General features: G+C 40.1%; 4 protein-coding genes across 6 annotated transcripts; 1 reads left to right on the top strand and 3 right to left on the bottom strand.

Annotated features, from left to right (window-relative positions):
- Positions 1-1,507: 1,507 nt before the first annotated feature.
- On the bottom strand, positions 1,508-12,691 carry ddx39ab (DEAD (Asp-Glu-Ala-Asp) box polypeptide 39Ab). The gene is made up of 10 exons (XM_041816709.1): positions 12,599-12,691; positions 8,297-8,513; positions 7,720-7,847; positions 5,160-5,436; positions 4,951-5,069; positions 4,714-4,845; positions 4,318-4,427; positions 4,014-4,158; positions 2,509-2,656; positions 1,508-1,746 (listed from the first exon to the last, which is right to left on the bottom strand). The coding sequence occupies exons 2-10, from the start codon at positions 8,502-8,504 to the stop codon at positions 1,730-1,732; spliced, it is 1,284 nt and encodes a 427-aa protein (XP_041672643.1). The 5' UTR covers positions 8,505-8,513; positions 12,599-12,691; the 3' UTR covers positions 1,508-1,729.
- Positions 12,692-16,894: 4,203 nt separating this feature from the next.
- si:ch211-106h11.1 (volume-regulated anion channel subunit LRRC8D) lies at positions 16,895-25,130 on the bottom strand. Of its 2 annotated transcripts, none has more exons than XM_041817120.1 (6): positions 25,023-25,130; positions 21,646-21,999; positions 20,990-21,547; positions 18,952-19,202; positions 18,357-18,731; positions 16,895-18,125 (listed from the first exon to the last, which is right to left on the bottom strand). In XM_041817120.1, the coding sequence occupies exons 2-6, from the start codon at positions 21,982-21,984 to the stop codon at positions 17,003-17,005; spliced, it is 2,646 nt and encodes an 881-aa protein (XP_041673054.1). In that variant the 5' UTR covers positions 21,985-21,999; positions 25,023-25,130; the 3' UTR covers positions 16,895-17,002. The 2 variants fall into 2 exon arrangements, with proteins under 2 accessions (XP_041673054.1, XP_041673053.1); XM_041817119.1 differs by lacking the exon at positions 25,023-25,130 and adding an exon at positions 24,624-24,701.
- Positions 25,131-46,640: 21,510 nt separating this feature from the next.
- Positions 46,641-51,349, top strand: LOC121529189 (zinc finger protein Gfi-1b-like). Its single transcript, XM_041816928.1, has 6 exons — positions 46,641-46,659; positions 47,619-47,909; positions 48,100-48,284; positions 49,419-49,568; positions 49,645-49,810; positions 51,156-51,349. The coding sequence occupies exons 2-6, from the start codon at positions 47,651-47,653 to the stop codon at positions 51,347-51,349; spliced, it is 954 nt and encodes a 317-aa protein (XP_041672862.1). The 5' UTR covers positions 46,641-46,659; positions 47,619-47,650.
- Positions 51,350-51,415: 66 nt separating this feature from the next.
- Positions 51,416-69,782, bottom strand: engl (endoglin, like). 2 transcript variants are annotated; one of them, XM_041816926.1, is made up of 17 exons: positions 69,585-69,782; positions 66,628-66,735; positions 65,905-66,077; positions 63,769-63,906; positions 63,501-63,675; positions 63,190-63,361; positions 62,962-63,106; positions 60,124-60,316; positions 59,745-59,905; positions 59,232-59,387; positions 56,470-56,553; positions 56,113-56,367; positions 55,535-56,020; positions 55,182-55,320; positions 55,003-55,104; positions 54,813-54,930; positions 51,416-52,260 (listed from the first exon to the last, which is right to left on the bottom strand). In XM_041816926.1, exons 2-16 carry the CDS (start codon positions 66,683-66,685, stop codon positions 54,815-54,817), a joined length of 2,553 nt encoding a protein of 850 aa, XP_041672860.1. In that variant the 5' UTR covers positions 66,686-66,735; positions 69,585-69,782; the 3' UTR covers positions 51,416-52,260; positions 54,813-54,814. The 2 variants fall into 2 exon arrangements, with proteins under 2 accessions (XP_041672860.1, XP_041672861.1); XM_041816927.1 differs by having other exon boundaries at positions 51,418-52,260; positions 54,813-54,927; positions 69,585-69,781.
- Positions 69,783-70,531: the final 749 nt, after the last annotated feature.

Raw genomic sequence — 70,531 nt, 5'->3', positions numbered from 1 at the left:
TCTCTTCCTTAAAACAAATGTTGGCTGGCTGGGGTGTTATTTCTAAATCCAGCTTGGACATGTCCATGATTAGCCAAATATTGACTTTGATGCATTTTTAGTTTTTGTGTAGCATCCCATTTAAAATTTACTACCCTTTCAAGCCATTAAGGACAAAAACGTCCTCTTCCATGATTATATCATGCAAATATGCATCCATACACATCAGGCTACTTCATTTTTCTGTGATAAAATAAATGTCAGGTTCTTTTCTTCCTTTCAGTCAGATTCCCAGAGATATAAAGCACAAAACGAGCAAACCAGTGTTCACTTGTCTCATTAGTTCTGGCAATAACAGCACTGTATGTCACACTTAAAGTACTTTTATTTTGTTTATAGATCTGATCAAATTATTATCAAAAGCAATGGTGGCTTTCTAAAGATAGGCAAAATTAACTAAAAAAGCTAGTTTTATCCCATTTTTGCAGGGTTTTCTCCACATTTTACCCACATAATTTACATTTTGTTAGTAAATATAACTTTTTCCTAGTTTTTGCCCATTTTAGCCACTTTTATCCCATTTTCACCATTCTTTTTCACCCATTTAAGCTACCTTTTGCCATTAAATAGCACTTGTTTCCTATTTTTGCCCATTTTGTCACTTTTCACTTGTTTTTTTGCCACATTTTTGGTGCATTTTTTGCTACCTGTTACTTATTTTTTGTCACTTCTCACCCATTTTTGCTGCTTTTTGACCATTTTTGCCACCTTTCACTCGTTGCCATGGCTACATCAGGCTGTTTTTGCCACTTTTCACCACTGCAAAGGTATTTTTCAACAATTTGGCTCTTTGGTTGAGTAGGGTTGAGTAACACTGCCATATTGCATTTAGACTTTTCCTTCAAAATCTTATTTGTATATCTCAGGACCCCCACTGATCAAGTTTTGTTGCTAGAACTGTTTTGATTAATTTCTGTGGAAAAATGTGCCATATGATCTCAGATATTTTTGTCTAATTCTAAGTTTTATGTCAACAAATGGCCAGACCTGAAGATTTTCTGGCTGTGTAAAGTGAAAATGTTCTCAGGATTTTTCTAAAGCTAACCATTTCCCTTCATTAAACAGCTCTGCGTTGAATTTGTGGATTTGTGAGAGTAGCAGTGGTTGAAAACTTGACTCAGAATCAGAAATAGCTTCATATCCGAGCATTCTGCTGTTAGTAACATGCTTCTGATCAGAACGGTGAAATTCAGCACGAGGACGCCGCTTGGTGACTTAATTTATTAGAGGCATTCAACTGGAAATTCAAAGAAGGAGCTGCCATATCAGTCAGAATAGATAACAGCCATGAGAGGACTACTGGAGGTTTCTGTTCACAATCAACTCGAGAAATGTGAGGAAAAAACAAAAACACAAAAATGGTTAACACGGTTTGACACGTTCCTCAGATCTACAGTCCTACACGTTCCCTGAAGCTCTGCTGTGGAGTGACTCGCTGAAGAAGGGGCAGAGACAACAACAGTAAAAATGGCATTTTATAAAAAGTTTTAATATCAATAAGCAAAAAACAGACAATAAAAGACAAATTAAAACCGACCACACTCGCCGCCCCCAAAAAACTTCCAATAAAAATAAACGTTTGGTGAACACTGGGCACAGAGCAGAACTTTTAATCAACAGTGAAGTACGTCTAGATCCAAATACACCACATGAGATCCATGGAGGGGAGACGTCAGCCGGGACAGGCCACTCATCTTGACTGCTCGACTGAGGAGAGACGGAGAGGGACAGACGTGAGTCACAGCTGAGCATGCCGTCTTTTCAACGACTGGTTAAACACGGGAGTTTCCATTTCATGATGGCAGCTGCAACGGCTGGCTCTAGATGCCAAGATTAGTCAAATATTATCACAGCAGCTCATTATCTGTGGGGTAATCCTCCTTTAACGTGATATGACTGGATAAACCAACACAAGAAAGCTACAAACATAAAGAATAAGCAGTGATAATGGATAACAAGCCTTCAAAATATCAGAATTTTAACTTAAATGAGTTTCAAATAAAAGGGCAAAAAATCAGATGTTCTGCATCAAATATTGATCATTTTCTTGATTTAATAATAAAAACAATGAGACAAACCTTCCTAAAATGCACAAATATTTTGGTAACATTTTGGTAAAGAACTCTGTTTTTGCATTTTCCCCTCTGCTCTTGTTGTAGAAGAATCTTTTGCATCTTTATGAGCGGCTTAAAGGGCTTGGTAAGCTGCGCTGCTTGCTGAGATCTGAATTTGCATTCACCACGGCTGCTCTATTCCTCCTGCAGCAGTCATGGGTTAAAATATGACTCAAAAGCTGTTTTATTTAAAAAACAACATTTATCATTGAAACAAAGATTGCACTATTTAAAATAAACAGAATTGAAACATCAAAATATCAAAATGACAGCCCAAGATGGATGCAGCGCTCCAGACTTCAGTTACACAATCATCTCTATTCGTTAGCAGGTATTTGGAAATGGAAAGACTTACTGTAAGAGGAGATGTCAATCTCGTCTGGCAGCTCCGCCACGTTGACCTCGAAGCGGTCCTGCACATCGTTTAGAGTCTTGGCATCGGTCTCATCAGACACAAAGGTTATCGCCAGGCCTTTGGTGCCAAAACGACCCGCACGGGCAACCTGACGGGAGCAAAGGACGAAAAGGGTTAAATACGAAGAGTATTCAGCACTTTAAAGCTCTGGAAATGTGGTTATCAAAGCAGCGAGTCTCACACAAATCAGGTTAAAGCTCAGTATTTATCACCTTATATAAAAGCAGAAAAAAACACTGACTTTGCTCTAAAAGTGTTTGTAAAACTGAGAAGATTTACTTTATTAAAACCTCTAACTTAAGTGGCTCTTCTTAGGCTTTCAAATGTTTGTAGATTTTACACTTTAGATATTTTTGTGTAGACTTGGAATTAAAATTCAACTCAAAAGAAACAAATAATTCCTTAATGTTGAAGTATTTCCATCCTTCTCAGACTGAACAGTTTCAGCCATGAGAAGAGTTTGTTTTATGATGCAGTTGGACCGTTGCAAGATGATTTAAAAAAACATTTAGATCATTTTAGCCTCATAAAGTTTGTTGTTACAAACAAACACTGCTCATTAGAGACTGTGCAGGGGGAGCAGATTTCTACTGACATCTGTGAAGCTCTGATCACAGTAAAGGGACATGAAACTTTTAGTAAGTGCAGCCCTCAACCCTTACAGCCTGTTGTATCATGCTTGATACATGGTTTTGGGAGACCTCTATCTAATCAACATGATCAATAAGTCCCCTAAAAGCTTTTTTAATACAACCTGATAAAATAGTAAAAATTTCCCCCAGTGGATTATCAATAGCCAGACATGCCAGAAATGTCTAATGCAGTGATACCCACACATGGCTCTTTTTTGTCTTAATTTGAAATATTACTCTCCCGGGAAACCTTAGAAGAGAAAACTTTGACCTCAGAAATTATCCAATGCAGGTCACATTAATGAGTTTGTTTCCCGCACTTAGACAGTGGGCTTAAATTGTCAAACTTAATTTTTTGCTGTGTTTTAGTGGTTCCAGAGCTATTATCATAAGAGAGCACTGAGAGTGCAGCGACAGAAAACAGCTGATGCTGAGGGGGATTTTGCACTCAGAAACCTGAGCCTTCAAAACTCTGGACTAGATTGGATTTACATTGAAAATGGGTGCTGCCAGTGCAAAAACACAGCAGCAGTGGACACGGGCCCTTAGGATGGAGCTAATGATCACCTAAAATACAACAGCCACCTACACTAAAACATTTCTGCATGCAACATCCAACATTAATAGAACTCTTTATACCTATTTGAATTTCTTTCTGGTTCTGACTATGATGTACTGGTTTAATTCCCAGTGGCTTTAGGGATGTAAAATATCTGATTTCTCTCAAAGCTTGTAGTACACTACTCCAGTGATCCCATAACATATCACAGAAACCACAAAGAAATACTCTCGCCTCCCCTCTCCCATTCTCACCCTGTGCAAATAGGTGTCAGAATCTTCCGGCATGTCGTAGTTGAAGACGATGTTGACTCGCTCTATGTCCATCCCTCGGCCAAAGAGATTAGTGGCCACCAGGATCCGCCTTTGGAAGTCCTTGAACTGCTGATAGCGGGACAGCCTGTGAGCGTGAAGAGAGAATGATGATCACAGCTGCTGCAGACATAACTCGGCTTTGAAGGCAATGATGTGTTGAGTTAACTGATGAGGCCTGAGGCTCCATAAACATACGCCGCATTCACAGCTCAAAGGAGCGTGTGTTTATAAGAGGAGGGCTCACCTCTCCTCCTGAGTCATTCCCCTGTGGATGGAAATTGCAGGGAAGTTTTGTTCCACCAGGAGCTGAGACAGAGCGATGCAGCGCTGGACTGACTTGACAAAGATCACCACCTAGAGGCCAAACACAGACACTGCAATTCAATATTTCTTTTCAAACATAAGAAGTAGGATCACATTAAAATGCGTTCCCTCTGAAGAGTTACTAAATGTATTCTAAATGCAATGTTTTATGCAATGCTTCCAGTTCTGCACTCCTGATTGAAAAAAAGACTTCCTACAGCTGTGATGTTAGGGTTTTAAAGGCCACATTAAAGTGAAGGATGACTTAAATATTTGCATTTCTCATGCCATTATCTGTTGGGACACCATGCAACATACTACAGCTTCATCCCCTCACCTGGTTGAACTCCAGCACGTCCAGCAGGTCGAACAGTTTGCGGTTCTTCTCGCTGTCCTTCAGTTTGCAGTAGTACTGCTGCAGGCCGTGGAGCGTCAGTTTGGTCTCATCGTCCACATACACCTCCATGGGCTGTAGAAGGGAAGACAGTGGTCAGTTACGCAAACTTAACCATGAACATGCAAAATCAAACTATCATAGAGCCTGTGTTCACGTCTCTGCAGTAACGTCACTTACATCCTGCATAAATTTACGGCAGACCGGTCGGATCTCTTTACTCAGTGTAGCGCTGAACATCATGACCTGTTTCTCATGTGGAGTCATCCTGAAGATTTCCTGCACGTCACTCCTCATGTCTAACACACAAATAAAATATTCAGTTTAAAATGGCATAATCACATGCAATCAACAAAAGCTGAGCAGAGACGTCCCACTGAAGGACCTACCTAGCTGCTCCAACATTTTGTCGCACTCGTCCAGCACAAAATGTTTGACGTTCTTCAGGTTGAGGACTTTGCTTCGGCTGAGAGCGCTGATTCGACCCGGCGTTCCCACGACGATGTGTGGGCAGTTCTTCTTCAAAACCTCCTCGTCTTTCTTGATGGCCATTCCTCCGAAGAACACGGCCGCCTTTACAGAGGGCATGTACTTGGAGAATCGCTCGTACTCTTTGCTGATCTGGAAGGCCAGCTCTCGTGTGTGGCACATGACCAAAACAGACACCTGTGGAGGAGATATCATTTATTTTTGATCTAACAAGCATTTTTAACAGGAATGCATAAAAATAATACTGGCGGGATAAATGTCAGCAGGGATTTGCTTAGAAAGTCTAACACTGGTATCGGCAGGTATGAAAATTTCTCATGCATTTAAAGCTGATGTGTCAACTGCACATACCTGCAGTGTATTTCATACTTTTGCAAAATTTACCATCACCTACAGGTGTTTGCTTAGGGTGCAACACAGGCCAACGGTTAGCCCTGAACATTTTAAATGACACCCTGACAACTACCAGACTGTCTACTTCCCCTCTCCTCTCTCTGCACAGTAGATCCCTGTGGTTCCTTACGATTATAAAATTGTGTTTAAACCTCCTAAGACCCAGTTTGCACCTATGAGGCCATGCCATTCTGGTTTTCCTACAACAGAGTAAAGAATTTAACTATTAGAAACTTGGAGAAAATTGTCCATTGAAGTTACATAAATCCCCCAAACCCTGGGAGAAGTTACAAGTCATTCTGTTGATATTTTTATGATTAAATGGTGGAAATTTTATGATTTTTTTTTTTTTAAAGATTTGTTTTTGGGCCTTTTCGTGCCTTTATTAGATAAAGGGGGACAGTGGATAGACTTGGAAACAGGGATGGGGGGGGGGCTCAGGCCGGATTTGAACCCAGGCTGCCCGTGTACATGGCGCCGGCGCGCCACGAAATTTTATGATTTTTAATGGAAATTTTGGTATATTTTGAAACATTTTAAAAAGTTTCATTAGAATGTTTTTTTTTTTTTTTTACTAGGCCTGAACGATTTGGGAAAATCATACAATGACAATTTCTTTCCCCCGGATATTGTGACTGCAATGTAATACCGATTTTTTGAGTTCCTAGTCTTATGTATTTTACAACAAACATGAGCAATAAATCATTCTATACCATAACCAAAACAATATTAGATTAAATAAGGGCTAAAAATGTGAAAAAAAATATCTAATTTTGATGATAATGAATCATATTGCAAATCTGATATGAATTCTTGTAAGGGAGTGATAATGTTTGTCATTCTCATATTCAGTAAGAAAAACCTACAAAAATGAAGAAAGCTGAATTTTTCTGTAGAATATTCAAAGGAAAATGGTGCTTGAATTATTGCATAAAATGTAATTCATAATATGTCTGCTGAAAAAAGTTTAACTGGTATTTGGCACAAATTTCAGGTTAAAGAAATATTGCACTTTTTGCGTTTTGCAATGCAGCGGGCCATATTACGATTTAATCTAATTTGTGGTAAACTGCCCGGCCTGAATTTTTACCGTGAAAATTTTAAGTATCTGCATTAAAAATGTTTATGTTTTTTTAGTTTAGGGGATCGTTTTTTAGATTTAAAAAGTCATTTTTTGTTGTTTATTGCAATTTAAGCAACATGATAAAGTATCACTGAAACATTCGAGGGATATTTGAAGAGATTTTGGCATACTTTTTGTGGGAAACTTAAAATATTAAGGAAATTTTCACAGAAATTTTAGGTAGTTTCTTTGAAATATTAGGTAATTTGTGTTGAAACTGGATTTGTCAAAATCAATTCCTGACAATTTCAGACAAGGTTGAGCTTTTAAACTTAATAGATCCTACTAATTCCAAATGGTGGGATAACCATAGTTAGTATTAAAAAACCTCAGGTCAGGAGGATATACACATCTGTACTGGCTCAAAAGAGTTTGGAAATATCAGTATATCAGATGTCTGCTAAAATGAAATATCGTGCATTGCTTTTTACTTTGAAGCAGCAAGGATTTCCTTTTAATTCCCAGGGAGTCCAGATAAAATCATAAAGACTATTATTTAATGCATGGTGGTAAATCCAGAAAGACAGGTGCAGCACAATCTTAATTTAAAAAAAGGTAGTTTTACAATCTTCCCAACTATTTTGGAGCAGTTTACATATTCTACCTTTGCTTGATGCTGCATCAACTTGAGACAAAAGTACTAGGATGGGAGATTTAAGCGGGCAGTCATAGTTGTCATTACGGTAAGTCCAAGATATGAGGATTACCCAAACAGATTTTAAAAGCTCCCTCAGATATCGAGAAAATCGGGGGGCAGTTTAATATTTTTGGGTATGTTTTTTTAGGTGTTTTTGATCATTTTTAATCAACAAAAATGTTTTTAGGCTTTAAGAAGGCAAAAAACAAACAACACTAAGATGCATGGTGCAAATGTCTCCAGCCACGTTTTACAGAGCACAGTGCAATGCCCTATACCCATGTCAGTGTAGAAAATCAGCACTCACCTGCCCATCAACAGGCTCAATCTGCTGCAGCGTGGCCAACACAAACACAGCTGTCTTTCCCATACCAGATTTGGCTTGGCACAGGATATCCATACCCAGGATAGCTTGTGGGATGCACTCATGCTGGACTGCATTAAAACAAATAGGAAATGGACTTCAGTAAAGCTGCTTCATATCTACACTCAGCACTGCATGGCACATAAATCTGGTGGAGCAGCTGATGGTGTTTAGGAAGGGAACCCTCAGAGCAACAAAACATGACAAAGATTCTTTAGTTTCAGTGGAGAATCTTTTTGAGGCTTGTGAAGAGAAAGGCAAAAATATGTTTTCCATTTGGACATGCTTTCAGTATTCCTTGCTCTACTTTAAATAAAAAGAAATATCCCATTCTGATTAAAAACTTCCAGTCATTTTCTAACTTGGTACAGGGAATAGAATCTACACAACCCGTCAATGATTTTCTCCCTGTAACACAAGTATTTCCAGTCTAACTTCCATGATTAGATCTTTTCGCAGCAGAATGCAGAGCCAACAGCGAGGCGAACATAACACAGGATGGTTGCCAAACGTTCCTCACCTTCAGAGGGATGCTCAAACCCACAGTCGATGATGGCGCGGAGCAGTTCTGGTTTGAGCAGAAAGTCTCTGAAGCCCGAGCTGTGGATGGAAACGTACGATCCCTTCACCTCCTTCTTGCTGGCAGGGGCGGCGCTCTCAGGCGCTCCCTGAGGCTCTTCGTCCTCTTCATAGTCGAGCAGCTCATTATCAACGTCGTTTTCAGCCATTTTGTCTGTCTGGAGGAAGAAAAACAAGGGTTAGAATCTGAATTCTCATCCTTGTCAGGTCATCAGTGATCAAAGGCGGAACCCAACACCTACTGCAGGCTTTACTGGGGCTGTTAACACCTGTTGTTGGTCTTCTCTCCACCAGGCTCAACAGACGTTTTAGAAAAACTTTGTGGCCCTGCATGAGCAGGAAAGTTAAAAGTCTCCATGCTCTCTTTACAAAACTGGCTGTGTTAACTTTCTTTGATTGCTGTTTAACTTGAAGTCGATTCTTTTATTGCACTGCATTGTTCTGTACGATCATTACTCACCTGAAACAATGCAACGCTAATGACTTTGCTTTTCTAACTAACAGGTTAGACAACTGCAGCACCCTCCTTTCTGTTCTCCTTAAATAATGAATAAATCAGCTCTAAGTAGTATCAAACTCTGCTGCACATGGGCCGACAAACACCAGAAAGAGAGAATATCTTATGTTAAATTCAAAGTAAGCCTTTCTATTGATTTAAAAAGCTGCTTTTTTGGGGGCCCGTGCAGCTGTAAATGACCTTGTAGCAGGATGCAAAAAAAGATAAACAGACACACTTCAAATCTCCTCTCTGTCCTCAGAGATTTACAATGGAAATGGGCCCTGACCAAGCAAGAACAACTGGGAAAAAAGTGTTATATTGTAAGAGTGAGTCACAAAATCTCAGTTTAAAGCCATAACATCCTAGGAATAAAGTCCTTGTAGAAAATGGGATAACAGATGGAAGGTGATGCAGCTGTCTGAGCTACAATGCTACAAAATCTTGTAAACTTATTTTCAGCTCTATCATAGGTCTAAACTTTAACTTGCAAAGCAAAACATCTGATTCCCTTGTTCTTATACTGTTATTCAAGTCTTGGCATTATGGGAAATCAACACTCATCTCTATAAAGCATATTTTGATTCTTTAAAATGTTGTCCTGTCTCAGCTACATCGGCTCAGATCCTGACCCAGAGCCACTACACTTCAAGCCATCAAACCTGGACTAGATTTTCTCAGAGAGGCTGCAGACTAATGACAGACCTTTCAGTACTGCTCTATTATGTTGTGCCAGCTTGTCTCTGCTCATTTATCCCCTTTGGCTTATTTTTTCACCAGGGAATTCGTGGTACCGGTTACGTTTTAGGAATCAACTCTGGAGAGGCTCCAAGCAAACTCAGCTGATAATAAAATGTGATGTCATGTGACCGCCAATCACAGAGGTCAGAGTCTAATGTCACTAAAAGTTTCACATGTGGGATGACTGTTAATGAGTTATCTTTTTCTGTACTATATAATACTGACATGAAAAAATATAAACAAATACAGGGAGGAATTCAGAATAAACACAGTATGTTCCTAAAAAACTAAGGACGGTGATTAACATCTGAATCCAACAGTCACAGTTCAGTTATTTGGACTTCAGGTCAGTGTTTTTGTCAGGCCTGTCTGAAAACATCATTTCAAGTAGTTTTATTTCTAAGCCAGACAGTGGCTTAAACAGAAGATGTCTGAGTCCAAAGGCGCCCGGTGTGGCCATTGCCTTGCCGAGCAATCCTGTGGCTAAAATGTCTATGGTATGGAAATACTTCAAACTCGAGAGCGAAAACAGTCCAACGGCCACTTGCAGCATCTGTGACACGACAGCTTGGCAAGGCCGTAGCAGCAGGGCTGCATTTAATAAATGGGCAGCTGAATATAGTGACTTCACTACAGCAACAGAGGAGAAGGCTGCTACACCAAGGCAACCAACCCTTGACTTTAAGAGGAAAGATGAATACTGTTGGGATGGCGATAAGGCATAAAAGGTCAGAGAAATGGTGATGGAGATGCTGGGTTTCCTAAACAATTACCTCCACTTCATTTTAAGGTAACAACTGATAAAGAAATAAGACTGAGGGAGGAAAAGTTCTTCAAAAACTCCAATTAAACTCCTAAAAATGTCACTGTGATGACAAGAGTGCCTTGTATTTGGTATTTGGGTTTTACTCTAAGTGTTTTGGTTCATGTCTCAGATTAAGCTGCTCCATTCTAACAGGGATTGCCGTTTTGAATCTGAGATTCATTTGAGGTTTTTGTTAAAATCCTATTCAGGTCAAACTATTTAAAGCGCCTTAACCCTTTACCTACTGATGAAAATGGCGATTGGGATGTATTTTTGTTATTATGGCTGTAAAATAGTCAGGAAATGCCCTAAGTCTGAGAGTTTTGGTCCCTTTTCCCAGGACTACTTGAACTTGACTTTTCAACATCTGGTTAATAATTATTGCACATTATATGGAATTGTCAGCAGTTTAAAGGAAGAAAAATGCAGAAACAGATTTGTTTTCATGACTTTCATGAGAAGAAATTTTGTTATTGCTTATGAAGTTTTGATTTGACATTTGAAATTTGAACCTATACATGTTTAGAACAATCACCAGTCATTTTTGGAGTCTAGGACTCTGGATGTGCAAAACACAGTGCAAAAGATAACTTTATACACAGGCAACAACAAGTGCAAATAAAGGTGTTTTAAGTGGAGTTTTGATCCTTATCTGATTTAATCAGGTGAAAATGTGAATTTAACGTGAACTAATCATTAAAGTGCTATTACACCAATTTGAGTAGAAATTTGATTTTAGGTGACTACACCATCCTAACTACTAGAGCTGGGCAATTAATCGAAAAACAATCGAAGCAGACATTTAGAGCCTCTAGTCAATGTAAACCTGCCGTGTCAATTATTTTAATCATTCCCCTTTTCTTGGAAAAATGTGACTTGTTATGAAAAACGTATTCATTTCAGCTGATGTGTTTTTATTTCAAATATTTCAATAAATAACCACAAATTGTTAACCCGTGCCTGTTCCTTTCTGTTGTTTGTTTTAAAATTATACAAATATTTACAGAGCAAACAGAGTCGGAAGTTGGGGGCGGGATAATCGTTCCTTAATCATTATCGAGGTAAAAAGTTCAATTAATCGTGATTTGATTTTTGCCATAATCGCCCAGCCCTACTAACTACTGAGTTAAACTGAATAAGTCTGAGACATGTAGTAGTTATTCTATTCTGGGTTTTTTTTTGTTAACAAAAACTATTTAAGCTCTGTTTTAAGCAAAGAAATGAGCAGATCAGAGGTCAAAAATCCTGACCAGGACATCCTAATCCCAATGATGCCAAGTCTCTAGGTGCAGACCTACTAAAACAAAAAACACTGATTGCAAATATTACATTGTCTCTTTACATGAACTTAAATGAATTTATAATTTTGTGTTTTCTAGTATTGGTTGTTTAACTTATTTTAAAGCCATTTAGAGACTTCTTTCCTCTTACTTTCATTATCTATCTGTGGTTATGTTAGTTTTCTATTGAACTCATGATGCTGCGCTTTAGATCAAATCAATGTGAACTCTCGACCTTTTGTCGATCACTTTTCCTCTTAATAAACAAACTTTTCCACAACAAACTTTGTACATGAGGAGAGATTAATCAGAGTTTGGTGGGTCGGTTCGTTGATTTACAAAGCAATACCAATAAATAAGCAAAACAAGCTTCATAAGAACAAGGCCAGGCGGTGTAAACCAACAGCAGCTCTATTTTCAGTCTAATAATCGCATTTTTAACCGCAGAGCTGCAAACATTTAAGTTTGGCCGACACTCTGCGGATTAACAAACCGGTTAGCTTGGGGGCCATTAACAACACTGGACAGCCATTGTGTTGCATAACCATTGCTAACGTGGCAAGCTAACATGCTAAATGCCACCAGCAATGCTTCTATAGCTCCACTACCTGTTCAGGAATAACATCAGCACGTATAATAGCAGTATGTATAAATAGTTTAATTCGCCTGAGAGTAAAATAACTCCGTTTTGTGGTCTAAACGTGTACTGATGAACTGATGGGTGGGTGTGCTAGGCTATCTCTCCAGTCAAACGCGCTAGCTCGACCAGGACAGAAACGCAAAACAATGAAGGACGCTAATTCATTCTGCTAATTAAACATTCAGACGTAAGAAAACATGAATTAATAATGATCTGGAACCAAGCCAGAGAAAAACCTTTACCATTAATATTTTTAATTTGAATCAGTTTTGAATACTTACCTTTAGCGGTGATAGCTGAGCGTTCGCCTACAGATCAAACCGCATGGACAGGCCTCAGATGGTATATACGAGCAGCCGGAAGTCCCGCCTTCGCCGGAACGCGTCAACGTCATTGGCCGATTTGGACGTCCGTTCGTCACGAACGAAAGTGATTGGAGGAAAAGTGTTCCGCAGTCCACCGCAGTTTGAAAAAGCGGGACACAGCAGCACACGACTGTATGTATGGAAGCTTTTGAGGGACATTCAAGGTAAATGAATAATAAACATTAGGGCAAACGAGAGATGATTTCAAGAAGACAGTGAATGTGTCACAAGATTTAAGTCGTTTAAACTAAAAAACATCCAGAAGGTCGTTTGTTTTTTATTTCACCAAAGTCCTTATTTTATAGAAAGAAAATCAGTTTTTATTTTAATTCGAAGGAGAACAATGAAATAAGAAAAACAGCCAAATATCTGCTAAAATGAGAAATATTTTTTAAAATATCTTTTAATGAGTATTTCTTATTTTAGCGTAGACAGTCGACTGCTCTTCTACTACTATAATTTAAAATGTCATACAGCAGGGGTGTCTAACTCATAGGGAGTCCGGGGCCAGATTTGCTCCAATGGGACGTTCTGAGGGCCGGACTATGTAGGTCAGGAGTGTGAAAGTCAATCATGGAGTCTGAATTAAAGGCCTAATCTAAAAGCCTAACAAGGTCAACATTTAAACATAAACCATCAACCTCATTTTCACCAGAAGTAAAATATGAAAAAACATAAATAACACTGTTAATAAATCATTCTGAGATGAACAAAAGTCGAAGTCTAGGATAAAAAAAGTCAAATTTCTTAGTTCAAAAAGTCAAAACATTAAATTAAACGGCAATATATATATATTTTTAAAGGCAAATACATAAGATAGAAAGTCAAAATCTCAAGTTTAAAAGGTAAAAAAATGACTTAGAATTTTGAATTGTGAATCTTGAAGGTCAAAACATGAAAAAGTCAAAATCATAAGTTTAATAAGTCAGAATAGTGAGATGCAAAGTTGAAAATATGAACAGGGACAGTTATAATAGAAAGATCACATGATCTTGGGGGCCAGATACCACTGTATCACGGGCTGGATTTGGTCCCCGGGCCTTGAGTTTGACACCTCTGTCATACAGGCCATCCCTGACCTAAAATATAATCTTTATGTAAATAATATTGCAACGTTTTCTCATCCAATAACTCATTTTATCCACTAAAATAATCTTTTCTTGTTACAATGCCTTTTCTTCCTTTAACACTTGAGAACATAAAAAGCCTTTATGTGATTTAATGGGGAATTAAAGAAGAGCAGCTGACTGTCAGAAAAAAGGAGACAATTTTGAACAACTGTAAAATATTAGTTCAACTTTGACACTGATTTAAATGTGTAATTCAATCCTTCTTATATTTTTTGACTAATTTCAAAATGTGCTGTCTCCATTTCCAATGAGTTGATTTTAATTGTGCAAAAGTAACATAATAAAACTGTGTTCAAATAAGTTGGTTTGAAATGTGTTAAAATAACAATAATAATGTGTTCAGGCTAGTTGATTTTAAAGCCTGAAATAAGGATCTTGTTCATGTAATAGTGAAACCCTTTCTCTGTGAGTGATTAGACTTTTTCCTGTTCTTGTAATGCATTTTCTTTCTGTAAAATTAACACCCCTGTAGAACAATGGACTTATACTTGGACTCCCATTTTTTTCCTTTGAACTGCAGCTGAAAACTCTCACAGAAAAGGGAAGTAAATAGATTAGTCTGAATAGAAAATATTGCATACTATAATGTATCGCACCGAAGCAGCCGTCCACATCGCCGTATCCGTAACAACATTAGAAACAGTTTGTTTGGCTGATTGAGCTTAAATAATTCAACACAACTTAAACCAGTGATTATAAAACTTTATTACAAAGATTTAACTGCATTACAGCATTAGTAATTTTAGACAAGTCTTAATGATAGTATACATTTCATCATAAGACTTGAACCTTTCAGAGGAAATCCTGCAGACTTTTTACCTTTAAAAATACAGCTAACCACCTTATACCTGCCTATTTATTTTATTTTTATTTAACCTTTATAAAAGTGTTCAACCCCCCCGAATGTTTTACCCTTTTATTAATTAATAAATCAGTCATGGACAATATAATTTTTCTTTTTTTAATTAAAAAATTACAAAAAAAAAAAAAAACTTTTTAATTTCAATGTGGAACAAATTTCTGCAAAGTAATGTAATTTACTTTGTAAAATATGTAATTTAAAATAAGCGACTGCATAAATATTCACCCCCTTCAAGTCAGTATTTAGTAGAGCCACCTTTGGCTGCAATCACAGCTCTGAGTCTCTGTGGATAGGGCTCAGTCAGGCACAAACTGGACACTGGACACTGCAATTTTACGTCTTTGCAAAACTGTTAAGCTCTCAGGTTGCACAGGGATCAGGAGTGAACGGCCCTCTTCATGTCCAGCCAGAATTCTCTGTTGGATTGAGGTCTGCGCTTTGACTTGGACGCTCCAGAACATTCCTCTTGTTGACTTTAAACCATTTCTCTGCAGCGTTTACTGTATGCTTCAGCTCATTGTCTGGCTGAAACATAAATCTTCTCCCAAGCCTTCCAGGGCCAGCTGCCTAGAAGCATCCCCACGACATGATGCTGCCACCACCGTGCTTCACAGTGGAGACAGTGTGTTTGTGGGAATTTGCAGTGTCTGGCTTCTTGTCTGATGGTCAAAAAGCTTTGTTTTGGTCTCATCAGACCAAAGAACTTCCTCCCACTTGACCATGGAGTCTCCCTCATGCCTTTTGGCAAACTCTAGTCCAGTTTGAATCTGAGTTTTCTTCAGCAGTGGCTTTCTCTTTGCCACTCTCCCAGCCAAAATGCAACACAGCACTGCTGCTTTCAAATGGATTCTTTGTGTAACCATGACCTAAGAGACTATAATTGTTAGGACTTTTAGTCATTATTCCATGTTCCAAATTATTATGCAAATTGGATTTTAGTGTCATAAACATTCAAAATTTTTTTTTCAGTTAAACTCATGAATGGTATTGTGTCTTAGGGCTCTTTGGATCACTGAAATCTATCTCAGATGTTCCACATTATTAAGCAGGCCACAGGTTTCAGCAATATGGGAAAGAAAAAGGATCTCTGCTGCCGCAAAGTGTCAAATAGGGTAATGCCTTTGACAAGGAATAAAAACAGATATTTCAGGAAAAATTAAGCGTGGTCATCGTACTGTGAAGAAATTTGTGGCTGATTCAGAGCACAGATGGATTTATGCAGATAAAGGCATAATGAGGAAGGTTTCTGACAGACAAATTCATGGGATTAAGAGAGCAGCTGCTAAAATGTCATTACAAAGCAGCAAACAGGGATTTGAAGTTGCTGGTGCCTCTGGAGTCCCACCAACCTCAAGGTGTAGGATCCTCCAGAGTCTTGCAGTCGTTTATAAACCTACTATTCAGCCCCCCCTAACCAATGCTCACAAGCAGAAATGGTTGCAGTGGGCCCAGAAATACATGAAGACTCATTTTCAAACAGTCTTGTTGATTGATGAGTGCCGTGCAACCCTGGATGGTCCAGATGGAGGAGTAGTGGATGGTTGGTGGATGGCCACCATGTCCCAACAAGGCTGTGATGTCAGCAAGGAGGGGGCGGAGTCATGGGGAGAGAGCTGGTAGGCTCCTTTAGGGTCCCTGAAGGTGTGAAAATAACCTCGGCAAAGAATATAGAGTTGACTATAGAGCTGACTGATCACTTTCTTCAATGGTACAAAAAGAAGAACCGTGCCTTCTGTAGCAGAATTATCTTCATGCATGACAATGCACCATCTCATGCTGCAAAGAATACCTCTGACCTGCGACCTCAACCCTACTGAGAACCTTTGGGGCATCCTCAAGCTAAAGATCTATGAGGGTGGGAGGCAGTTCACTTCAAAACAGCAGCTCTGGGAGGATATTCTGACCTCCTGCAAAGAAATTCAAGCAGAAACTCTCCAAAAACTCACAAGTTCAATGGATGCAAGAATAGTGAAGGTGATATCAAAGAAGGGCTCCTATGTTAACATGGAACTTGTCCTGTTAAGATGTTTTTGATTGAAATAGCTTTGATCTCAGTAAATCTGACCTCCTAATGCTGCAAATTCAACAAATGACCATTTTCAGTTCTTTACAACCTATAAATTAAAACTCTGTTGTGCATAATAATGTGGAGCAGTGCATTTTGAGGTTTTAATAAAAAAATATTTTTATCATTATGAAGTTTGTTCAAAAACATTTGAATTATGCTGATGCAGCTGATGACTTGAAAAATATTCTGACTGACATTTGCATTAATATTTAGGAAAATAAGAGAAAAATATCATTTGCATACTAATTTGGAACGCCGTCTTAAATCTGTGATTCCAGAGCAGAGGAGAAGCTCCACTGTGTTGGAGAGAAATATGGGAAACTATCAGACTCTGGTCGATCATGATTCTCTGAGTGTTTCTCTGAGGGGCAGAAAGAGCGCCTCAGGAAGTCCCTGATCTGTGGAGGCAGAGAGAGGAACAACCATTCCTCCACCAGAAGACCCCCTCCATACAGACCTGAGCAGCAGCCCAGCTCAGCCGGCAGCTCCTCCAGACTGTTACTGCGCAGGTCCAGCCTGCTGAGCTGGCTTAAAGCTGCGATCCCAGCAGGTAAAGCGCTCAGAGAGTTGTGAGCCACGTTGAGGACCCGCAGCTCTAAACATCTGCTGAAGAGCTCCAGAGGTAGGCTCTCTAATCTGTTCCCACTGAGGTCGAGCTCTGTGAGCAGCTGCAGTGATTTCACCTCTGCAGAAAGCTCCTCCAGGAGGTTACCGGCTAGCAGGAGCCTTCGAAGACGGCGTAGAGAGAAGAGAGCAGGAGGAAGGCTCCTGAGCTGGTTGTTTGATAAATCGAGGAGCTCTAAACCTCGCAGAACTCCAACGCTGGCCGGCAGCACCAGGACTCGGTTAAAGGCGAGCCTGAGGCAGGAGAGACGTCTCAGATGAGCCAGAGTGAGCAGCTCCTCAAGAGTTCTCAGGTTATTGTGCTGCAGGTCAAGAGTCCGCAGGTTCGTGAGAGCCAGAAGGGCGGAGGGTAAACGCTCCAGCTGACAGTCCTGCAGCAGCAGCTCTGTCAGGTCCACCATCCTCTTCAACCCTGTGAGAACAAGCAGCCTGGTGCCTTCGTTGATGATCTCCAGCCTCACCAAGCTACCTGCAACCTCACACAGCTCACCGGGGATCCGCTGTAGCCTGCCCCTGATGGACAGCATTCGGAGGTGGTGTAACTGTCTCAGGCTCCCAAACGCCCAGCTTCGGCCAACTCCACCATCACTGCTCAGGCGGCCGCAGAGGTGGAGCTCATGCAGACTGCGGAGGGAGAGGACCCAGCTGGGGATCTCTGAGGCCTGAGTGAAAGTAAGGTGGAGGACTTCGAGACGTTCCTGAAGGACGCCGAGAGCACCGGGGTCAACGGCTGCTGTGCAGTGGTAGAGATGGAGCTCCCTGATGGAGCAATCAAAAATAGAAAGACTTGATTAACCCTGATTGCACAGATTTGTACAAAACTCAATGGCTCCATTGCACAACCCATGCAGCTTTGACCCCTTAGAAATACTGCTAAAATTAGTCAAAAGACCCATCAAGGCAGATCCAGTTCAACCTGAATTCTGCATTTGAATTATTTGGAGTACAAGGAGATTTTAATTTCATTTAGAATTTTGATATAAACCTCACCTGAGTGCGGCCATGTTGGCCACCTGTGCAGTGAACCTGGCATCTGCGATGAGCTCCAGCTTCAGGACCTGAAGCTGGCTGAGGGTGAAGAGGGCTGGGGGGAGGCGAGGCAGAGCCACCAGCTGCAGTCTGGAGCAGCCGTCTGCATCCACAGTCATCATGGCACGCAGCTTCTCCTCGCCCCAGCGCCTCTCCAGACTCTCCTCCAGCAGCCGGCTCTCGCTGACAGGGGACAAAAACACGGACAGACGGCGGGCCAGCAGGGGGTCGTACTGGTCTAACATGTGCAAGAGGAAGGCCAGGTCATTTCTGAGGTCGGGGACGTCTCTGAGGGAGCAGAGGTCCTTAGAGTGGAAGGAGTACTGTCTTAAAGAGCTGGGACAGAGAAACACAAATATATCATAAAGACGTACTGAATCTAAAGTAGCATACTCATGGTTGGTCAGTAGTGCATTTTCTCTTTGCTGATCCTGTCCTGTATGTTGTTCCTTGTATTTCCCTGTCTGTAAACAGCTGTCTGCAGAAATCAGTCAACTACTGTTGCAGTAAAACATGCAAAGTTTTAAAGCACATACACTTTGATGACTGCACTGACCTGTGTAAGATCCAGCTGAGGGTGTAGATGTTGAGCAGGCCGTACAGCCCCAGCAGGCTCAGATAGGCCACCAGCAGTTTACTCATGAGAGAGGAGATCACATGGATGCACTCGAAGGTGTCGTAGCCCACTAAGGCCTGCTCCTCAGGGTGACAGGTGTGAGTGAAGCTGAAGGAGCTGAGGACAGGGACGGTGTAACTCACAATCAACGTCACCATCAGCAGCTTGAATATCGTCTGAGACAAGTAGACCTGAATACAAGAAAAACCGTCATTATTCAACAATTTATTTTTTTTATGTTTCTTTCATACATCAGAAATGAAATGCAGATTGTATATTTTGCAGGGAGTCACTCTAGGAGGAGTTTTAGCTGGTTATAATAGGAAGAAATAAAACACTGTTGCCTTTTTGTGACTAATAAGAGTGAATAAAGCCTTCAAAAACTAGTCTGATTCTTTCTAGGCTGGTGTTTTTATGCATCCGACTGCAGAGGTGGCAGCTATGTTTTTGGAGAAGAGAATGAAGAGCCCAGAATTATCTGAGGACTTAAAAAGCAAAATTGTAGAAAAATATGAACAATCTTAAGGTTACAAGACCATCTCCAGAGATCTTGAAATTCCTTTCTTCACTGTGCGTAATATAGTCAAGAAGTTTCCAACCCATAGAGCTGTGGCTAATCTCCCTGGACATGGACAGAAGAGAAAATTTGACAAAAGAATGTAAAGCAGGATAGTTGGAATGGTGGATAAACATCCTCAGTCAACTTCCACACAAATTCAGGCTGTCCTGCAGAATCAGGGTGCAAAAGTGTCATCTGGGACCATACGTGGTCATCTGAATGAGATGAAGCACTATGGCAGGAGACCAAGGAGAACCCCACTGCTGACAAAGAGACATAAAAAAGCCAGACTGGAGTTTGCAAAAAAGTACCTGAGTAAGCCTCAATCCTTCTGGGAGAACATTTTGAGGACAGATGAGACTAAGGTAGGGCTTTTTGGAAAAGCACGTCATTCTACTGTTTACAGAAAACAGAAAACCCTCTGCCATGACTTCCAGCTGTCCAGTGAGACCATGGGTGAGACTGTCAGTGCATCTGTTGGCACCGGCAGGCAATGCTTCCTTCACGACAGCCTACCTGTAGCAAAGCCAACGCTTTGCCTCACCATGTTTCCACCCCACCGGGGAGGGAGCAATCGGGAAATGCCGAGGTGGGGGGCACATGGGGACAGATCCAGGAATTTTTAAAAGGATTCTTCATTATTGGGAGCTAGGGCTAATGGCGGAGGTCTCCGCTCTCCGAGTGCTTTTCTAGTTTCTCATGTTCTTGCCTTTACTTGGAGAGGATGGGACAGTGGACAGTATTTCAAAGTTTGGTGCATTGGTTAGAAAGTACCCCGGAACTTTTAAAGAGTAACTGAAGTTTCACCCAGACTGTTATGTTGATGCACCTCCAGAATGTTGTCCTTGCTGTTGTAATTGCACCAAGTCTTTAAAGTTCCTTGAACCATGACCAAGTACATGCATTGTTAAGCAAAGTTTGTAACAGTTGCCACGTAAACACGTCTGCAAGACTTTCCCAAATGATGGCGAACCATGTGACGTCACCGTGGTGCGCTTGGAGGAGGGGTGGGAGAGCTTGGGCCTTTTGCTCCAGAGCAGGACCATTCTGGGCGTGGCAAAGTGTGGCCAAACTAGTGATGGAAAAGTAAATCAGCATGGCTTGGCTTGGCTTGGCACGGCAAAAAATCCATAGTGGAAGAGCCTCGTTTGAGACAGTTTGGTGTGTCCTGGTTTTGGTGCCCCCTGTGGATGAATCATTATCTTTTGCCAGTTCTTTGCTGTGGTGTTTTTGGTGTTTTATCCTGTTTTCTTAACTGCCAAACCATTCATTCTTGTTTCTTCTGCAAGCACATACCTGAAAAAAGTGGTTAATGGTGGTGAAAAGGGCTATAGCTCTTTTAGAGGCATCATGTGCCCTCAACCCAGCTACAAACTCCTCATAAGTGCTTTAAAGTCTTAAGTACAGTTTTTTGCTCACCTTGTAGATGACGTCTGAGATTTCACAGTGGGATCTAAATTTCCGCACCCTCTCAAACAGCGCCCTGGCCTGCTCTCCATCACTTTTATCCAGACTGATAACCTGCCTGGGACTGTCCACCATAACTGAGGGTTTGAAAGAAGAAACCTGAGAGCTGTTTGAACAGGTGGAGTTACAGGAGACCGTGGAGGGACACGGAGACGGAGGGGCGCCATCTACCCTCTTTAAAAGCGGGCTCTCTGTGTCTGAATCCATGCTAGACCGACTTTTAAACGTCACTGGTGTCGAATTAAAATGTGGAGCATGTTGTGAAGGCCGTCTCTTCTCCTCCAGCTCCTTCTCGTGGATGTTCTCCTCCTGAGCTGCGAGGGACAGAGCCTGGGACGTCCAGGGGGATTCACAGCACTTTGCTAAGATGGCCAGGAAGTGTTCGATGCGAGCCGAGGTGTGAGGGAAGTGGAGCCAGAAGGATCCGCTCGCTACAAGAACCAGAGACTGCAGCAAGGCCATGTAGGGGAAGAAACGGGAGCAGAAAGGAAGAGCTTCATGGTAGCACACCTGGACAGAAACATCAGCAGCAGGGTGTTAAAGTACCGCCATCTGTCCAGCCTTACCTTCCTTGATTTAATGGTTGAAATGAGAAAGCGTCACCTTACCTGGCTGATATAAATGTACTGCTGATAGACCAGGTGTACCCTTCGTCCAGTCGGTGGAGGATGAAGATCTAGACTGATGTTTTGTGGAGGTTTTGAGGATGGATTCAGTCCCACATCCCCACTGGGAGCTGGACTGTGGTCGCTGGTATTTGCTGTATAAAGTGGATCCAGAGGAATGCACACCACCCGGTCCCTAGAAAGCTGCTCAGTACAGGCCAGGACGGACGTCATCAGCATCAGGACCACCAGGTAGTCCATGAAGACCTCCCACCAGGGCTTTAAGAGCTTGGACCTGCTCTGATGCTGGTTCAGGGGGACCAGCTCTGACAGGGCAAACATGGTGACCTCTGAGGCCTAGGGGAGAAATACATGAGAAAAGCTGAATTATGGTCCAAAACATGGCTTTGTAAGGATGTAATGGTTGAGCCAATTTATGACATTTTTAAAATCTTATTAATCGTAGATGTTGAGGGATGAAAAGACAAATTATTTTCCCTTTTCCTCAGCTGTATTTTCCACATATTATAGGTCCAATAGTATATGCCTAATAGTAATAGTATAAGACTAAAAATGGGCTAAGTTGTGTATCAGATCCAGATGTAAATACCTGGAAATAAAAGCTGAAATGTTGAGCTCTTGTTTCATATTCTTTGACCCAAATGTTTTTAGTCTTCAGCAAAAATAAAGGAATTGGCCTTCCAATGCTTTTAGGGGAATGTATATTGCAAATGGCCGATCTAACCCATGCAGTATCGTTCAGTTCTATTATTAGAAAGATCCCCTCTGTACATATTTATTAATCACTGGTGCAGCACTGGGAGCAGTTTAGGGTTAATTTTCCACATTTACATGTGAGCAAACCCCCAACCATTTGGTTTAGACCAGTGGTCCTCAATCTTTTCAGCCCACAACCCTGAAATAAAGGTGCCAGAGACCAGGGACCCCCACTGGACCTGAAGGTGGTTGAACACAGCCATGCACAATTAAGACTAGTCATTTGCAGACAAGGCCGTCCATGAAGGAAGATAAATGGGAGGGGCCTATGGAGGTCAGCAAAACCATGGTCCAAATTAAGCTGTGATATCCACATTTTATATTTAACCGGAAAAAATGACCACCCTTATCAAAGAAACAACTGTTTTTTAATCATTCGTGTAGTAACTAATCCCCTTTGTTAAAGAAATAAATGAAATGATTTAAGAATTGCTACAATGGGTTAATAATGGCAAAAATGGTGGCAAAGGTGGTAAAATTGGATTTTATAAGTAGCAGAAATGGTCTATAACAGTGTTTCCCAGCCTCTTCTTCTTAGAGCCCCCCCGTACATGTATCAAAGAAAAGCGAAGCCCCCCCAAGACCCCCTTAGAAAAAGTACACACCAATTTTAATTGACACAGACGCTGTTCTTGAAAAAAGATCTAAGTACAAACTAGATTATTACTAGAGCATTTTAGAAATACACAAAAATGATAATATTAAAGAAGAAAAAGAGAAAAACTTAATTTTTTTTTTAACTGAAACAGACTCAAATTGCATGAACCAAAAATTAGTACTTTTATGATTATAAAGTCAAAAAAATATTGAAAATCCACCCTTTTTAATGTTTGGTTTATTGTAAATTTTTGCCTTAACAAAGTTAAATTTAGGATTTTAAAACTTTAAAAAAACAAAACAACTTAAAAATTTCCTTTCTTTCTAGTAAATTTACACCTTATAAACTCAGAAATTCAGATTTTCTTGTAAATATCTGACTTTATAATCCTAAGAATTTTTTTTACCCCCAGTTTTCAGTTTTCACAGATCTAATCTTTGGGGGTGACCCTTATATGACTCCATACATTACGGTTCTAATTATGATTATTTTCATTTTTTTCAAGGTCAGAGAAGACAGGCTCCTGCCCCCCAAGGGGTGCCCGGACCCCAGCTTGGGAACCACTGGTTTAGAAGTGGCAAAAATTACAAAAAAAATGTCAAAAAGGCAAAAATTGGTTAAAGTGGCAAAAATGGGCGTAAATACTGATAAAAAGGATTTAAAATGTGGCTGGAGTTGCTTTAAATTGGCAAAATGAATTAACTGAGAAAGAAAAAACAGGCAGATATCGTCAGAAATTGGTTAAACCAGCAAAGATGTGCATATCAAATGGTGAAATGGGGTTAAAATGGGAAAAATTGGGTGTATAAAGTGGGTAAAGGGGGCTAATAGTAGCAATACTGGGTCAACAGTGGCAACATTAAGCTTAGGGTGCAAGAATTGATTTAGAAGTGACAAAACAGGCAGAAAAAAGTGGTGGAATGAGTTTAAAACTGACAAAATTATGTGTTAAATGGTAAAAATATGATGAAAAGGGATAAAAATTTTGACAAAACTGGTGTAAAGTGGCAACAGTGTAATTTTAAAAATATTCGTAGTTTTTTTAGGGCAACTGGAGACCGCCTCGTAGTGTCTCACGACCCCCAAGGGGGTCCCGACCCCCAGGTTGAGAACCACTCCTTATTCACCAAAAGGCCCCGCCATTAACAATCCACAGCCGCGGTAGCCTGTCAGCTCAAGAGAAGAGCATGCGTACAACCTACTTCTGTGCTGTCGCTCTGATTGGCCCGTCGTGAGTGTGGCAGGCAGAACCTCCAATCCCCGTCTGAGAATTTTTTGAAAAGTCCCCCCTTCCCAAACACTTTCTATGGGAGCTTTCCCAGATGAATGTGAAGTACATGATATGAAACAGTGTATCTGGCGTGTCAGGTTAACTATTACGTAAGTAGGTTTTGGAGGTGAACGACAAGGATTCATGTAAATGCAATATCTCAACAACACTTTGAGAGACTTTCCTCAAACTTTGCACAAATGTCCATTAAAACTGAAGGATTAGATTTCAGAGGTAAAAGGCCAAAATCATCAAGCATCACGTTCAACCCTTACTTGTAACAGTTCTACCAATCACACCAGCACAGGAACCCCCGACCCGTCTCCTTTTACTCACCTCTGTACTTTCTGTTCAGGGATTGGATTCCTCATAGAGACATAAGACCACCAGGCACCAGCTCTAGTTTTAATGTGAATCAAAGATTTCTGTCTGCTTTCTATCTTTGCTCTGAAATGATCCAGCCTTTCTGTCTCAGCAAACATTTCACAATACTTGAGTCACAATAACACTGAAGTTGCTTTGCTTTCCCAACATCAAACCACACCCACACATCCATGTCCACAGTCCCTTTTTGTTAAAAATGTTAGTAAATGCAGGTTTTTATCTGTAGCTTTAGTGAATCCTTTAATTAGTGACTGTAGTTTAACAGTTAACAAACTCACTAAATCAGAAAAAGCCAGTCTGACAGAGTGACAAAGTCTCCATTGTTTTTACAGCTGGATTAACTTTTCCTACCTGCTAAAGAACTCCGTCTCTTGTTCCTCTCTCTCTCTCCTCTGATCCGCTCACAGCCGCCCCACACAAACTTCATACCGGCGCTGTCTGGTTCTGCCGTTAAAAAACTCCTCAAACTTACAACAAACTCCTCCTCAGCTGGCCGACATGCAGCTTTTCATGGGTTGTCATGGCAGCGGAGGATGTGTGGCTGAAAAATCTGATTCAGCACGAGAAGCTTGGGCGAGACCCGCTGAGGGTGAGCTTCCCTGCACCCTTTAACTCCTTCACAGCCGAGCCTGGGGAAAACAGAGCGAAAAATCAGACTGGAACAATCAGAAAACTAAATATATGTATCTATGTGAGTAAAACAGGAAAATTTGCTGAATAAATAGACAAATGTCTAGCAGTTATAACTCCTTTTTGTGTTGCATACCCTACTTTTCAAGGATTCAAGGACCTTTTATTGTGATTCCAGGACATTCTTAGGACATGAATAGTATCAAAATAGCTAAACAGCTCTTGGAAAAGGCAGTTGGAGAAATAAACAGGACAAAAAAATAATTTAAGCTCAGTCCATGGCAGTAATAGTATTATACGCCCCCCCCTGGGCATCCAGCTACGGGACAGTCAAAGTCCTGTGGTGGGCCAAGATGAAACACTTCAGTATTTCCTGTGGTAGCATGGAAAAATGTTGAGCATGAGGCCCAGTGACCTTGATATTTGACCTTCAATATGCTATAAGTTCATCTTTATACCAGAGTGAACATCCGTGCGAAGTTTGGAGAAAATCCCTCAAAGCGATCTTAAAATGTAGAGTTTACAAGGATGGCCTTGAAAGCAAGGGATCAACATGAGGCCCAATGACCTTGACATCTGACCTATGACCTCCAAAATGAAGGACATCCCTCACACAACTCCAAAAACTAGGGGACTGCACATGCAAACTGTTTTCAGTAGCTCCAGTTAGGCCGGCTGCATGGAGGTGCAGTGGTGAGGACTGTTGCGAGGACACACAACACAAAATGAAAAAATACAAAACTATATAACACTGATCATCAACTGGCGGCCCAGGGGCCAAATCAGGCCCCCCAAAGCTCCCTGTCTGGCCCCCAGAAGATTATTAAATTCAGAAAAGCAGGAAAAGAAAATGCTGTTCTTTTAAGAGTATCTTTGGCTTTAAATGTCTGCAGCTGTTAAATCCAACCCAAAAGCAATTAACAGTCAAATCAAACAGTTTTAGAATGACTTCACATTTGATTTTTTTTTTTTTTTTACAGAATTTCACCTGTAAATATGAAAGAATGTGTTAAAACTGGCAAAAATGGCCAGATAAAGTGGTGAAAAGAAGTTAAAGAGTGGCAAAATGGGCGAGGAGCATCCGAATGGGTTGTGGAGTGGCACAAAGGGACAGAAACTTTCAGGGAAAATGCTGAAGAGGTTAAAATGTGACAAAACATCAGTATTAAAAGGAAAAAGGGTCAAAAAGTACATGAAAAATGGGTTCAAAGTGGCAAAAATGGTGTAAAAAAAGTAATGAAAAGTTGAAAAAATAGACAAAAAGAGGTAAAAATTGATAATGGAGTGGCACAAATGGCAAGACAGGCAAGAAAAGTGGTTAAAAGGAGTTATAGAATGGCAAAAAATGGGTTAGAAGTGGCAAAATGGTGGAAAAATAGCCAATAGCGAAGTAGTGATAAGGCCCACAGAACTTACAGGTGCCCAGCAAATTCTCTGGGCATGCCTGTCTCTTTACGGTCTATGGCAGTATAGATCGGGATAGATCTCACTTATAATGCCTAAAGATGTCCAGTGTTTTAAAGAAAAATACGAATACTAATAAAATAATATGTTAATCAGACAAAATATTGCTTTAATTTTTCTTTAAGCCCACCACCACTGTATTAAAAGCAGCAAAATCTTTTTCCCTTTCATGTTCTAGGATGTTGAAAATATCAGCATGTAGTGTCAGCTACTGTCCAGCAGGGGGAGCTTTAGCTACTGTACTGTCAGTAACAGCCTGACTTCACAGCTCTGAATATGAAACTAATTTTCAATCCTGTGTGGGTGGATGTGAGCTTTTGATGGATGTGAGCCTGAGAGGTCTAACAGGTCAAAGGTCATCCAAGCCTGATGCTGCAAAATAAAACTTTCATAGACTGATTGGCAGATGTCTGCTGTGTAATCTGTGTCGCTGTTGTGCTGTTCCTTTTTTGAAGGCCAAGAAGAATCTGGAGCACAGACTCAAACTGACGATAAACCACATTCTGATCCCTCAGAACAGGTGCCGCTCGTGTTTTCTCTGCGTAGATCTCTGCTGTATGCAGGAGCGTGAAAAATGAGCCTGCATGACCGCTGTGAAGTACGGTTACACCTTGATGAAGTGGAGCAGTTACGGTAGGTGTTAATGGTAACATTTAAGTGAGATTTGCTCTTAATGTAGTCAGAGAAGGCAGACGGTTTTATCAACATCTGCTGTGACTTCAAAAGGAAGGAAACTGAACCTGTCAGAGCTCACACATTTTATTCACAATAGAACATAAACAACACTGAGACAAAATATAAGCTCATTTTGAGTTTGATGGCAGCAACACATCTCAAAAAAGTTGGAACAGGGCCGTAAAAGGCTGGAAAAGTAAGTGATATTGCTGGAAAACAGCTGGAGGAGCATTTTGATACTAATGAGGTTAATTGGTAACAGGTCAGTAACATGACTGGGTATAAAAGGAGCATTTTAGAGAGGCAGTCTCTTGGACATAAAGCTGGACAGAGGTTCACTAATCTAGTGAAAAATGCAAATGCAGAAAATTCCCTTAATGTAAAATTGTGAAGACTTTGAATATCCCTCCACCTACAGTTCGTAATATCATCAAAAGATTCAGAGAATCTGGAGAAATCTCTGTGAGCAAGTGACAAGGCCAAAGGTCAGTAAGGGATGTTGGGGATCTTGGGGCCCTCAGGAACCACTGCATTAAAAAAACAGGCATGATTTTGGACTGGAAATCAATACATGGGCTCAGGAACACTTCCTGAAATCATTGTTGACATAGTTGGCTGTCTTCTCCGGGCCAAAACTCATTTAAAATGGACTGAGGCAAAATGGAAAACTGTTCTGTGGTCAGATTAATCAAAATTTGAAATTCTTTATGGAAACCACAGATGCCGTGTCCTGCAGATCAAAGAGGAGAGAGAGCATCCAGCTTGTTCTCCTGGCTCAGTTTTAACGCCTGCATCTCTGATGGTATGGGGTTGCATTAGTGCCTATGGCGTGGGCAGCTTGCACATCTGGAAAGGAACTACAATGCTGAGAAGTATAGAGAGGTTTTAGAGCAGTGATACTCAATGCGTGGCTCTTTCATCTCTTAATTTGAAATATTCCACCTGAAAACCTTAAAAAAGGAACCTTTGACTTCACACAATATCCATGGCAAGTCCCATTATCAGTTTTTCAACCTTTTTTTGTCTGTGTATTTCTATTGTCAAATCCCCTGGTTAAGTTAGTTATTTTCCCTTGTGTTTCCAGTCATTTCCTGTTTTATTTTGTGTACTTACCCTGTGTGTTTTTTTCCAGACCTCTCCTTCCTGCCCATCCCTGCCTGTTTCTCTGTGACTGTATCACCCTCATTTGTTTCACCTGCGTTGATTGTCCGAGTGGCTGCACCTGGTGATCCCCGTCTGATTAGCTGTTTTTGAATTGGCCTACTGCATACTCCTGCCAAACGCAGTATACAGTATGTAATTTGTGCACTGCGTACTGTGTTCGACAGTAGTATGCAGTATGACTGCCAGTCGGCTGTTATTGTGTAGTATGCTTGGCCCGGTTTAGCTGGTTTCTGGTATACAGAAGTACGTCATAGCCTGGTCAATTGCATATGATGCTATAGTGTTTTCCATCCATTTATATACAGGCTAATGGTGGAGGTATGCGCTCTCTGAGTGCTTTTCTAGTTGCCACTTCAACACCATGTTTGCCACTTTTCACCCCTTGGATTGCGGCTCTTGCAAATGTATGCTTCAACAGTTTGGCTCTTTGGTTGAGAAACACTGTTTTAGAACAACATATGCTCCTATCCAGACGTTTCTTTCAGCTCTTGATTATTTCAGCAAGACAATGCAAAACCACATACCACATCCATCACAACAGCATGGCTTCACAAGAGAAGAGTCCGGGTCCTGAACTGACCTGCCTACAGTCCACACCTTTCACCAATAGAAAACATTTGGAGCATCATACCAGGAAAGATCCGGCAAAGAAGACCCAGGACTGTTGAGCAGCTAGACTCCTACATCAGACAGGAATGGGACAACATTCCTCCTTATAAACTCCAGCAGCTGGTCTCTTTACACCCCAGAGATTTCCAGACAGTTGTTAAAAGAAGGGGGGGGGGGGGGATGCTACACAATGGTAAATATCACCCTGTCCCAGTCCCCTGGATTTATGAGATTTGACAATCATTGCATTCTGGGTTTATTTACATTTTACAAAGTGTCCCAACTTTTTTGGAAAAGGGGTTGTATTACATGTTAAGCAGATAGTCTTTTATCATTTATCTCACTTCTTGTCTCTTGGTTGTAGAGCCCTTAGGCCAGTATTAGTTGTTATTAAATATGCTTTAGTCTTGATTGGACAATGCCATTAATTTGGTTTTTAGTACAACACTTTACCATTAAATCACCACACAGTGCTTTGTCTCTTTGCTTTATTTATTCTACTCTTAGCATCACTGTTTGCTAAAGTGATTCAAAAGGACACTGATGTTTACTCTCTCTGCAGAGGACTCTTTTTTTTACTGTTGGTGTCTTTCAGGGAAACACGGTTTAAATTTAGACCCCAGGCCTGTTGTGTATCAGCTAAGCAAAGGGTCGATATCCAGACAACACCCTCCCTTTGAGAGTTCTGCTACAAAACGGCCTGCGGCTTCACACCTCTTCATCTGCAATACATCCTCACACAAATGCGTACCGTGGCTGCTGACACCACCGTGCCCAAACACAGGCATGTTTTGGGTGGGGTTGTTAAGTGACAGCAGTCACACGTCCATGTTGTTCACAAACATCACAAGCCTGCAGCAGACCTCAGCAAATTCGATGACTAAAACCTGCTAACATGAGTGTCCCACACATTATGATTAATACTAAAATGAATGTATAATAGACAAAAGACTGAAGTCTAATGCTTGTGTGCTTTTCTTATATGAACATTCCCCAGTGTTAAGGATCATCAGGATGTTTTTAGACGAGTCTTTGTGTTCTTTTTTTTTGTCAGCAGTGGTTTTGTCCTTAGAACTCTCCCATGATGCCCAGTGTCCTTTTTATTGTTGAACATGAACTCTGACCTTAACTGAGTCATTGAAGCCTGTAGGTCTTAGATGTTGTTCTGGCTTCTTTTGGGACCTCTTGGATGAGTCGTCCATGACCTCAGATTCATTCTGGTAGGCCGGCCACTCCTGGGAAGGTTCGCTGCTGTTCCAAGTTTTCCCCATTTGTGGGTAATGGCTCCCATTGTGGTTGGATGAAGTCCCAAAGCCTTAGAATGTCTTTGTAACCCTTTCAAGGGTTTCTCATCTGTACTTACATGAATTTTGTTGTGTTGCTTTCTGAGATTGTTTAGCCTACTTATCTTTGTCTGACAGCTTCTATCAGACCTGCATGTGGCTTCTCAACTTGAATTGAGCTTTCCAAAAACTGTGGTTAACTACAGTTAATTCATGGTTTAAGAAGAGATAATGCCTTGTTCACATAGGGCCAGGAAGGTTTAGATAGCTTGTTTCACTTTAAAGAGGAAATCATCATTTAAAATCTGACTTTTGTATTAACTCAGGTTATCTTGGTCTAATAATGACATTTGTTTGATGATCCGAAACATTTAAATATGACATATGTGCAAAAAATAAAAAGGAAAAAAAAAAAACAGCCTGGTAGGTAGGTAAGTCAGTAGGTATTTAGGTAGAAAGGAAGGAAGGAAGGAAGGAGGGTAGGAAGAAAAGAAGGTAGGAAGGAAGGAAACAAGGTAGGTGGGAAGGTAAGTAGATAGGACGACAGCAAGGAAGGTAGGTAGATGGGTAGGACAGTAGGAAGGAAAGAAGGTAGGAAGGAAGGAAGAAAGGAAAGAAGGTAGGTAGGTAGGAAGGTACGAAGGAAAGAAGGTAGGAGGGAAGGAAGGAAGGAAGGAAGGATGGAAGGATGTAGGTAAGTAGGTACGTAGGAAGGTATGTAGGTAGCATGGAAAGTAAGTTGGTAGATAGAGAGGTAGGTGGGAAGGTAAGAAGGTAGTAGGTAGGTGGGAAGGAGGTAGGTGGATAGTTGAGGCAGGTATGTAGGTAGGTAGGAAGAAAGGAAGGAAGGAGGGCAGGTAGGCAGGATGGAAGGAAGGTAGGAAGAAAGGAAGGAAGGTAGGTAGGAGGGAATGAAGGAAGGTAGGAAGAAAGGAAGGAAGGTAGGTAGGAGGGAATGAAGGTAGGGAGAAAGACGGTAGGAAGAAAGGAAGGATGGAAGGATGTAGGTAAGTAGGTATGTAGGAAAGTATGTAGGTAGCATGGAAAGTTAGTTGGTAGATAGAGAGATAGGTGGGAAAGGATCTAGGTAGTAGGTAGATGGGAAGGAGGTAGATGGATAGGTGAGGCAGGTATGTAGGTAGGAAGAAAGGAAGGAGGGCAGGTAGGTAGGATGGAAGGAAGGAAGGAAGGTAGGAAGAAAGGAAGGAAGGTAGGTAGGGAGGATGGTAGGTAGGCAGTGAAGGAGGGAGGTGGATAGGTAGGTGGGTAAGTAGGTAGGTAGGTAGGTAGGTAGGAAGAAAGATAGGTAGGTAGAAAGGAAAGAAGGTAGAAAGGTAAGAAGGAAGGAAGTAGGAAGGAAGAAAGTATAGTTGTAAGGTAGGTAAGCAGGAAGGAGGGAAAGGAAGGCAGGAAAAAAGAAAGGAAGGTAGGTAGGATGGTAGGAAGTGAAGGAGGGAGGTAGGTAGGTAGGGGGGTAAGTAGGTAGGTAGGAAGGTAGGAAGGTAGGTAGGTGGGTAGGTAGGTAGGTAGGTAGGTAGGACAGTAAGAAGGTAAGAAGGAAGGAAGTAGGAAGGAAGAAAGTACAGTTGTAAGGTAGGTAAGCAGGTTGGAGGGAAAGGAGGAAAGGAAGGAAGGAAGGAAGGAAGGAAGGTAGGTAGGTATGTAGGTAGGTAGGTAGGTAGGTAGGTAAGTAGGTAGGATGAAAAAAAGGTAGGAAGGAAGGTAGTTAGGTAGGTTTGTAGGTAGGTAGGAAGGTAGATAGGTAGGTAGGAAGGGAAGAAGGTAGGAAGGAAGGAAGGAAGGAAGGAAGGAAGGAAGGATGTAGATAAGTAGGTATGTAGGAAGGCAAGTTAGGTAGCATGGAAGGTAAGTTGGTAGATAGAGAGGTAGGTGGGGAAGGATGTAGGTAGTAGGTAGATGGGAAGGAGGTAGGTGGATAGGGAGGCAGGTATGTAGGTAGGAAGAAAGGAAGGAGGGCAGGTAGGTAGGAAAGAAGGAAGGAAGGAAGGTAGGAAGAAAGGAAGGAAGGTAGGTTGGTAGGCAGTGAAGGAGGGAGGTAGGTAGGTAGGTGGGTAAGTAGGTAGGTAGGTAGGAATGTAGGTAGGTAGGTAGGTAGGTAGGAAGGAAAGAAGGTAGGAAGGTAAGAAGGAAGGAAGTAGGAAGGAAGAAAGTACAGTTGTAAGGTAGGTAAGCAGGTTGGAGGGAAAGGAGGAAAGGAAGGAAGGAAGGAAGGAAGGAAGGTAGGTAGGTATGTAGGTAGGTAGGTAGGTAGGTAAGTAGGTAGGATGAAAAAAAGGTAGGAAGGAAGGTAGTTAGGTAGGTTTGTAGGTAGGTAGGAAGGTAGATAGGTAGGTAGGAAGGGAAGAAGGTAGGAAGGAAGGAAGGAAGGAAGGAAGGAAGGATGTAGATAAGTAGGTATCTAGGAAGGCAAGTTAGGTAGCATGGAAGGTAAGTTGGTAGATAGAGAGGTAGGTGGGGAAGGATGTAGGTAGTAGGTAGATGGGAAGGAGGTAGGTGGATAGGGAGGCAGGTATGTAGGTAGGAAGAAAGGAAGGAGGGCAGGTAGGTAGGAAAGAAGGTAGGAAGGAAGGAAGGAAGGTAGGTTGGTAGGCAGTGAAGGAGGGAGGTAGGTAGGTAGGTGGGTAAGTAGGTAGGTAGGTAGGAATGTAGGTAGGTAGGTAGGTAGGAAGGAAAGAAGGTAGGAAGGTAAGAAGGAAGGAAGTAGGAAGGAAGAAAGTATAGTTGTAAGGTAGGTAAGGAGGAAGGAGAGAAAGGAAGGCGGGAAGAAAGGAAGGAAGGTAGGTAGAAAGGAAGGTAGGTTGAGGGGCAGTGAAGGAGGGAGGTAGGTAGGTAGGGGGGTAAGTAGGTAAGTAGGTAGGTAGGAAGGTAGGTAGGTAGGTAGGAAGGTAAGAAGGTCAGAAGGAAGGAAGTAGGAAGGAAGAAAGTATAGTTGTAAGGTAGGTAAGCAGGATGGAGGGAAAGGAGGAAAGGAAGGAAGGAAGGAAGGAAGGAAGGAAGGTAGGTAGGTATATAGGTAGGTAGGTAGGTAGGTAGGTAGGACAAAAAGAAGGTAGGAAGGAAGGTAGTTAGGTAGGTATGTAGGTAGGTAGGAAGGCAGATAGTTAGGTAGGAAGGAAAGAAGGTAGAAAGGAAGGAAGGAAGGATGTAGGTAAGTAGGTACGTAGGAAGGCAAGTTAGGTTGCATGGAAGGTAAGTTAGTAGATAGATAGGCAAGAAAGGATGTAGGTGGTAGGTAGGTTAGTAGGTAGGTAGGTTGGTAGGAAGGAAGATAAGTAGGTAGGAAGATAGGAAGGAAGGAAGGTAGGAAGAAAGGGGGAAGGAAGAACCTTTCCAGAGAAAACTTGGAGGGTGATTGAATGAATGTTCTGTCTGGTAGGTTCATTATGGGCCAATCAGAGGTGTGTATTGGATAAACTACATAAGACAAGCTCAACAGGCAGCTGTTGCCATGATTCTTCACCATCAGTGGAGCCAGCTGGGAGAAGAGAAAAAAACATCTTTTCCACCAAAAAACAAACAAAAAAAAACTTTCATTGTGGTTCTTTGCTCTTCAATTTGGATCAAACTGCTGCTATAGCTGCATCCAGACTAGTCTCTACTGGCCACCATTATTTACAGGTTTGCAGTTGTTACAGCTAAAGCACTCCTGTAGCTAACGCCTCTTTCATCTGAATGATGCAGACCGGTGGAGTCAATCTCTGACTGAGAACGAGGCTTTCTGCTTGAAGCTTTGCAAGAATTGACCTGACCTTGTTCAGCCTACTTGCTTTTTAGGCCTGCAGTTCTAAATTTGGCAGTTGTTCCATGAAAACACCCAGTCTAACATTTTTTCCAACACATTAGTCACTATTTTTGCCTGTGGTTACGTATTAGAACCTTTGTAGATATAACACCATGGTTTGGCAGATGTAGGCAGTGACAGTCTTGGGTACTGTGTCGCATTCGAGTTCTCACACCTCCTCACCTTTCTGTCACCCCCATCGTCAGACTGACTCAAATCTCACCGAGATGGCAGCACTGTAGTCGTGGGGATGCCCAACTGTGGCTGAATTTCTAAAAATGGAGATTATTATGGAGATTTTAAACATCGATATCATCAGTGTTTTTTTCAGCAGGTTTTTCCTCAAGAGTGGACCGTGAAAGTCGAGCTTTTTAAACGGCTGGGAGATCGACCAGCCTGACTGCAGATGTTTTAGCTGTACTGTGATGGACAACATGTGTTTTTAATCTGAATCTCTTTTCAATCTGACAGCAGTTGATTGAAAAGAGTGGGAGGAAGTGAACCAGAGCACAGAAAGAATCTAACCTCTTCTTTCCTGTTCAGTGGGCCGCTCAGGCTCTGGTGAGTGATGTGGCTTCACGTTTTACTCGACCCCCATAGTGCACACTGATATTGAGAGGCACTGATGTCTGCCGTTCCCATGGCTAGACTAAATAAAGATTTGTCTTTATACCTGCAAAAGCTTCTCCTCCTTATCATGCCTTTATTTGCTGGGTTTTGACGTAGTTTTCAGACCTTTTGGTTTCCATTCCCTTCACCTTTCTAACAAAATAAAAACCTGTGCCCTGTCTTTAACCTCTGCTCTTTTGTTAATCAAAGTGGGAGAAAGCTGAAAAAGATGTAAGGAGTGAAAAATGGGTGGGTGGGGGCAAAGTGGTGACAGAAAGAAAGAGAAGTTGATGGCTGTGAGAAAGTGGCATGACACGTCTTTTGTCAAATCCTTTATGAAACCACAGAAAGGAGCGGCCACAAAGATGCACAGATAAGCACGAAAGAGCTGAGGCTGTGACACGGCTCATCTAACTAAGTGATGTAAGGACATACCCGCGAAAACAGTTATGTTAGTGGCATGACTGGCATATTTAGTGCATAAAGATGTAAACAGAGGGGGCCACTTCTCTGGTTCTTCTCTGGGTGTATTAGTTCCCATGGCAGGGGTCACTTACACATCTGTGAAGGAACCATTATTATAAAGTGGTATGTACAGGTTTGGAGCAACATTTTATTATCTAGACAAGGGGTTTTCAAAGTGTGAGAGTGAGCCTCCCCTAAGGACCTATTCAATTCAGTGGACCCCCACCCACAAAAAGGATTCAAATTGAAAAAAAACATTTAACAACATTTCAAACATTTCAGTCTAATCTTTAAACATTTTCAACATTAATATATTTTGGATATTTTGGTTTGCAAATGTCCTTAAACATCTGCCTTTCCCTCTTATTCAGTTATAATGCCATTAAATACCCCTTTTTCAAATTTTTTGGACCATTTTGCAACTTCTTGTTGCTTCTTTTCCCCCATTTTTTCCACTTTCATCCCATTTTTGCCCTTTTTCACCTTTCTGCTTATTTAAGCTACCTTTTAACATTAAATATCCCTTTTTCCCAATTTTTTTGTTCATTTTTGCGATGTCTTTTTGCCACTTTAATCCCATTTTTTGCCACTTTTTGTCCATTTAAGTGACCTTTTGCCATTAAATACCACTTTTTTTCTTTTTTCCCAATTTTTACCTCTTCTTTTTGCCATTTTGCCCTTTTTCACATTTTTTGCCACTTTTTGCCCATTTAAACTACCCTTTGCATTACATACCACTTGTTTCCTCTTTTTTGCCAAATTTTTGCCACTCTTGACTGCTTTTTGCCCATTTAAGTCACTTTCCCCTCAATTTTTTGTCACTTCTCACAAATTTCTGCTACTTGACATCTTTAACCTCTTTTTATTGCTACTGCAAGCTGTTTTTGCCACTTTTTACCTCTTAGATTGTGGCTCTTGCAAAAGTATTTTCAATTATTTGGCTCTGGTTGAGTAACACTGCTCTATAGCATAGTCCTTATAGTAACTATAAGCTTATCCATTTAGCTCCATGCACAGCAGAGGTTCGCAAAGCAAATCACCTTTTTTCTGGTTTATGTTTCGGCCCCCCCCCCCCGTATTTACCGTAGGACAGTGTGCAATGATCATTCACACATGGTTAAAAAAGAAATAGCTGCACCATTTAGTGAGCCATGTATATCATCCATAGTCCCACATAGACTGACATGACATACATAAAACTACAAAACAGCAAAGACATCTCACAGAACAAAGTAAATACAATACAGAGCTGAAAACTGTAGAAAAACACAATTATTTAATCCTCCTCAGAAGAAGTTGTGTTAGAATATAAAGGACATATCACATCATATCGTATACCTTTTATCATATCAAATCCTTGGGTTTCTTGAAAGGTGCTATATAAATTCAAGATATTTTTATTATTATTATTTATCATATCATATTGTATCGCATCATATAATGCCATATCATTTCGTATTATATCATATTTTACCATATCGTAACATATTGTATTGTACTTTATTAGATCATATTGTATCATATCATATGGTTTATCATATTGTATTTTATTGTGTTTCATAATATTTATTAAATCCTTTCATTTCATACCATTTATCATATTGTATTGTATCGTATTGCTGTGATATCAAATATCATATCATATCATTTATCACATCGTATCGTACATCATAACATATTGTATTGGAACAAACAGTGTTGTACATTATTATATCAAATTAAAACATATTGTATTGTATTGTGTTGTATTTTACATATAAGTTGGGTACCTATCATACTATATAATTAATTATCATATCAGATTCTATCAAATTGTATTGTTTCATATCTAATAGTAATATGCAATGTAAAGCTATAACTAATAGCATAGCATAGCAAAGTAGAGCATGGCATAGCATAGTTTAGCATAGCATAGTAGACTACAGTAAAGCATAGCATAGCATAGTGGAGTATAGCGTAGTATAGTATAGTATAGTATAGTATAGTATAGTATAGTATAGTACAGTATAGTATAGCAGAGTATAGTATAGTATAGTATAGTATAGTATAGTATAGTATAGTATATTGTACAGTGGTTCCCAAAGTGGGAGTCAGGACCCCCAGGGGGGTCACTAGACAGTGAAGGGGGGGTCACGTGATGCTTTCCAAAAAGCAAAGGGGAATTTAATATAAGTTAAAATCATACACTTTATTTATTATTGTAAAAAAAAATATTGTTAAAAAGAGTTCAATTAAAAAATAAAAACGTAGATATCAACTGATATCTGTGTTTAAATGTGAGTAAAGGTTATAAAAACTACCTAAGATGCAAGTTTTATACATGATGCTTTGCACAACCAATGTCGTGCACTTGATCCCCCTCAAGGGAAGGTGGGGGTCCCCAATCTCTGACACTGTAATTTTGGGGGTCACAGGCTGAAGAGTTTTGGGAACCCCTGGTATAGTATAGTATAGTATAGTATAGTATAGTATAGAATAGCATACTAAAGTAAAGTATAACATAGCATAGCATAGCATTGCATTGCATAGCATAGTATAGCATAGAATAGCAAAGCCTAGCATAGTAAAGCATAGTAGAGAATAGTATAGCAGAGCATAGAATAGCATAGCGTAGCATAGTAGAGTATATTATAGCAGAGCATAGAATAGCATAGTAGAGTATAGTATTGCAGAGCATAGAATAGCATAGCGTAGCATAGTAGAGTATAGTATAGAAGAGCATAGACTAGCATAGCATAACACAGTATAGTGTAGTAAAGAATAGTAAAGAAAGTATTGTAACAAATATATCATATTGTATCTTATTGTGTAATCTCTTTTTGTATCCTTCAGTTTTGTATCATATCATATTGTATTTTACCATACTGTATTTTACATTATCACAGTATTTGTGTTTGTATTGTATCGTCTCATTTTGCCTCATATCCTCTTTAATCATCTTGTTTGTAGGGTATTGTCTCATATCATTTCTTATCCCTCTGTTTCGTATCTTATTGTATTATATTGTGATGTACCACACTTTATCTTGTCTTATACAAAGGTTTTGAGCCATAAGGTATGGTATCATATCATTGTATGGGACCAAATCATATCTTATCCTTCAGTATTGTATGATATCATATTGTATGGTATAGTATAGTATTGTATTCTGTGGTGTATCATATCGCATTGTTTCTTATCCTTCGCTATTATACCGTTCTGATCATATAATATAGTATCCTTATAGTAATCCAGTGTCCTACCAGCTGATCTTTGCAGGTTCTGGTCCGTCTGGATTGACAGAATGGCCACGCCCCCTCTGGCCAGGGTGAATGGGGCTTATTTGTATTGTATCCCATTACACTGAATCGAAGTCAACTCTAAATCAGATAGCATTATACTGTATCCTATCATGTCCTTTGTGTCATGTCATCTTGTATCATATCATATCTTCTAGTATGGTATGGTTAGGTGGTATTGTATCGTATTGTATTATTATTTTTTTGGATTGGATTGGATTGTCTAATATTATAAATTAAGCTAGTTATATGTGAAATGTTCCAGCTGCTTTCTGAGCATTCAACAACTTTGCCAGGCCTCTCTGCCCACTGTCCTGTCTGTAACACAGTAAAGTTTCTCAGTTTGATCATTTAATATCTTGCCCTTGTGACGTTTTCCATTGAATATAGGCTGAAAAGGATTTGTAATATATTGTTTTTATCTTTAGTAAATATATGAGTATATCATCACCACATTCCTCCCACATGACTACCATTCATAGACCCCCTCACGTGTTCAGTGAACATCAGAAACACAGCAAAACAAAATGAACTTTTGAATACAGTCGCTCTCCCTTCTTCCCCTCCTCCTTCCTGGGTTTCAGGTTCCTAGAAAGGCAGGTTTAAACCACCAGGAGGGGAACAAGAAGCCCCTAAACCCCCCTAACTACTGAGGCAGAAACCCACCGAACCCACCCGCCCGTCTCAGCCCCCTGCACTCCTCTCGTCTTCTCTCCCTGACAGGCCCTGAGTGAAGCCTGCCCGCCCCTCACTGCGACAACCACAGAGCTCTGACAAGCCTCTCTTCATGCACATCAAGGAGAGCTCAGCTCCACCTGAGCCTGCAGACACTGGCTTTACCTCTGCTGGGAGCAAAGACGCTGCTACAGAGAGGCATGCAATGGTTTCACTTCTTCTGCGGCCCTTGATGATCTGATTTCAATCTGCAGTCAGATTCAGATCTGTATTTGCAGTCCTTTTTGATGTCTGACAGAAACGGATTTTAGTCAGTTGTCTTTGCCGAAAATTTGGCTGTAATCACCGAAAATATACCACCAGAGATTTTTTGTGTATTTACAGTGATTGTAGTGTAATGTCTCTAATTCGAATTTCAATTGCTCTAATAGGTCAGGGAAACACTATGAAGCGAATTTACTATGCTTTAAAGTCATTAAGGACAAAAATGTCCACTTACAAAAAACTGCTATAAAAACTTAACAGATTCATATTTTTTTCTGCTTTTTTTTGCATAAATCTCTTAAACAACTTCAGCTGTGCTCAAAACTACCAAACATTCAGTCATTTTGAGGATTTAAACCCTTTAAATGCCAGTTTGATTACTTAAAGTCAATGTTGCTTTTATGAAAAAAGCAAAAAAAAAGTGATATCTTTCATAAACCAAATGGATGGCTGAGGCGTTATTTCTAAATCCAGCTTGGATATGTCCATGATTAGCCAAAATATTGAGTCTTTAGCCATTCTGCTTCCCGTCTCTGGATCTCCCTCCCACCAGACATCCGTAACATTGACTCTCTCCATTTTTAAAGGTCACATATTATGTAAAATACACTTTTTCAGGCTTTTCTGACAAAAAATATGTGCCCCTGACCTGTCCACAATCCCCCCGAAGAATCAGAAAAATCCATTCCCTCCCCTTCTCTCTGTCAACTTAACTCAACTCAACTCCAACTTTATTTATAAAGCACGTTTAAAACAACCGGGGTTGACCAAAGTGCTGTACAGATCAAAAGCAGTGCAGATACAATACCAAGATACATAAACACAGTGCAACTATAAAAAAAAAAAAAAAAAAAAAAAAGGTTAAAAATTTAGTTAAGATTTTGCCAGATGTCCACTCAACCTTGATTAAAAGCCAGGGAGAAGAGGTGTCTCTTTAGAGATGATATGCCAGGGCAAGTTGTTCCAGAGTCGAGGGGCAGCCGCCACAAAGGCTCGGTCACCTTTGGTTTTGTACCTCGTTTTGGGGGTGACCAACAACAACTGACTAGATGATCTCAGTGTTCTGACAGGGACATGGTAATGGAGAAGCTCAGTCAGGTACTGGGGGGCTAGGCCATTAAGAGCTTTAAAAACAAACAATAAAATTTTTAAATCTATTCTAAAAGCAACCGGGAGCCAGTGAAGCGAGGACAGGGGATATGTGGTCACGCTTGCGTTTGCCAGTGAGGAGATGGGCAGCCGCGATTTGTACCAGCTGCAGGCGGTGCAAGAGTGAGTGGTCCAGGCCAATATACATAGTGAGTTACAGTAATCCAGTCATGTGTTAATAAAAGCATGGATTACAGGCTCAAAATCTCTGTATGGCAGGTATCCCTTTACTTTTGATAAAATCCTCAAATGGTCAAAATAGTTTTTAACGACTGAGCTAACCTGGCAACCAAATTTCAGCCTGTCATCAAATATTACACTATGGGCTAGATCTACTAAAGGTTTGCGTGTATAAAAACGTGTGCAAACTCATCGCACATGCAAAAAATTGTACAAACTGATTTATTAACAGTGAGCGCCAAGGGTTGCGTCTTTCAAAGGTGCAAAATAGCGCGGCTGCGTCCAGTTAGTATGTTCGCTGCAATGAATATGCAATATGGGGCGTTTACACGCAACTGTGCGTGTGCTGGGAGGAGAAAATGTTATGCTAATATTATTTTAGCGCACGCAAAGAGATTTATCAAACCTGAAAGCAATTTTGCTCATAGAAACTGCGTCTATATTTAAAACATCTTGAAGGGAGGTGCAAACAGTTTGTGTGCGTAATTGCGCACACATGGCTGTGGTTATTGTGGCAAGACGGAGACATCGAAACGATGAAAGAAGACGCAGAGAACGCATTTTTCACCCTTGTGTGAATATTTTTGGAATAAATGAGTAAAAAGTCATTAAAACATTGCCTATCCAGCCTTGCCATTTTGGAGCTGTTGGAGGAACTCAGAGCGGATTTGGAGCCAGTCACGAGAAGGAGTCACACAATATCTGTAGTGACAACTGGGATCTCCCAATCCTGTTTTTCTGATGTTCTGTGTAAAGTTCTAACACTTAACTTTTCTCAAGCTGGCGTTAAACACACACAAGGGGGGATATTTAAGGAAAATAGAAAACCTTTTAAAGTAAAGAATATTTCAAAATGCAATAAACAACAATTCTGAACAAATATAACCAATAAATCTCTCAAGCAACTTTAAAGCGCTTCCCATTTAATTAACACCTCCCCAGAGCGTTAGCTCCTGTGTGCTAAACTCAAATGAAAAGTAGGTCACAACAAAATTAAAGATTTTATCTCAGTCTTTATAATTTCATAATAAACTAAAAGTCCAAATCTAACAAAAAACAGCAACCAAGTCCTTATCTGAGCACTTTTAAGTGTCTTTTAAGTCTTTTTAAAAGGTCTGTGACATAAAAGTATATTATCCACCAATCTCCTCCAAAAAACACAATAAATCCACACAGCGAAAAAAACCCAAAAAACAAAGATATAAGACCTAGTGCTAATCGCTGCTATACCAGGAAAAAAAAAACAAACAACAAAAAAGACGATCTCTCCCAATTCCAGGGAACATAATCCAACAAGGAAAACTCTTTTTCTTTTCACTGACACACACTCAGCATCCACGTCCAGAGGCACAGCCGGGATACTCTTTACCGTCTCCAGTTGTAACTGCTGCTTATTTATTTAATTTTCCTGTTTTTTGCCTTAGTTTACATGTACAGCTTGTTACTTTAATGGCTCATTTCATTTTGCGCGTTCGGCTCTCATGCTGCAAACCATGAAACACACAAATCCCTCATTTAAATGGGCATGTCTCCAACACATTTGCACCTCTTGTCATTAGCACATTCACTCTTAGTAAATCACCCGCAAACCACGGTCCAACCCCAAACGCAAAGTTCTAGATTGCACACGCAAATTAGTACACGCAAATTGGGATCTTAGTAGATCTGGCCCCAAGATTCTTAACAGATGATCGGATGTTTGGTGTAAGGGGGCCCAGAAAACCAGCTGGAAAATCTGCTGGACCACATCCAAACATTAGGATTTCTATTTTGTTTTCATTTAAGTGCAAAAAGTTTGCGGCCATCCAGGACTTAACATCATTTAGGCAGTCAAGCAGTGTTCTTAAAGAATCGTTGGATTTTGAAGTAAAAGGCAGGTAAATCTGAACATCATCAGCATAACAGTGAAAAGAAATATTATATTTTTAAAAAATTGACCCCAATGGTAGCATATAAAGCAGGAAGAGAATCGGCCTGAGGATGGAGCCTTGGGGGACCCCAGAGGTAAGAGGAGCTGAGGATGAGGTGAATTCACCTAGCTGCACAGAGAAACTCCGATCAGAGAGGTAGGACTGGAACCATGAGAGAGCAAAGCCTGTAATGCCCATCCACTGCTCCAGTCTTGCCAAGAGGATCCCATGATCAACAGTGTCAAAAGCAGCTGATAAGTCAAGATGCACCAGCATGGTGGGGTTTCCTGAGTCAGCAGTTACCAGCAGATTATTAAAAACACGTAATAATGCTGTTTCAGTGCTATGGTTTAAAGCCAGATTGGAATTTCTCGTAGATATCATTTGACACCAAGAAAGACTGAAGCTGAATAAAAACCACTTTCTCTATAAAGTTGGACAGCACAGAGGAGTCCAGATTTTTCTTTTTGATCAGAGGCTGCACAACAGCTGGAACACATCCAGTGCTGAGGCAGGAATTAATAAATGAGAGAATAACAGGGCCCACCGTACTGAATACCTCTTTAAAAAGAGGGTATGCTGTCTGAGGGACAGTTCGTAGGCCGCAGATGCTTAACTACAGTGGCCAATGAGGGGAGGGATACAGGCTCAAACTGATCCAAAACAGCATACAAAGGAGGAACAGTGAGATTGGAGCTTGGGCCAGCAGAGGAGAAAGCAGAGGGTCTAAGAGCAGAGATTTTTTCAGGGAAATATTTGAGAAAACTCTCAGTGAGGGTGAGCGAAGTTACTACTGGAGAGTTATCACAGGGATTTACCAGGGAGTTAAAAATGCTAAAAAGAACCTGACTTCTGACTATTACAAGAGACAAGATTGGAAAAATATTCCATTTTAGCAGCCTTTACAGCACTGTGGTAGATGGACAGGCTGTCACGAAGAGCTTGTTTAGAAACATGGAGCTTATCTTTTTTCCACTTTCTCTCAGCGCGCCGGCATGAGTGCCTGAGATCACGTGTGGAGTCGTTTAGCCACGGTTCAGAAAGTGCTTTAGTGCATCTTATTCTAGAAGGTGCAACAGAATCAAGGATATCTGCACATGTAGAATTAAAATTGTTTAACAGCTCTTCAGTGTTGAAAGTGTGATTATCACCCAAAGTGTTAGATGTATCACCAAAAATGACAGAGTCATCATACATGGCTGAAAACTGTGACGCAGTCTGAGGGTTAATTGAGCGCAGACGGCGCGTAGAAGCACCGGTTATAGACCTTGAATAAGGGATTGAAACAGTGAAAAGCACAGGCAGATGGTCAAAGATACGTGCTGATTTGCAGATTTCATTAACACACACACAGATAGGTCACGTGATAAAACCAAATCTAAAATGTGCCCTTTTTTGTGAGTTGGGTCTTTAAAGTGGGGGTATTATGCCTTTTTTTCAAGGCTTTACACCATCTCTCTGATACCCACATAGTAGCTTTACATGGTTTACAGCTCAAAAAACTCCTCATGTTTGTCACACTGGCATCCTGAAAAACCCTCATTTTAACATCCGTCTGAAAAGCTTTGTTTTCACTGCAGTCTCTTTAAATCCGGCCCACAAGATTATCTCATATTTCTGTTATAACCGGCCTATCATCCTTGATGATTTAAGATATCCTTGTTAATTCATAAAATCTGTAAGTAAGGAGTAAAAATATTGAGATGAGTCAAAAATGTGGGAAAAGGAAATCAATTTTTGCTTTAATTTCACACATTTTCAATTTTGCATCTCACAGTTAGGACTCAAACTTAGAATTTGACTTTTTATTTCATAATTCGAGCATTTTAATTCAAAATTTCGACTTCTCATATAATATTTTGAGCTTTAGGATTCATAATTCTAATTTTTAAGTCATATTTTGACCTTCTTAACCAACTATTTTGTATTTTACCTAATATTTTCAACTTCAGACTTTGACTTCATAACCACATAGTTTGACCTTTCAGACTCACAATTTAAAATTCGAATCATATTTTGACTTTTAATTTCATGATTATAAATTTTATTTCATATTTTTGACCTTTTAAACTCATGATTTTGACTTTCTTTTTGATATATTTTACTTTTAAAAACACTATTTTTCAATTTCAATTTCATGTTTTGAACTCTTTAAACTAACAAATTTACTTTTCTCAAATTGTGAGCCTTTAAACTTACCTTTTTAACTTTTTAAATGTCAAATTCATTTATCAGTGCTAAGTTTTTTTCATATTTTATTACTGGTGAAATGAGGTTTGTTGGTTTGTGGTTAAAAGGGTGACACTGTCTGGTGAAAAGGTGAATCTGGCCCCTGCTGTGATTGAGATTGACACCCCTGCTGAACAAAAGGCTGGGACAAAAATGCAAAAGCACATCATTACAGAGGGACATACATGCATATGTTTGGATTTACACTATTTCTCCCAGTGCAGCATGGAAGTTTGGCAATTTATCAAAGATTTTATAATTACCTTAGGAAAAAAGTTTTGTTATCTAGGAAAAGGAGATAAATAAATTGATATCTTGAGAAAAAAAAAGACCAAAATGTACTTGTTATCACAGCAAAACACATGGATGTATTGCATGTCCATTTACAGATTTTGCACATCATAGATTTTTGGCACATTTTTTTTCCTGGCTCAGATTTGAAACCCAGGTTTGGGTCCTGACCCACCAGAGCAAAACTGAGAATTTTAGAGGTACTTTTTCTACTTTTTTATTGATAAAGAGCTTTTCAATTAGTAAATCATGATGCAAAGAGGACGTTAGGAAATTTATATTAATCAATCTTTATTAGCAATGTACGGTGGCCAAAAAGGACAAAAAATCAGCAAGATGAACCTGAAGAGTTTTAAGAAACCTTTTCTAGGGAGGACTTTAGCTCGGGACCAGTTTTGTCCCGGGACAGCTCTCACTGAATGAGTGCTCACTTCCATGACAGATGCATGAACTTTTCTTTATTATTATTATTATTATTTACACAACATAAATAAAAAGAGAGGGTTCTGGAAATGTAAGCCTTTTGACCCTTTAGTATTATTTACACTGTACTGGCCTGAAAATATTTAACAGATTAAATTGAAATTCTTCCTCCAGCTCCTACCAATCTCAATTAAAATGCGGTAAGTCAATATGATGTAAATCATGAATCAAGGAAATGATCTGCTCAGTTTCACCTTCATTAATAGACTTCATTCTACCTCCTACCCTGTCTCAATGTGATTATCAGGCTTGACTCCCTCTGTTTGAATTCTCACACTTGGAGCTGTGTGTAGGTATGTTAAACCACACAGTCTCACACTAACACAATGGGCATCTCAATGGTAAAGGTCCACATGTTCACATGAGAAAGATGAGATATTCAAACTTTCCCAAGAGTGCTGACTGTCACCCAAGGTCCACCCACGTGCACAGTCACTGTAGAGGTAAAATCCAGTACAGTCACCTGCATATTAATTATATAATGTGCAGGGCTCATATTAAATTTGACATCAGATGTCTTTTATTCAGAGTCGGTCTCAAACTTTGAGTGTCGAAACTTAAAGGTCTGGAGTCGGCTGTTATTTTGTAGGAGAATCTGCTTTTAAAGCTTCAAACATTCTGAAACAATTTTTTTTATTTGGCTGTTTTTTGGTGCTGTGTTTTTTCTTTCTGATACCTTCTGTTTTGAAATCAACTGCAGCTTTTTCAAAATCAGATCAAATCTCTTTGAGTCATGTCTTCAGCAGAGGGGTGTGAGAGAGAGAAAAGAGGACGTAACTGGTGACAAAGACACAAAACAGACTCAACATTCAGCTGCACCACGCAGAGGTAAGATCTACTGGAGTCTAACTGTTAGAACATCACAGTTTAATTCAATTTATAGGCATTATTTCACTTTTTATAACTGATTTAATACATTGTTTATATAATTAGTGGGCAAATTGTAATTTTGAATGTGCAAATCTATGATATTAACTTAGAGAATAACTCAGAAAGGAGTCTTTCATGTGTTTGAATATGTTTGTCTTGCTTTTATTGCCATTTTAGTAAAGGATTAGATACATTTTAAAGATTTATGTGTTTATTATAAAGGCATGTACAGATCTTAAATATTTAGCAGTAAAAAGTGAGACAAAGTCTGGAGGGAAAGTTACTTGAGGTTCTCTCTCTGGTTTTGCTTTCTTGTTTGTACCATGATGTGATATTGTTAAAACTTTAATGCAGCTTCAACAGCAAAATATCTTGCTCTAAATACAAAAGCGCAACACCTTGCAAATGTACGATCTGCTGATTCTAATATTAGACTGATTGCATCGAGCATCCCTGATTAATAAATGTTTGCAAATCAGATAAAGAGTGTTACCTAACCCTGCTGTGATGGTTGAGTGTATTTATCATGAACAGACTGATTAATTGATGGACATAATGTGCAGCACATTGTGTTGTCCTGCATGAAATAAGTTTTATAAATAAAGTTTGACTCGACTTTATTGGCTTCTTTTGATAGTTTGGAAGTATTTTTTCTACATTATAAAAAATTGGCAGTTTGTTTTTACATCTAAGCAGTTTAAATTTTAGCACAAAAGTTAACCACAGCGTGAATTTGAAAGACGTCTGATGACACCACAGTGGGGTTATCCTCAGTGAAAGTTACGTGCAGGTGCTGTTCTGTATTTGTGGAGGAAAACCTCAAGCTTTGGCATTATAACTGAACATGCAATGACAGGTGTGTGACATGTGAGGCTCTAAAAGTGGCATAGAGGAGCTGACTTCTAACACTCCTGCAGGACTTTGTACAGTGAAGTCACCGTCCTGCATCATGCCTCGGTCTTTCCTCGTCCGGAGTAAGAGGGCTCATCTTCTCAGCTCGTCTAAAGTCTCCTGTAGAGAAAACGTTCAGCTCCAGAGAGCTTCCAAGCAGCCTGAAATGGGACAAGAAAATAGGAACGGTGACCACGCAGGGCAGCGTTTGTCGCCTATATTAGGGGGCAAAGAGTTTCTGGGTGAAGCATGTTCACCGTGGGATGGTATGGCAGTCCGCTCGCTTGGTTCGCAGACAGAAGATCCATGGCCTACAGGTACCTAAATCTGCCTCAGGCAGAAAAATGTCTTGCTTTTGTTGCACTGTTACAGAACTGTGAGGAAGGCTTGTGCTGAAGAATAGGACTCATTTGCAAAATATGTTGTTGGTCCTGTGAAGAAATAAAGGTTTCAAGGCCCCAAAATTCTTAATAATGACCAGAAATCAACCTTTTGTTAAATGTACAGATATTTCCATCATCTCTCCCCTGAAGAGCAGAGAAACTTCTCTAAAGGCCTCGTCCTGGTCCTCAGACAGACACGAGGCATCTGAAAGAGAAAGAGAACTGGAGCGACTGGTCTTCATGCTGCTCAACCACATGTCGCACACTGACCTTAAATCCCCCGTCAGCGATTGTCTGCTCTGTGAGAAGGTAAGAGAGCTCTGGACTGTAACTGTACAAACTGATAGAGTTACTGGCATGAGACAGAGTCTAACAACAAGTATTGTCTGGGATCGTGTCTGTAATTTCTCATTAAAGCTACAGTATGTCGAAGTTTAATGCCAAATGACCACTCTGTTAGCTGAGTACTTACATGACCTCAAATATTAACAAAAGTTTTCAAGAAATTCTTGATTTTTATAGTTTTTTTTTAGTCCACTTCTTGTCACAGTGGCTGCCATGTTTATTGACGTATGTTACCAGACAGAAGGAAGTGGGTACTCCCCTTAGAAACTGCCGCTCTGTTGCTGTATCATGCTTTATGCTGCTTACTTGTTATAGACCACCTCCTCTTACATTGTGGCTGCATAAAGCATTTCCTGGTCCACTGTAAACCAGACATGCTGCTCAGATTTGCCCACCTCTGGGGCTTACTTATCACATTGAATTGGGGACTCTGTTCATCAGAAACTGAAACCTGGCAGTGGTGCTGTTCTGGGATTCCCCTGCCCTTCCATGAGCCTATGTGAAAAGCAGGAACAGCACAGGTTCCTGCTTCTCCTATGCCTATAAGGGAAGCCTGAGGCAGGGAGAAAAGCAGTTAAAAAAGACAAGAGCAGAGCAGGCATCAGCAACAACAGAAATGACCCTGATTGAGTCAGAAGCACTATGAAGGAGGAGCTGGGGTGGAGGAGGGTTGCAAGAGTAGCTTGCAGAGAGAGGGGCTGAGCATAGCCAGGAAAGATGCAGGCCATCAGCTGGCTGTCAGCCGATAAGGGCTGATCTCAATTATAGCAGTGCTTGATTCCGTGGCCTGCCTGACACTCGATTTATGCTTTGTACTGCTTACTTGAGATGGACCACGCTTTTTCTCTGCATTGGCTGCAAGCTCAGTCGGCAAAGTTTGATCCCCAACCCCTGTTACGTTCATAAAGCATGTCCAGGTGAAGTGCAGACCAGACACATTGCAGCCCTCCACCCACCACTACGGTTTACTTCTTGTTATGAATTGAGGACTCTGCACTCCATACATCGTGTAGCACATTCAGAAGCAATGCAAGTAAAAAAGGAACTGCAAAAAAGTCTAAAATAACCACAATGTTGCACCACTGTGGTCTCTTTCAGTCTTCTTCAGAGTTGCTGAAATCAGGAGGCGGCCTGGAGACGAACAGTTACAGCAGCCTGTCCATCCCACTAATAGGATCTCCCACAGCCACAGATGTTCCTCATCTGCCCTTTGGATTCAGAACAATAGGCAGCTACACCAGAGCTAAGGTAAACTACACTGAGATGATGTTTAAACTGTGCAGATCTTAAACTGTGTGCATTAATAATGTACCTATTTATCCAGGATCGAAGCTTTGGCTGCAAAGTGTGCGGGAAAGTGTTCAAACGCTCGTCCACGCTGTCCACACACCTCCTGATCCACTCAGACACCAGACCGTACCCTTGTCAGTACTGTGGGAAAAGATTTCATCAGAAATCAGACATGAAAAAACATACCTTCATACACACAGGTGAGTGAATACACCAGGAAGTAGACCGCACCAGTTATCACTGACTCTTATTGTACCCTGACCATAAACGGCATGAATAAAGAAGGGACATGTGTAGTCACAATGATCGAATCATGTAAAAAATACAAAAGGACTTTCAGAAGCCTTGGGTTTTATCTTGACCCCACATCTGACCCCCACATTGGTTTTGTTTTAACACAGTTTTAAACCTGTGGTCAGTATGCCTTATTTAAATGAGATTATTCCAAGTTTTTAAGATCGCTGCACAAACATTTTTCAATAAAACTGACTGTAGTTATGATCACAGAAGCATTTGATAGATGCTCACATACAGGAGGAGTAAAAAAATGCAAGTCACAAGTGTTGGATTTTCAATTGCAATGAAATAACTGACTAGCTTAAAAACTAACTAGCCAACTAACCAACTAGCTAGCTAGCTAACTAAATAACAGGCTGACTAACTTGCTAACAAACCAGCAAGCTAGCTAGCTAGCTAACTAACTAACTAACAAGATAGCTAGAAGTTAGTCAGTGAACTGACTAAGCAATTAACAACTAACTAATTGACTAACTAATTGACTAGCTTACCTTCAACTAACTAACTAACTTACAAACTAACAGACCTACTTACTTGATTACTGACTGACTTACCTACTTATTAGCAAGCTGGTTTACATTAAATTAAATTAACTTACTAACTAAAAAACTAGCTAGCTGGCGCACATTAAATTACTATCTATCTATCTATCTATCTGTCTGTCTGTCTGTCTGTCTGTCTGTCTGTCTGTCTGTCTGTCTGTCCGTCCGTCCGTCCATCCATCCAGCCAGCTAGCTAGCTAACTAACTAACTAACTAACTAACTAAATAACTAACTAACTAACTAACTAACTAGCTAGCTGGCTTACATTATCTATCTATCTATCTAACTAACTAACTAACTAACTAACTAAATAACTAACTAACTAACTAACTAACTAGCTAGCTGGCTTACATTATCTATCTATCTATCTATCTATCTATCTATCTATCTATCTATCTGTCTGTCTGTCTGTCTGTCTGTCTGTCTATCTTATCTATCTAACTAACTAACTAACTAACTAGCTAGCTGGCTTACATTATCTATCTATCTATATATATATATATATATTGCATAACTATGCAAGTTTTAAAAAACATGCCATGACATTTTAGCATGGCACCTATTAGGTATTGACTCATTTTTGAAGCCAGCCCCTAGTGGCCACTCTTTGAACTGCAGTTTCTGATCCTTCATCTTCAGCTTCATGTCCCACCTGGGGGTTACTGCTCATTCCTGACCCACTTTCTCCCTCTGCTTCTCCCTCAGGTGAGAAACCACACGTGTGTAAGGTGTGTGGTAAAGGATTCAGCCAGAGCTCCAACCTCATCACCCACAGCCGGAAGCACAACAGCTACCGTCCATTCAGCTGTCCTCACTGTCAGCTCAGCTTCCAGCGCAAGATCGACCTGCAGCGCCACCAAGAGACGCAGTGTGGATATGGCGTTTACAGCCAAAACTGAAGCAAGGATGCTATGAAATTAAAAATTGCATTTAAGGCATTCATTGTATAAAAGTCAGAAACATCAAGTTAATGCATGCTTGAAATGCAACATTAATACCAATAAGGCTCGGTTATATTGTCATGCATGTGTGACTCACCGGTTTGTGTTGAAAGGAAAACAAAATATTTTTCAGGAGGCTCACAGCAAAAACTCATTTAAAGCAATCTTAGATGTTTTTTCCAAGGATGTACAAGGCAAAACGTTCAATTAGAGAGCATCATCCAATCTTGTTGAGCCTTTAATGTATTATTTTCTCAGAAAATTGTCTAAATGTGACGTTCTCTTCTGCTGGAGCTGGGCTCCTGACGAAGAAGGATGCAGGCTGTATTTAAGTAACTTCATTTAGAGAAGAAGGGTGAAATAAACCAAGTAAAACCTCCTTTGTCGTTAAGGTTGCATGAGATTGAAGAGTGGAACAAATCAGCGAGGCTCTTAGTCATTTATTTGACTTTATTCAGCCTCCACAAACAGAAAATAACAGCTACAATGCACAGCTGATTCACAGTTACAGCACAAAAAGATGAAAAATGATTCTGTACATAACACTGACTCTACAAAAAGACGCATCACACTTTCCCTTTGACCTTGTGCTCCAGCTTTAAGGCGACACTGAAGTTTCAGTCTGAGTCACTTTCACCAGGTCTAGCTCTAGATCAGTCCAGATAAACGCTCCTGGTGCCAGTTTCACAATGACTGAATGCAGAGCTCTCTGCAGCATCAAACAAAAATCTTTGTCAAGATACTCCGATGAGTTGAGGCTCTGTCTTCACATTACTGCTGCACGGCGACGTTCACAAAGACAACTGCAGACAGGCAGCTGGGTGAACCTCTGTCCCAGTTCTCCTCAGTCAGATTTGGAGGAGGAAATCCTGCAAGAGAGATAAAAGAGTCAAACTGTTCAAATATCAGAGCTGAAATCTACAGGTGCTGTCTGATGCTGATAGCTTCTCTGACTGTTGATGATTCGATCCTCTTCAGTTTGTTTTAAAAACTGCTTTGACTTCATTAAAATGAGTTTCTAGCATGCAGTAATCTGAAGTTTGTTTTTAATGTAGAGCTTTTATTTCCTCCCATAAGGGGGGTAAAGGGAGAGCTTTCTGGGGCCCGGCCAAACTGGGGGCCCATGGAGATCAGCAAAGTTAAGCTGTGGTCACCATATTTTAAATTAAACCTGACTAATAACTACTGAAAATGTAACCCGCCTTTATTAATAGAGAAGCTTATTTTTATTGGTGATGTTAACAATGTGCATCATGAATAAAATGATTTGTATTTTTTGTATTCTGTGTTTTGTCACTTTAATGTTGTGATTTTTTTGGTGTGTATGTTGGGATTTTATGTATTTTAAAAGCCCAACTAGGGATGGGCACTGCAAATTAGCTCTGGCTAAAAATGCTGTAGTGTGTGGCAACGATTTACATGCTTCATACTCGTCCCTATAAAAATAAACATTAAATTAATGATGAGGAAAGTATTGGCAACTTCATAAAAGTCATAAAGTGCACAAACTTCAGGATGCCAGAAAGTAGAGGAAAAGTAAGTGAGACAACTTTAATTGAAAAAATAATTGGGATAATTGCTGATTAATTGTGAACAGAGTCAAAAAGTGACAAAAAGTAGAACACAAAGGCAAAATGGATGAAGAGTGGTTAATAGAGGCAAAAGAAGTGGCAAAGTTGGGTGAAAAACTGCAAAAATGTGGCAAGAATGGCAAAAAGCAGCATAAATGGGTTAAACGTAGCAAAAAGAGATGGAAGAAGTGTACCAAAATGGCAAAAAGTGGCAAAAATTGCTGAAATGTAGCATAAAAAGTGGAAAACAAGAGATGAAAGTGTCATTAATGGGAAAACATTTGTACAAAGTGGAAAAAATTGGATAAACATGGAAAAAAAGTGACAAGAAGTTGCTGAAATACGGCCAAATACTTACAACAATGCCAAAAATAGGTTTAAGTGTCAAAAATGGGAAAACAAGAGCAAAAAGTAGAAAAAATGGTTAAAAGTGGCAAAAAGAAATCGGATGAAAAGTAGCCCAAAAAAAAGTGATGAAAAGGTGCAAAAATGGATAAAATATGGTAATAAATGGAAAACAAGGGTAAAAAGTGGAAAAAACTTGGTCAATGAGAAATACTGAAATGCGGTCAAATATTTACAACAATGCAAAATAGGTTTAAGTGTCAAAAATGGGAAAACAAGAGCAAAAGTAAAAAATAAAGCTGTTTAAAAGCTACAAAAAAAAGGGGCAAATTCAGATGAAAAGTGGCCAAAAAAAGTGGCAAGAAGGGGCAAAACTGGGTAAAATATGGCAAAAAGTGAGAAAAAAATGGTCAAAAGTAGCAAAAATTGGTTAAATGTGGCAACACAAAGGGAGAAAATTGGGCGTAAAGTGGCCAAAAAGTGACAAAAGGGGCAAAAATTACTGAAATGTGGCATAAAATGCGAAAAACAAGTGCAAAAAGTGTCATAAATGGGAAAACAATGGTACAAAGTGGAAAAATACAGCCTTAAAATGACAAGAAGGGGCAAAAATGCTGAAATGTGGCCAAATATTTACAACAATGCAAAAAAGGGTTTAAGTGTCAAAACTGGGAAAACAAGAGCAAAAAGTAGAAAAAAAAATGGTTTAAAGTTTAAAGAAGTGTCAAAAACAGGTAAAATATGACATAAAGTGGAAAAAATGGTTAAATGTTCCTAAAAGAAGTGGCAACATTGGTTGAAAGTGTCAAAAACAAGCAAAAAATGGTTAAATAAGGCAAATTTGAAAATAAAGGCAAGAAATGGGAGGAAAATGGGTTAAAAGTGGCAAAGAATGGTTAAATGGGGCAACAAGAAGTGGCAAAATTGGGCAAAAAGTGGCATAAAAGTCACAAATAGTGGCAAAAATGGGTAAAATGTGGGGCACAGGTGGCCTAGTGGTTTGAGGCTCGCCCCATTTCCACAGCTGGCCCAAGTTCAAATCCAGCCTGTGGTGCTTTCCTGCATGTCTCTCCCCAGCTCTCTCGTCCCTGTTCCTGATTCTATCCACTGTCCTCCTCCACCATTAAAGGCATGAAAAGCCCAAATATTAAACAAAAGAACAAAAATGGTTACAATATTTTCCAAAAATGCAAACACGGGTTAAAGTGGCAAAAATAAGAAAACAAGAGCAAAAAATGGAAAAATAAAGGTTAGCCACAATAGGCACAATTTAAAAAAAAAAAATTAATCTGGCCAACAATGAAAAACAAGGCAAAAAGTAAAGGGAAGAATGTAAATAAAATGAAGGTTAAAAGTGGAAAAAGAAGTTGCAGAAATGTGCCACAATTGGTAAACAAGTGGCAAAAGAGGCCAAAAAGGGTAAAAATCTGTGAAAACAGCAAACGGGTAATAGCATATTTAAAGATGTCGTTCCTCTCTAAATACCTGTTTTTATCAGATCTTACCTCTACATGGAGGTGGACAGCTGATCAGACAGAGGCGACGGTGGATTCCAGATGATCTCACCTACAGGAGTCTGATCCGTGAACGGACTCTCTCCTCTAAGAGATGCTGGATGTGCTGCTTTTAAAAGAAAACGTTTATATAAACTCTCTTTTCAGTGTGTTAGTGACAGAGAGAAGTTGATCTCGTTACCTGTACAGTTATAGATGCACCAAAGCCCCCCCATCAGGGCCACCCCCATCACAAAGGCAGCCAGGATGATACCAACCAAAGTTTCAGTCGGGATCACGGGACCTGGAGACAAAACATACAGCACAACATTTAATACTCCCACACTGACCCCGGAACATGAATAAATGAATAAGACTCACTGCTCTGGTCTGGGACGGCCACAGGAGAGAAGCTCAGGCGTTTAGTTCTTTGGCCAGTAGGGGGCCTCAGCACTTTGGGAGCCAGTGAGCTGATGTGCTGGGTGACCACCATGGGCCTGGAGAGGTTTCTGATCTCACACTGGGGTTGGATAAATATCAGTTATGTTCAAACAGAGAAGGTAGGCAGGAGTTTTTTTTAAGCACTAGATATGACTGAGGACTACTGCAGGAGAAAAATGATCCGTATTATCAACAAGTTTTCATCCCTGGTCATGAGGTATTTTATCATTATTTAAATTTGCCTGTGCTTTTAGCTTCTAAATACAGCCATTGTGTGTGAGTAGTTTCAGTACCTGACGTCCAGGTGATCTGGATATGAGTGGAGGGATACGGCGCCCGCCATGACACTCGTTCTTCACTGTTTCCTTCACAGGTTCACCTCTTTTTGAGTCAGAGAGACACAGATGGAGGCTGCAGTGGAGGAACTGAATGGACTCGTTGTAAACGGGCCTCAGGATGAAGCTAAACCTCAGAGGCTGCATCTCCTCCTCTGCCAGCGTACTCAAACGGCTCCTTTCCATCCTTGCTTTCCTGCTTCCATTAGTTCTATGTTGGATTCTCCATCCCTCTCTCTCTTCGCTTTCCTCTTCCAGCTCATCATCATCATCTCTGTCCTCTTTGTCTTCCTCTTTTGTCTTTGCAGCGAGTTTCACTAAGGGGTCCGTGGAACAACCGTCCCGAATGACAGTCCAGAAACGAGACTTTTTGGGGTCAGAAAGAGGAGAGACCACGCATGACCTCACCTCCAAGACATCTATGGAGGGCCCTTTGGCTGAAATCTGCAGAGTAGCAATGCAAACTGAGGTCAAATATGTGGGAAAAAAGGAACGTTAGAGAGAAAAATAATGATTAACTCGGAGCAAATGCCTACCTCAACATAAACACGGTGGTCTGCAGTGATGACGCAGGGTCCGACCCGGCCCTGCTCGTAGCCTTCATTGACAAAAAGCCTCAAAACAAGAGCAGGTCCAGGTCTGTAGCTGGATGTCAGGAGGTTATTTGGTACCAGATCAGGCCTGGGACCACTGGGTGGCAGGAAAACTGGCCCCATTCGAGGGGTGTTTAGATTGACCTTGTCTCTTTCAGCAGGGCTGGAGAGGGCAGGCAGAGGAGCCAGACAGCTGAACTGTGAGGAGATACAGGAGATTACATGTTATACATTTATAATGCAGATTTATATCATTAAAACAGGGACTAACAGACATTAACACAGGAGGACTTATCTCACATGTATGCTTAGCGGACTTTTGGTCTTCTTGTCCGTCTCACTGAGCGTGAGAGCTGTCTGAGGTTTCTCTTTCCATAATAACAACTGAAAAACAGGGAGATGAAGAGCATCACAGATCTTGCATGTGGTAAAATACTGCAACAAGATAAGCCCGTGGAAATTATCTGGTAATTTGGTGGTATTTCATCCTAACCCTAACCCCCTATCCTTAACCAAAAACCCCAGACCCAAAGCCCTAGTAATACTGTGGCAATTATCTGGTAATTAGGTGGAATTTGACCCTAACCCTAAGACCCTAAGTCTAACCATAACCTCCAAATACCTAACCTGCATAATAGTGTAGCAATTATCTGGTAATTAGGTGGTATTTTACCCTAACCCAAACCCCCATTCCCTAACCATTACCCCCAGACCCCTAACCCCAGTAATACTGTTGCAATTATCTGGCACTTAGGCAATTAATCTACGTCAACTCTGACCTAAAATAAAAAATTTCATGATTTAAGGTCAATTGTTGTTTTATGTTTACAGTCATCCTACTGGGATGCCTGTATTAATAAATTAACATCAGTTTTAACCCTTATGACACTCACATGTATGTACTGATTGTATTTTCTGCTTATGTTCTTCCTTTTGGCTGCACATTTTCAATAAATACAAATAAGTACGAGCTTTACGCTGATGACACCCTGCTTTACTGTGGCTGTTAGCAGTGTTAGCATTGTTGGCCAAGTTAGTGCTGGACTGTTTGACATTAGAAATCCATGATATTTCTCCATGTTTTAGGCATGTAGGACCTGATGAGCCACAACTTGGGGCAGCCAAGGTCAAGCTTGATGGCATCCCTTTTTTCCGGGCCTTTTTTACCCCTGATAATACACACAGAAACCGCCCATGGTTTTTCCACCCTCCTTTAAGACTGAATTCAAAATAGCTGCCAAAATGAACGCTGGCTGTCAGTCCGGTTGCGTTTTTGGCTGAAGATTTGAAAAACCCTGACCTGGATGAATCAGAGCTTACGCCTACATCTATATAGTGTTTATAGTGAGTTGGTTTCAGCCTTTGTCTTGTCAACACCTCGTGCGCAGTCTGCCTTGTTTGTCCTGGTTCTCCAAAATCACTCCTCCTGTAATTTCCTGATTTTCTCTCACTTAAATTCATTCTTTTCTGCTTCCTACTTCAGTTTAAACTCAGCTTTGCCATGGTCATGATGACCCAGGACACAAACATACCAGGAACATCTACCAATAAGCACCTCGTGTTCGTGTTTCTGCTGCCGTGTGATGAACTCCAGCCTGGTTTAGAATTCAGATATTTTCAGTCTGGAGCTAAAAATGAGGCTGACTCTGTTTCTGCTGTTTGCTACTATTGAATAAATAGGATGTTTGTTTACTCTAAAGTTTACTGCTTTTGGTTTAGCAAAACAGAGTTAAATGTATAGATACATACAGTCGTGTGATTAACTTGTAGGCATGTAGGGCACTAAGGATTCATCACAAGCCTGATGTGCTTCAACCAGAGGCTGAAGGGGGGCACCCAGACTGAAGCTTGACGGCATCTCTTTTGTCCAGGCCTTTTCACTCCTGGTAATACCACCAGAGACCGCCAAAGGTTTTTGGGCCCTTGGGACATCCACAGCAGGACCAGGGTCTTGTGCCAACCCTACTACCCACCCACATGGTCCCCTCACCCGGGCTTACTCACTACATCAACCTCTGACCCTCTCGTTTTCAGACATGTTGACCAGATTATTGAATTTGACATTTTAACCCCTTGAAGCCAGAAAACACGAATTATAGCCAGAAAATTCAAATTTATTTGGAAATGAAATGTTTATTTCACTTTCTACTGGAATCCAAAAAAATCAAAATTTCCATAAAATTTAACATTTATATTTTTTTGTATATCATTTATTACTTTAGGTGTTTTTTGTAACTGATAATCCAATTCAGGGAAATTTTTTTTAATCAATTTTCAGATTGTATTCAGAAGGTTTTTTTTTTTTTTTGTAATTTATGATCATATTGATTAGATAAAGGTATCATAAAGGTCTGTATCAAATATGCCACAACAGGCTTTAAGGGGTTAATATTGTACTGTGTTGTCTATTTTGTGTAAGATTATTTTTTTGTTACCAGTTTGCTTGCTCTTTACGAAGAAAAGGGTTTCTAAATTTTGATTTTTTTAAATTTTAGATTTTAAATTTTAAATTTAGATTTTAAATATTAGATTTTAAATCAAAAATTTAAATGTTCAAATTTTAAAATTTAAATTTAGATTTTAAATTTTAAATTTAGATTTTAAATGTTCAAATTTTAAAATTTTAAATTTAGAATTTTAAATTTAAATTTTAAAATCCAAATTTTGAATATAAAATTAGATTTTAAATGTCCAAATTTAAATGTTAAATGTTCAAATTTTACATTTTAAATTTTGAATTTAAAATTTAAAATTTAAATTTTAAATTTTGAATTTAAAATTTTTATTTTAAATTTTCTAACAGTTTAATTGTAACACAAAGAGAATAGGCCTGCACATATTTCTCTTTTATAAAAAACCCATGTATTAACCATTTAATATTTGTTTAGGGAAATTTTAGTTAATATGTGATATTCATTTAATTCAACAACTTTAAAGCAGACAAAGCCTCACACCACCTAAAAATTTTAGCGATCTGGTCAAATCTACCTGAAAAACTGAGTTAAACATGCAGTGAAATTCTGTTTTCCTTTTTGTTTTCAGCAGACGCTTAAGCATCTCACCATGTTTTTGTACTGCACCCCTCTGGGCTGTGGCAGGATCAGACCCTCAGTCCCACAGGAAATGACTGGGAACACCAACAGGAAATGGCTCCCATTAGACTGAGCCTGGCACGTCGAGTCACGGAGAGTCACAGCAGCAACAGGGATGGACAAGCTCTGAAAGAGAGAGCCAGTGATTTATGCAAACTGAGAGCAGATTCAGACAAGAACGGTGCCCAAAACCACAAGGTGTTCCTGAAAAGTAAAGACATTCTGGATCGCTTAAGGGTCTCTGGAGGGAATTCAGCATAGAGCCAAAGTAATGGTGCATTTTAACCAAGCAGGCCAGTGTGGTTCAGTCTGATTTAGTAGAGTTTGGTACGATGAACCCTGACCTGCACCCTTACATGTTTGGTGGAGATATAAGCAGAATCATAAGTGGCTGTTAAACATTTTTATCTTCTTGAAACCACCTGTTTGTTGATGTTTTGTGATGAAGATATAAAAGTGTATCTAACACGGAGGTATGAAGACCTGCAGGATTTGTCGGTCCACGCTCACGTCGAGGCGTCCGTCCTCACACTGCACTGTGAAACTCTCCCTCCCTCCTGCCCCGTCTCCTCCGTTTAACCATTTCCTCAGCCTGCGCTCCTCAGCCCGGGGAGGCTTCACCGCCACAGGATTCAGCACCGCAACTTCATTAAACAGAGAGGAGATGAAGAGATGGCCATCAGGAGACAATAAATACTGACTTTATTCAGCATGAACGACTCTAAGGAGATATTCTCAGATGATAAAACAAATAACCCAGTGAAAAATGAAGTTAATGAAAAAGAAGATGGATTCAAATGAAACGAAAGACTTCAGGTCACTCACACAGCGATGGAAACATGAGACACACAGGGGTGCTGACCTGTCCCGCCCCCCGCCAGCTGGACCACAAAGCGATTGGCCAGGTCAGCCTCGGTGTATGATGTCACCCTGGGGTAGCCGTACTCATTGGCCCACAGGAGGAGGTCAGGTATGCTGGACAGGTCAGGGTCAAATGTGCTGGTCAGGGTCAGGTCAGGGTCAGGGGGGTAAGGCGGAGAGATGCTGTTGGAGGACTGCAGGAAAGACAAAGATGGCATCTTAGACAATAACAAACACTTTAGATATGATATACATATTCTGTGTATACCCAGAGTTATCTGAAGAAGTGGGTTTACTCTTCATTCTTCATTAAACCTGTGCTATAATGACATGGAAGACCATCTTACAGATTTCACTTAACTTAGAAATGGGCCTTTAGTATTTGTACACTGAGAATTTATGCTGAAGATCTGTTTCTTCCATGTGTTTTTGGCCAAATATTTCACATCATATCAGTATCAAACTCAGTGACGGACGTCATGAGGGGTCCAAAAATACGTAGCTTAAATATTTCAATCACTCCTGAAGGTTGGTTGCAGTATGGGTGACAAGGGCTAATCTTAAAAGGCTTAAAGTTATGTTAAAGGACATAAAATTTTACAAGAATATGTTAATCAGACCAAAATGCTGATTTTATTGTAGTTAATTTCAAGTCTGGCCCCCACAGCGTCTGTCAAGAAAAATGTGACCCTTGTGCAAATGGAGTTGATGACCCCTGACCTTTAGCATCTGATGTCACACAGTCTGATCCATCTGGCCTCACCCTCACCTGGACGGCAAAAGTGGCATGTTACTCACAAGATACCAGCTAAATGAATACTCCTGTTGGGCCTCGGCCATGTGGCAGCTTTCTTGAAACAAAGACTGGGCCTAGCAAACATTGCAGAGGCCTGCTTTCCAAACAATGAACAAGGAAGCCTGAAAGACTCATCTTCCCAGCATGCTTTGCAACCACAGCTGCCTTCTACCATGACTTATGTTCCAGCTTCAGCTGAAGTTTTAGTGCCTTCGGCTGGTGAGGCACAAAGAGTTTTTCGTACCTTGATGCAGGCAAGATGGCCGACATACATCCAATCCATACCGGAAGTCTCAACTGGAAGTCCATATGTCTAAGGTTAGGCTTAGGCATTAAAACCCGAGTGGTTAGGTTCAGGGTAAGGCAGCGGGAAAGGTGATATATTTGAGATCCAGCACCAAGCGTTAGGCTTAGGTGGGAAAAAGACTGACAAACACTGGCAGCTGAGTCCAACACGAAGAAGAACCTTCAGCTTGGAACTTCCGGCATGGATTGGATGTATAGCGACGCCCATGTTGGCCATCTTGACTGCAGTTGGGTCCCTCTCCTTTCCTTCAACGTCATTCAGGAGGACAGAAGTGCTTCAAAAAACCCACCGCTATCTGAAAAAGGACACACAACTCTTCTCTCACCTCAGAAGAATGATACGAGCCCTGCTCTCAACCTGAAGCTGAATCCAGAAGACTTTTAACTTGCTGGAACCATGGAAGAGACACTAGAAAAACCTCTGTTCATTGCTGTGGTAACTGTATTTTAGTTTTAACTTGAGCCTGAACTAAATCATTTAGAAGGTGATGTAAGACATCAGGATGCCAAAAAATAAAGCAGAAGAAAGTGAGACAACATTAATAGAAAAAACAGTTGTGATAATTGCTGAATAATAAGGGAACAGAGGCAAAAAATGAAAAAAAAGTGGTAAAAAGTAAACAACAAAGGCAAAGTGGCTGAACAGTGGTTAAAAGTGGCAAAGTGGGGCAAAAAGGTAAAAGAAATGTGGCAAGAATGGCAAAAAGCAGCTTAAATTGGTTAAACATAGAAAAAAGAGGTAGCAGAAGGGTACCAAAATGGCAAAAAATGACAAGAGGGGGCAAAAATTGCTGAATTGTGGCAAAAGTTGAAAACAAGGGCAAAAACTGTCATTAACTCATTGAGTGCCATTGACATGTATATATGTATAGGGCTGGCACTAAATGAGCTAATGGGAAAAAAATGGTACAAAGTGGAAAAAATTGGTTAAAAATGGCAAAAAAGAAAGTGACAATAGTTTATATATTAATATTAACAAAAATGCAAACATGGGGTTCAGTGTTAAAAATGGGAAAACAAGTGCAAAAATTAGTAGAAATGGTTAAGAGTGGCAAAAAAGGGGCAAAACTGAACAAAAAGTGGCCCAAAAAAGTGTTAAAAAGGGTCAAAAACGGGTAAAATATGGCAAACATGGGATAACAATGGCAAAAAGTGGAAAAATGGTTAGTTGTGGCAAAAAAAAGTGTCAAAATTGGTTGAAAATGTCGAAAAACGGGCAAAAATGGGTTAAATATGCCATAAATGGGAAAACAAGGGCAAGGATTAGGGAAAACGGGTTAAAAGTGGCAAAAAATGGTTAAATGTAGCATCAAGAAGTGGCAAAATTGGGCCAAAAGTGGCATAAAAGTCGCAAATAGTGGCAAAAATGAGTAAAATGTGGCAGAATATTTTCAAAAACTGCAATACATTGATTAAAGTGCCAAAAATAGGAAAACAAGGGCAAAAAAAAAAGTTAAAAAGTGGAAAAATACGTTAGCCATAATGGGAACAAGTTGGAAAAAACTGATAAAATGTGGCCAAAAAAAAAGATGCAAAAATGGGCAAAAAGTGTGAATAATGGGATAAAAGTGGCAAATAGTATTAAAACCGTGTGAAAAGTGGCTAAAAAGTGATCAGACTTGGTTAATAGTAGCAAGAGACGGTGCCTGTGTAACTCAGTTGGCAGAGCAGGCACCCGTTACCAGAGGCCATAGCCTCAACACACGGGGTTAAACCCAAAAGAAGAAACCTCCTTACTCGAACAATGACATGAGCCCGGACACCATGAGACACGATGGCCCAGTTAACTGGCACTGAGCTGCTGAGAATCAACACAACACTCTGGGTATTTGTGTTGGCCACCGGGGGCACCAGAGAGACAACCACCTCCACCTGCAGAGACCTGAAGAAGAAGACAGATGAGAAAATATCAAATCCCCACGGCCATATGAGCTGTCTGCAGGACTAGAGGAGTCATGTTCTCACCCACAGAGTCCTGAGCCGGCTGAATGGAGTTTGATCACGTGGACTTCAGGACTGATCCCTCCTGCTGGCATGTCGGAGCAACCCTGGACTTCCTGTGGCTGCAAGTCAGAGGTCATGTAGTTGTGAGAGAGGAACATGGGCTGCAGCTGGCAAACAGCTGGAAGATTTGGATCTATAGAATAAAGACAAAGTAAGGTGAGTGTTTGAGAGGGAAAGTGCAATTGGCAACTAATCCAAGTTGGTGCAGAAATGACAATGTTTACAGCCTCATTTCTTCATTAGCAATGGTTCTGATGGTCTCTGGGGCTCACCTTCTCCCAGTTTGATGTAGACTCGGTTCCCGTGTGTGGTGTGTAGCAGAGAGGACAGGTTGCCATGGTGTTTAAGAGCCCAGCGGTGCAGCGCTCGAGGACCAAAAGGCAGAGAATGAACCTCATGGATGTGCATGTGGAGGGAGCGGGACTGAACGCTGGAGTTTGAGGAAACCTGACACAGAGGGAAAGACACTAAAGGGTTTTTCTAGGGAACAGAAAATCACAGAACTTTATGGAAAACACTTTCCTGCTCACTCAGACTGACCTGAACCAGAACAGTGAGGTTTGGGGGGAGTCTCTCGGCCTCTAGATACCAGGTGAGAGGGAGTTTGGAGCTGAGCAGCAGGTGGATGACTCTTAGAGAGGAGGGAGTCAGAGATAGGGGCTTCAGAAACACTGTCACCTGCAGACAGAGGACAGGGGCAGCATGTGTGATGATCTTAAAATGGTTCTTTAATGGAAAAATCTGGAAATCATGAAGCAGAGTCAGCTGATTTCTAATGTTTCCAATCAAAAACCTAACTGATATTCTGGGGATGAGCAGCTAATTATAATAGCTAATAATAATAATTGCTGTTATGCTAGGTGTTGTTGTGTTATGTAATGGTGTGAAATGTTACATTACATTACCTGAAGTTATGTTATGTTGAACGTTAAATTACATTACATTATAATATTTTAGAGTATATCATGTTAGGTCATGTCAGTAATGTCACGTTGCATCACACCACATTACATTACCACACATTACGTTACATCACATTGTTATGTTACGTTATGTTGTTTTATGGTATGAAATAGTTATGTTACCTTACATCCGTTACCTTATGTTTTTATATGATATCACGTTACGTTATGTTACATTATATCACGTCACGTCACATCACTGCACCTTAATTCACATTACGTTACGTCACATGATGTCATGGTAAAGTATGTTGTATTATGTTACGTTTTGTTACATAACGTCATGTCGCATCACGTCACGTCATGCCATGTCACATCATGTCCCATTATGCTACCACATGTAACATTATGTTATGTATAGTTATGTATAGTTAAGTGTAGTAATATAATGTTATGTTATGGAATTCTATGTTATGTCATGCCATGTCCTGTTATGTTATGTTGGTATGGTATTAAATGGTTATATTACTTTACATCCTTTTCCTTATGTTATGTTTTTATGTGATGTCACATTGCGTTACATTACATTACGTCATGTCACATCACTGCAAGTTAATTCAAGTTAGGTAATGTTACGTTACGTTACACGATGGCATGGTATGGTATGTTATGTTATGTTACATTTCACAACGTCATGTCACATCATGTCACATCATGTCACATCATGTCACGTTATGTTATATATAGTTAAGTGAAGTTATATTATGGTATAAAATGGTACTCTGTGTTATGTTATGTTATGTTATGTTATGTTATGTTGTGTTGTGTTGTGTTATGTTACATTATGTTATGCTATGTATAGTTAAGTGAAGTTATATTATGGTATGTAATGGTATTCTGTGTTATGTTGTGTTGTGTTGTGTTATGCTATGCTATGCTTTATTGTGTTGTGTTGTGTTATGTTATGTTATGTTATGTTATGTTATGTTATGTCATGTTATGCTATGTTATGTTATGTATGGTATGTTGTGTTCAGTAATGGCATGTCATTTTATTTTGTTATGCAATGTAATGTTATGTTATGTAATGTTAAGCTATGTTTTGTATGGTATGTTTTATGTTATGTAAGGGTATGTCATGTTATGTAATGTTATGTTCTGTCTTGTTATGCTTGGTTATGTTATGTAATGATTGGTCATACTGTATTATGTCATGTCATGTAATGTTACATTACATTAAGTTATGTTATAATATGTTATGTAATGTATGATATGGTGTATTGTTATGTTATGTCATTATGTTATGTGATGTTTTGTCATGCTATATTATGCTATGCTATGTTATTGTATGTAATGTTACGTTATGTTGTTATGTCATATTTTGTTGTTATGTTGTCATTATGTTATGTAATGTTTTGTCATGCTATATTGTAATGGTAGAATATGTTGTTGGAACATGCTGCTAATCAGAAATGAGTCCCAAGCAGCTTCTCAGGTTCATGTTGATCACACTAGCTGTTCAGCAGTCATGTGACCTAAACATCATTGCCCCCTGATTTCCTGCTCACCATCAGCTCACTTTTACTCCCTGCAGAAACTTTACTATGGGGCTGAAAGGAAAGGGTCCAGATAAGGTGGGAGTGAAACATTTGTGTCCACCCCTGAAGCTGTCTGAAAATTTTAGGAAGTTTCCAGAAGTTCTATGTTTGTGTAAAAGGGCTTTTGTTCTTAAATCTCACAAGATTTCTATTTTTGGACCACATATTTTTTTTTACCTTGTTTTCAGGGCTGTTGCTTGCTCTCCCCACTGCGATCACATGAGTCTCCTTGTCTCCTCGCTCTCTCGCAGCACAGCCCGGACCGGCCTCAAACCTCTCCAGCAGACCCTGAACAGGGTGACGGACCCCTGCTTGACCCTCCACAGAGCAGTGCAGACCCTCACTGTGGCCTGAGGAGGAAGAGAGGATGCTAGACTGTGATAAATTCCTTCTCCAAGTTGTGACCAGTGGTTCTCAGTGGTCCAGACTATGACTGTGTTGTTTTCTAACAACTCTAGTATTGTTTCTTCGTTGCCCTTTTTCACTGCATAACTTTTTTTTCTCCCTAAAGTGTCTGAACCATGCATGCTGGACATGAAATCCCTGCTCCAGGGGGCTGGACATTTTCCCAGAGGATACTCTGAAACATTTTTTCACTTTCTGTCTGACTCTTAAAGACTTTAAACTTAACAGCTCAAGCAGAGGAAATACCACTACTGATACTTTAAATGAAACATCATTTCTGATCTGAGGAAAGCTGCCAAAGTCAGACCTGGTTAAACCATGCTGAATGTTGCTTTAGATAACAGGACACTTAGACTTTTGTAACTCTTTTCTGACACGTCCGTCCCCTAAGAAGGAAAATATTATTATTGTCATCAATATATTAGCCTGTTAAATGTCTTCATGCTACACAGTGAAGTCTATCTGAAGAAAGATGTGTCTTATGGAGGTTCTCACCTGTAAACAATGGAAAGAGAAAGAAAATGGTCCACCCAACAGGGAACAGAGAATACATGATGAAGGTTTCACTGTGGGACTGAAAGTGAAGACTCCTCTTACAGCATCCTGATGAAGAAAAATCAGCTATGTAAACCAGGCTTTAACTTTCAGTCTTAATTATCAACCTTTATTTTTGTCTGTATATTTGCTTTCTCCCCATTTTTTGCTATATTTTTTGCTGTTTTCTTGCCCATTTTAGTCCCTTTTCACTGAGCTTTTGCCACTTTTTTTGTTTGTTTGTTTTTGGTGCATTTAATGGATAGAGGAGGACAGTGGCTAGACTCAGAATCAGGGACGAGAGTGGGGAAGAGACATGCAGCAAAGGGCCTCAGACCGGATTGGAACCCGGGCTGCCCGCGTACATGGTGCACGCCTTAACCACTCGACTACCAGCGTGCCCAGCTTTTGCCACTTTTTGAAAATTTTTGCAACCCATAATTTATTTTATGTCACCTTAAAACCCTTTTTTGCCACTTTTCTCCCAATTTTTTTCCAAATTTTTGCTGCTTTTTACCCATTTTAGTCATTTTTCACTACGTCTTTGCCATTTTTGACCTTTTTTCTCACCCTTGAATTCTTTTTTTACCTTTAACCCTTTTTGCCACTTTTCCCCCATTTTTTGCTAAATTTTGCTGCTTTCTTCCCATATTAGACACTTTGAACTAGGTTTTTCGCTGCTTTTTGCCCATTTTTCTCTCTTTTCACTAAGTTTTAGCCAATTTTTGGCCATTTTTGCAACCTGTATCTATTTTTATTATTTCTTTTAATCCTTTTTGCCACTTTCCTCCCCATCTTTTGCCACATTTTTGCTGCTTTTTACCCATTTTAGTTACTTTTCACTACATTTTTGCCAGTTTTTGGCCATTTTTGCAACCTGTAACTATTTTTCTATTACCTTTAACCCTTTTTGCCACATTTCTCCCCATCTCTTGCCACATATTTTTGCTTTCTGCCCATTCCAGTCACTTTCACTTTCACAAGTTATTGCTGCTTTTTGCCCATTTTATTCACTTTTCCCTACATTTCTGCCACTTTTTGACCATTTTTGACACCTGTAACTCATATTTTTGGTTACCTCTCACCCTTTCTTGCCACTTTTCTTCAAATTTTTGCTAATTTTTTTGTTGCATTTTAGTCACTTGTCCATAAGTTTTTGCCACTTTTGGACCTTTTTGCCACCTGCAACTCCTTTTGTGTTACCTTTTACCCTTTTTTGCAACTTTTCTCCCCATTTTTTTCCAAATTTTTGCTGCTTTTTACCCATTTTAGTCATTTTTCACTACGTCTTTGCCATTTTTTACCTTTTTTCTCACCCTTGAATTTTTTTTTTACCTTTAACCCTTTTTGCCACTTTTTCCCCATTTTGCTAAATTTTGCTGCTTTCTGCCCATATTAGACACTTTGAACTAGGTTTTTGCTGCTTTTTGCCCATTTTTCTCTCTTTTCACTAAGTTTTAGCCAATTTTTGCCCATTTTTGCAACCTGTATCTATTTTTATTATTTCTTTTAATCCTTTTTGCCACTTTCTTCCCCATCTTTTGCCACATTTTTGCTGCTTTTTACCCATTTTAGTTACTTTTCACTACATTTTTGCCAGTTTTTGGCCATTTTTGCAACCTGTAACTATTTTTCTATTACCTTTAACCCTTTTTGCCACATTTCTCCCCATCTTTTGCCACATATTTTTGCTTTCTGCCCATTCCAGTCACTTTCACTTTCACAAGTTATTGCTGCTTTTTGCACATTTTATTCACTTTTCCCTACATTTCTGCCACTTTCTGACCATTTTTGACACCTGTAACTCATATTTTTGGTTACCTCTCACCCTTTCTTGCCACTTTTCTTCAAATTTTTGCTAATTTTTTTGTTGCATTTTAGTCACTTGTCCATAAGTTTTTGCCACTTTTGGACCTTTTTGCCACCTGTAACTCCTTTTGTGTTACCTTTTACTCTTTTTTGCCACTTTTTTCTCCATTTTTTCCACCTTTTTGCTGCTTTTTGACCAGTTTTGACATGTTTATCTTTTTTATTGCCTTTTTACCCATTTTTTTTTTTTTTTTTTTGTTATTTCAACACTTAGACTGTGGCTCTTGCAAAGGTATTTTGCAACAGTTTGGCTCTTTGGTTGAGCAGGGTTGAGAAACACTGCTCTAATGGATGGTGACTTGAAAATTATACTGACTATCATTTGCATCACCAGAAATGAAAATATCATTTGCGTAATAATTTGGAGCATATTGTAAAGTAACTCAGTGACTGTTGAGTGATTATTGGAGGAACTCTGTGATACTCCAAGTGGAGGAACCTGAGCTCCATGGACTGTGTTGCTGCAAACTGTCACAATATTTTTACATGCTACAACATAACAAAATTAAAAAACATGACTGGGGGTCTGAATACTGTTTAAAAACACTATTTTACTGCCCTGCTATGGTAGCGTCACTACAGCGCACAAAAAATCATGGAATTGATGTGATTTTGAAATATAAATATTTATTTCAGACTGCGATAACATGAAAATTAACAAATAATGCCCACTGAGAATAACTTAGAATACTCATTATGCATGCATCTAAGAACATGTATCAAAATTATATTAAAGGAAATAAACAATAATATTTTTAATGTTAGGAAACAAATGATCTAAATATGAAAATGTATATTTTTTTAGGCTTATTTATATAAAATGTAACACATGATAAATCATAATGACAGTATAATTTATAATTTGATTTACAAAAATATAATGAACCATCCAGCAATCAAAGTTTTTAAAGTTTAAAGTAAATTCATGCTTATTTTCAGAGCTGTTTAGCGGTCAGGATGGCTTATTTGACATTTTTATAGTCCAGAGTTGATTTGAGGATAAAGTAAACATTTCTTAAAGAGATCATAAGGACAGAGATGGGACTCACCTGCGGTGCAGCGCTGACTCTCTGCTGATCCAGCTGCTGCCTCAGACTCCTCTGAGCTCCAACCCACGCCTCCTCATTTCATAAACTCACAAACACACAACCCCACCAGCCGCAGAAACACTCCACTGTGAGCCACGTGCGTCCCCGGTCGTCTCCATCCAGCTGATGTGAGTGCAGATCCACAGAGGGGACACTTTTACGCACAGATAGAGAGAGTAGAGAGGAGGAGGGGGCTGGATGTTTAGAAGTAGTGATGGGAGGGGCCCGGGGATGGTGTGACAGAGTGGAGAGAGACACGGAGAGCAGAGGAAGAAAAGACCCGGAGAGGGTCTCCAAACGTAGATGGAAACAGGAAGGAGGTGATCAGCGGGAGAAGGAGGGGGGAGGAGGAGAGAGGGGAGGAGGGGGAGGACCCTTGGAGTCGACTGGCATTGAAAATGTTGATTACATGCAGGAAGGGAGCACGTTTAGTTGGCAAGGCTGTCACAGAGACAGTATAGGGACACCAACAAGTGGCAGATAGATGGGGAAGAGAAAATAAGTGTAACTCTTTATTTAGAGTTGTGTTTTAGGAAAGACTTTAAGTGTCTGTAGTTTTACTCATGTGTCTCTGCAGGAGTTTTGGATTATTTGGGGGTTTTGTGAGTTTTAAAGGAACAATGTGAAACTTTTACACTTTCAAACAGTGTTTGCAAAGCTGATCTAATCATACACTGACTTTCAACAGGGAGAATGAGGGCTGTACCTTTACCACAGAGAGTCCAACCTTGCAGAGCGGATGGATTGTCCAGATTCCGTGTTACGAGGCGCATCCATTTCGCAATTCTTCAAGCTGCTATGTTGTTCCTGGTCAGAGAATGATCGGACCAATCAGCATCATTTGAGGAGTTGGTACTCAGCCTTGGGGTCGGGATCCCTGGGGGGTCACGGGACACTGAGAGGGGGTC

This window comes from Cheilinus undulatus, linkage group 21 (assembly GCF_018320785.1).
Source record: "Cheilinus undulatus linkage group 21, ASM1832078v1, whole genome shotgun sequence".
Taxonomy (NCBI): domain Eukaryota; kingdom Metazoa; phylum Chordata; class Actinopteri; order Labriformes; family Labridae; genus Cheilinus; species Cheilinus undulatus.
Note: the sequence above shows the minus strand (reverse complement) of the source record. Positions and strands in the feature narration are given on the sequence as shown.

Bases quoted from the DNA above. Each gene is read 5' to 3' on its own strand.
- ddx39ab (XM_041816709.1), bottom strand. From the start codon at position 8,504: ATGGCTGAAAACGACGTTGATAATGAGCTGCTCGACTATGAAGAGGAC. The intron at 5,437-7,719 runs GTGAGTGCTGAT...TCTCCTCCACAG, and splicing joins TTGAGCCTGTTGATGGGCAG to GTGTCTGTTTTGGTCATGTG. The intron at 5,070-5,159 runs GTAGGTCCTTCA...TTTGTGTGTTAG, and splicing joins CAAAATGTTGGAGCAGCTAG to ACATGAGGAGTGACGTGCAG.
- si:ch211-106h11.1 (XM_041817120.1), bottom strand. From the start codon at position 21,984: ATGTTTGCCCTGTCAGAGCTGGTCCCCCTGAACCAGCATCAGAGCAGG. The intron at 21,548-21,645 runs GTAAGGTGACGC...GTTTCTGTCCAG, and splicing joins AGTACATTTATATCAGCCAG to GTGTGCTACCATGAAGCTCT. The intron at 18,126-18,356 runs GTGAGGTTTATA...TTGCTCCATCAG, and splicing joins GCCAACATGGCCGCACTCAG to GGAGCTCCATCTCTACCACT.
- LOC121529189 (XM_041816928.1), top strand. From the start codon at position 47,651: ATGCCTCGGTCTTTCCTCGTCCGGAGTAAGAGGGCTCATCTTCTCAGC. The intron at 48,285-49,418 runs GTAAGAGAGCTC...GGTCTCTTTCAG, and splicing joins ATTGTCTGCTCTGTGAGAAG to TCTTCTTCAGAGTTGCTGAA. The intron at 49,569-49,644 runs GTAAACTACACT...CTATTTATCCAG, and splicing joins GCAGCTACACCAGAGCTAAG to GATCGAAGCTTTGGCTGCAA.
- engl (XM_041816926.1), bottom strand. From the start codon at position 66,685: ATGTATTCTCTGTTCCCTGTTGGGTGGACCATTTTCTTTCTCTTTCCA. The intron at 56,368-56,469 runs GTGAGATAAGTC...ATCTCCTCACAG, and splicing joins AAAGTCCGCTAAGCATACAT to TTCAGCTGTCTGGCTCCTCT. The intron at 56,021-56,112 runs GTAGGCATTTGC...GCTACTCTGCAG, and splicing joins ACCACCGTGTTTATGTTGAG to ATTTCAGCCAAAGGGCCCTC.